The following is a 72089-nucleotide window of genomic DNA, read 5'->3' on the forward strand; positions in this document are numbered from 1 at the left end:
GTTTACATAGCCATTGAGCCAGGAAGTGGGCCTCATTGCTGAACAAAATTCTATTCGAAGCGAATTCGCTTGAGAAGGTAAAGCAGATTTAGTTCATCCTCAAGCTGTATTTTGTATGCTTTCAACTTAAAATATCAACGTAAAATGCGCCAAGTCCGAGTAGCTACAAACGGTGTGGAATCGACTCGTGTACACTCATAGCTATGGCTGCTATATTTTCTTTACTGCATGCTCAACATTGCCTATTCGGTCGAATACTATCCAATAATGAATCCTGGGTCTCAAGAAAAAAGAAAGTGCTATTTCACCAAGGCAATGCACCGTGTCACAAGTCAGTGAAAAGGATGGCAAAAATCTATAAATTGGGCTTCGAATTGATTCCGCATACACCGGAATTCTACAGATTGGACCCCACGGACTATTTTCTGTTTTCAGATCTCAAAAGAATTTTCGTCGAACAAAGAGGTGATCGCTGAAACTGATAATACCATATATAATATATATACCAGTTTTGTCTGATATCTTTCCTAGAGAAACCTTCAAAAAGCAATACCAGAAAATTGTACCCGGTAATAATTATTCGAGGTCAAAATGGACTTTTTGAAGTTTCATCGCAATTTGGAGCTCTTTACATGCTTTTTAGTTCAGAAGTATCCACTGTCATTCAATTAACCATTTGCCGAATTGTATTCAAGGTAAGGTAATTTCGTTTCTTTTTATTCGTATTCGAAAGATATGAGTTCTGCTGCAAGTCAGCACTGTGAATCTGGTGATATCAATCAAAAGCATGAGGAATTGTATAGGCACCTCTGGAGGAGCTCTCAGCACCAACATATCGGTTCTAAAGTGAAACCCACGACGTTTTTAGGTCACTCATAGTCCCTTGTGGTCTCTTCTAGTTTTCAGATTAGTTACAATGCGTTTGATTTTCAAGTCCCAGCGACTTCCTCAAGCAAATGTGTCTTCCTGAGTGCATAATTGACTGCGTAAATATCATACGCCGGATGATTGAGTTAATATTACCAAGCATTTCTGGTTATTTAATATCAAATCTCCAAGTGGCTTCCACAATGCCTGCTAATAAAACGCTTTCTGCTGCCGGCTTCATTGTTTGACGAGCTGCCAGATAGCTTAGAAAAATTATATTTGTTGGTAGTATTCATGTGTGTATGTATATTTGTATGGACATTCCATTGCATGTTTGCATAGATGTGTGTATGTGTGTGATTTGTCACCCCAAAGGCCATGTGCCATGTCAAGTGTGACTTAATAACACATCAAAATCAACTTAATCAGCGTGCACAAGCGACGCCAGAAGCGAGGAGCTTGCAGAGAAGCCACCAAATGCACTTGACACAAGTATAATTAGAATATTTACATACAAATGTCTGTATGTATGTAGGTGTAAATAGAAGTTGTGAGGGAAGTACCAAGTAGGCCGGCTTGCTCCTCCATAAATGATAAATGACATGAATACATACTTACATCTAGACAAAAGTATGTTTAAAATTATATATACATATATACGTATATGCATGTGAGAGTGTGTGTATAAATAACAGATATATATATATTTATCTTGTATAGCTGGCCGCGTACGCATAACATTTCATATGACACGCTTTGTAGCATGCAACATGCCACATTAAATGCACCATTTGCACATAGCAACAACTATTCCGAAAGCTAATCGCTGTCGCTGCCTTCAATTGCATTCAGTAGTAACACATAAGCACACACACCCACACACACATACATACATTTACTCTTGTGTCATTCAGCACGTTTCAGTAACTCCACGGACTGCGTAGCTCACTGTCAGAGTTTTGCCGGCAAATTGGGGCGACCTATAGCGCAATGGCACGAACGCAGTGGCTTTGAACAGTAGTCGCGTGCAGTTCACGAACTTGTGGTGGTGGTTTGTTGTTATTGTTGTTGTTGTTGTTATTGTTGTTGCAGCGGGAGTTTCATTGGAGTTTCGTTGGTGTTGCGGTTGAAGTTGCATGGAAATCGCAATTAAACGAGAAAAAACGCATTTGCATTTGAACGGAACGCATACGATATTACCCCGTTCAGGGTCCCTCATGCCGTCCTATGTGGGACTAATTATAGAAGAATGAAAAATAAGAAAAATCGTTAACTCATAAAAGAGTTTTCCATGCAAAGACTTAATTTTGGTCGATCAGTTTGTAATATATAAGCAATATGCTATAGTGATCCGATATCGCCGGTTCCGATCAATAAGACGCTTCATGGAAAAAATGGAAGTAACTAAAAAACTGAGAGACTAGTTCGCGTATAGACATACACACAGACCTTAGAGAGTTGCGAATCGAAAAATGACGCTTGCAAATCAGGATTATCAAACACAGAGACTAGTAAGGTATGTATTAACCATTATATATAACCATAAGGTCTCAATATACTACTCTCCTACAATGTGGTCAATTGGATAACTTTTTTATTTCCTCTTTTTGAAAATGTAAGAACAAGAAAGTTATTTCGAGTCAAAGTTTGTTAACTGTTTTTTGATATAAATCCTGACGACCGCTGTGTGACACATATTATGACAAAAAAGCACCTGGAAATTGTAATCTAAATACCCGGGTAAATGATACTTCAAAAAAAAAAATTATTTTTCTAAGTTGGTAAGACTATCCTTAGTTACTATGCCAAATATGAGTGTGATCTGTCAACCAGTTTGTTTACAGCAGCTGCTTAACAAAAAATGCGTGTGCGGAATCGTTGCGAATGATAGAAAAGGCTTACGCTTATTCAGTTTTATCAAAACCACAAGCCTACGAGTGGTAGAAAGCCTTCAAAGATTCGACCTCTTCAACTGATGAATGTAATAAAAAAAATTAAGTATACGATGCTTGAAAATCGTTTGCTTGACTCGTTGACTTGTCTCTATAAATCTAAATTTTTTTTTCAAAATGAGTACCGTAAACAGAACTCTTTGGACATGCTTTATCGTGCGAATTCCGATCCCACATTCACGGATCATTAAAACTGCCGATGAAACAATAGTTTATGAGTTGGTTGATGAGTTTGCGTGAGCGCATTCATTGAAAATAGTCGGAATTGTGGAAGAACAACTCATGGACTTTACGCGATGATAATGCACCATCGCATTGAGCCCCGATTGTGACCGAATTTAAAGTTAAAAACGCAAAGAATACCATCGATCAAGCACCGTATTCACCAGATTTGGCTCCGTGTGATTTTTTTTCGTTCCTTAAATTGAAATTGCTGCTCCGTGAAACCCGTTTTCAGTCGATCGCAGAAGGAACTGAAGTCCATCCCAAAAATTATATATGAAAAGTGTTTCGAGGACTGGAAAAATCGTTGTCATAATTGTATTACATCTGGTGGGGATTATTTTGATGGCGACAAAATATCTATTGATGAATAATTAAATATTTTGCATTTTTCGCAAATTCCAGATATTTTCTTGTCACAACGTATGTTAACTGTAATTAATCTTTTTTTGAAATCGTATGCATTGCAACATCCGTTCTTGTTCGTTTACTTGGTTCGAAAAAATAGTAGCACTTGTCTGGCTATTTCCAATTTCGAAAAACCCAAAATTACATCCGGTGAACCATATTTGGATTGACGTTTTGTCCTTCATCTTCTCCAATTTGAACACATTTGATAAACTTTACAACTCGCGTGGACAGTTGTGTCCTAAATGAGTAAAAGCTCAGTCCTTTAGATATCGGGTAATTTGCCATATCAGGTTGTAGTCAGCACTTTCATGTACCGCACCGATTTTGCATTATGCACTGGTTTCTTTCAGAAAAGCTAATGCGTTCCTTAAATACGGTGATTTTGCAAGAAATTAAGCTGGAAGACTGGAGAAAGGCACTCCAGCTTATATGGTTACAAGTTTTACTAAAGAAATGACAAACTCTAAGAGAAATTCATGAAAAGAAAATTTGACCTTGACTAATCTCGTTATCTTATGTACATATGTATGTATGTATGTATGTATACATATATAAAAATGAAGCGTAAAATGTGTTGGTAAGCGCATAACTCAACAACGCCTGGACCAATTTTGCCAATTCTTTTTTTAAAATGTTCGTTGAGGTTCAAGGATGGTTTTTACGGAAAAAAATCGAATAATTGCCCCTAAAAACAGCCCTTTTCTTTTTCCCATACAAACGAATGAATGTTTGTTTGTTGGTAACGCTAAGTGAATGGCTACACCAATCTTGATGAAATTTTCAGAGGTTGTTCGTTGTGGATCGGGGAAGGTTTAGAAATAAAAATACATTATACTTTTCATGAGGAAAAGTCGGAAAATTGGATAATTTCAAAAAATTAACTGTTTTCCATACAAGTTTTTTTCAATTTTTGCTTGATTGGTTTTTCAATATTTTAATTTGTAAATTATTTGAATCGTTCAATTTCGGTCGCTTGCTTTTTTATTCTGGCTATTCAAAAGAAAAGTTATTAAAAATTATTCAGTGAAGACTCTACGTGTGTTTCACATCGGTCGGCGTTCTTTTTGCCATTAACGTATGGCAGTCCAAGGCAAGGTAAGGCAAGGCAAGGCAAGAAGTACTCCCAGGATGTGGTGACATACGTGCGGAATTATGGATCGCGGTCAATCACCAAGCGATCGTCACGATGTCACAGCTCGACTTTTCAAACAGCAGTTACGATGTTAGATGGACTTTATCTTGAAGCAACGTATATGTGATGCTGTTAGATGCTGGATGTACTCTGTTGAGATTGGTACGCAGCTCTCAAGTAATTGCTCAAGAAAAAAAATACATTATTTCTCAAGTAATTTTGGCAGCTGGTTACGCATTGTGAATGATCTACATTAGAAGAGCAAGAGAGAATAAACAAAGAAAACAAACTTTGTGCGTAATATGTATGTGTGTATGTGTGTAAGTTTGTCGCAGGAAAGAATCTTGACCGTTTCTTAAGCGTTTTTTTATATGAAGTTTTTACGTTTCTTGAGAGCTGCGTACTAAGCTTTGAGTGGCAAAAGAGAGGTTTGCCGCACGCACACATTCTTCTTTGGATGGTGGTTAATAAAAAATACAAATAATCTTTAATTTACACCAGATCAAACTGATGAACTCATTTCTGCGGAAATTCCTGATGCAGAGAAAGATACAGTATTATACCAAGTGGTGAAAACCAATATGGTTCACGGGCCTTGCGGACACCACAATTCCACTTCGGTTTGTATGTCAGACAATAAATGCACCAAACACTATCCCCGTGCTTTTCTTTCGGAAACACAAACTAGAAATGATGGAAATCCATTCTATCGGCGTCGCTCACCAGACGACAATGGCAGAACATTCAGCATTCAATTTAGAATAGTGAATTTACATCGTATTCGCTAAAAATTGGAAATGGTTTGATATTCATTGATGGTTTGATATCAATTCCGTCTTCCCTTTATCAATTCACGAAAGATGAACTCATCACGAATGTTCGGACATTGGCTAAATTATCGTAACTACGATTCCTTAAGTGCACGCGCAATGTTAGCTGCCAAAAATACCGATGTTGTTCACTTAATCCAGAAGATTCAAAGTCAAATTCCGGGAGACTTGCGCTCATACAAATCGATCGATCATCTTGACAATGAAGACGACGCCGTGAATTATCCAGTGTAATTTCTAAATTCTTTGGACAGGCTTGGGATGCTACCGCATCATTTGCGTCTCAAAGTTGGATCTGTCGTTATTATGTTCCGCAATCTGCACTATAGAATACATGGGAGAAGAATGCTTGATTCTAAGAATTTCTTTGAGTTCTAACGATTTGCCATTTCAGTTCAAACGTATTCCGTTTCCATTGAAAATTGCATTAGAGATGACAATCGACAGGACACAAGGACAGTCGCACAGTGTGTGGCATAAATTTGGAAATGCCATGTTCTTCACACGGCCAGCTATACGTTGCGCGTTCACAAGTTGGAAAACCATCTTTTCTGTACACCGGAACAGAAACCAAAAAATGCTTTTTATCAAGCTGCGTTACAGTGAAAAAAAAATTAAATGATAAATTTAACTTTCTTTTCATTTGAAAAACATAATTTTACGCAGGACAACGACTGCGGGGTCAGCTAGTAGTATATAAGTTTATACATAGATTATATTTATTTCGATCAAGGCAAAACGTGAGCCATTGACGCCTCACCTAAATATAGCTCTATTGGAAAACACTTAACCTTAAAGCTTATTGGAGAACCCTATATTATAAGTGACTAATAGTTGAAGTGGTACTTTTATAGGTGCATGAATTTCATAACTAATAATATTAAATATATTTTTTATTGTATTTTCATCTGAGTACATGCAATAACCGGAGCCTTTGTTGAGCAACTTATCGCGATACAGCGGCGTGCCATTTTTTGCAATTCAATGACGGCATCTGCAGCTGAAGCGCTGGTCTGTTAGGTACTTTTTACTCCCGTAACTGCGTATAGAAATAGATATATGTACATATGTACATATAATAAATATATGTATATATGTAAGTATACACTTGTGTACATGTATATGTGGGTTAGTAAATGTTCCTTAGTATATGCAAATAATTTTTATATTAAGTAGCGACTATTAATCTGCAGGCGCCGTTAACAAGCTGCTGTCAGCAATTTCCATTTCAGTTACAACTGTAATTTATTTACGCTTGGTCATTACAACAACAAATAAAGGCTGCCTTAAAATTAAAAAGCAAAACTATTTCGAATGCACAAAGCACTTCCACATCTGTGAGTACATACATATAAGTACGTATGTACATATGTATGGTATATGGTTTTATTTAATAGTGAGAATATACTCAAATATTCAAAATGATTCGTTGGGGTAGGTATCTTGAGAGCTCAGCGACTGATAACAACCAAATTTCTCCATTCATGACAAGCAATTTGTTTCATTTAATTGCTTTGATAAGCAGCATGAGATATTTTTTGAACATATTATATTTATATTATCAGCATGGGAACATACATTTCATAATATTGGGAAATAAAAAAATGTATATATGTATGTATAATGTTTCAAAAGTACCCCACCTATCAGTAGCCTCCAATTATTTCATCTATATATTATATATTTATATATTATGTGATTATTCCCTTCTACTGAACTTACCACTGTGAGCAAAAAATAGTAAGACTTTGTTCATAATTTTCAAATTCTTAAGTTGTTCCTCAAAATCTATGTCATTCCCCTGAAAGTAATCCCCCTTAGTCACAATATCTTTGTGCTAACTTTGTTTACAATGCTCAAAACAGTTGTTCAAGTCAATTTCTGGAATAGCCTTCAATGCGCGTAGCGATTTTCGTTTAATGTCTTCAACTGACTTAGAACGGTATCCCCGGAGCGGCCATTTTACTTTGCTGAATAGCCAGAAGTCATGCGAAGTTAAACCAGGCTAATGCGGCACGATATTGGTTGAAAATTTGGCAAAAAACTTGCGAGGCACCAATGAAGTATGCGACGGTGCATAATCGTGTTGCGAAAACCAAGAGTGGTCGGTCCATAATTTCGGCCACTTTTTACGAATAGCTTCGCATAACACTCAATAATTATTCCTTGTTGACAGTTTGACCAGTTGGAAGGAATTCAGAATCCACACCTCGGTAATCAATCGAAGAAAACTGTCTACATAACATTGATATTTGTCTCGGCTTCGCTTTGAGTTTTCGAAATGTTTTTCAGTGATCCTTCCGCTATTCCAACAACGCCAGTAAGATTTATGGCGGTTAATCGTCGATTTCTTTATTTTATTGACATGTTGATCATCAGTTGATGTCGGCCATCCTAGACGTGGTTTGTCGTCAAGTCGTTTTTGACCCTCTTTGAATAATGTTACCAACCAAAAAAGTCCTGTTTGCGACAAGCAATTACCACCGAAGACCGAATAATTTCACTCATCGTAAAAATTTGCCGAATGCATTTTATGTAAGCCCCTCAATCGCCAGACCTCAACCCAATCGAACATGTTCGGGTAGAGGGCGAGTGCGTCATTTCTGATGGCCAAGATGAGTGTCAGAATATTAATGATTTATGATAGAAGGCTAAAAGCTCCTGACAAAATATTCTTTCAAATCTAGAAAGTGTTTAAAACAAATATGTTAATTTTAATTTATTACCTTTAACTTTTTTGTATATGAAATAAAATTCTATTGCGAATAGAAATAAAAAAGTTGCAAACAAAAATCTTTTTCTGGTACCTAGGTGGGATCAAATAGTTGACATATTGTATACACTATGACCAATACTATAACCAAAAATATTCAGATGTTAGTTCAGTGAACCAGTGAAGTGAAGTGAAGATCCAGAGCAAAGATTATAATAGACACAATTATATGGCTTATTTGCCAATAACTATAGTTTTCTCTCCAATTGAAGACTTGTGCATAGGCTTTTACTTTTACAAAACCAGTTGAAATTCTCTTTTATTGAAAGATCACTATACTTTTGCCAAGTAATGGCAAGTAATATGATGCAGAAAATAAAATTGCATTCAGTTTATTTTGCGGTTAATGATTCATTGTGTTCTTTGCGAATAAAAATTCTGGACTAATTAGCTGTTATTTAAAGCATTTGATTGTAGGCTTCTCCGTAGAATCTTTGCGTCAGAGTTGGATTGCAAAGTTTCCGTACTTCACTCAGCAACATATTTTGAAATGACCTTCTTGATAGCACTTGAACTTCAGACAAAACAGAATTGTCTCAAATATTTCTCTTCAGCTAGCGATGCGTCACGACATAAGAAGGGATAGAGACATTGACGAGCGAAAATGTAGCATAAGAAATACTTAAAAAAGAAACAGCGGTATCTATGTTGAGATGAGACATTATGTGGGGTACACTTTGGGTTTTAGTCAGAGAAGATAATGAACGCTTATTTTTATGCGTCAGACTTAGATGATTAGGAACCGAAATTCCAAAAAACACACTGATTTTCGTTCGAACAAAAACACCAAGCAGGTCGACGATATGAAACAATACTTCGAATAGACTTCGGACATGCCCTGACCGCAATTCACAGTGGAGCCATTAACACATTCACCGACTCCCTCTCAGTGAATAGTGTACTTGGAGTCAAACCATCAACCAATGCAGACGAAGAGCTCAAGTTGCCGCGAAAATCGTGAGTGACCCTTTCGCAGTTTCGTTTTAGATACTGTTGTATGTTAAACATGAATAATTCAACGTACCAAACATATGTCCAGAGTAGAATGAGATCACGCATGACGATAAGACCTCTTTGCATGCGCTGATATCTATACACATCTGACACCGCTTTCCCTATGGTCCGACTCCGACGAAACAGCACGTTTCCTAGGTCTACCCTTGGATGACCTCGATGTCAACTTATCTAATTCTTATCATCCTAGCTAACTGTTACAACAACAACGAAGAAGGTTTTATGAAGTTTATTGTCCATGCCTTCGCACCATACAGTAGGACGAAAAATGAGGGACCTATAGAGTTTGGTGTTTGTTCGTCGGTAGAGGATTTTACTTTTCATTTGCTTACTCGGTCCAAAGTAGGTCCTGTTGGCAAGAGTGATTCTGCGTTGGACTTCAAAGATGATATTGTTTTTAGTGATGATGCTGTTGCTCCAAGATACATAGACGAAATTATCTACAACTTCGAAGTTCTGACTGCTAACAGTGACCTGCGAGCCAAGTCGCGAATGCGATGACTGTTTATTGGATGACAGGAGATAAGTCGTCTAGTCTTCGTTCACAATCAGATCCTTATCCTCTGGTTCCTTATCCAGTCTGGAGAAAGCAGAACAACGGCGCGGTGTGCGTGGTTGTTACCTTAGGCTCAGTAGTCAATAAAAGCGGCTTCATTTTGACAAGAAAAAGCTAACATATGTTTTTATATCTATTTTCAATTTGGTTATTTTAGATGTTATAGAAAAGAAATTGACCACAACTTAAACCTGAGAGGTAGATAGTGAGTTTGAGGAACTCTAGGAGCTTTAAAAATATGTAATATTGATTTGCTCATGATGTACTCTTCTTACTGTTCATGGGTGGGTAGCCCGTACGACTTGGCGATACAGTACAAAAGAATTAAAAAATCATTCTCAACACTGGGAAGAGCTTTTGGTCTCGTTTTAAACCTAGAAAAGGGTTTCGTTGTATTAAAATTAAATTCAACCATATGGAACATTTTGTCATTTAAGGCTGGGTACAATACAATCCCGTATATAGAAAATATACGAACATATCGGATTATAAAAATTTGTTTTGTGTGGAAATTAGAAACTAAACTTTCTTGAAATGAAAATGTTAGAGTCTTGCTCAAGAGTGCAACTATCAAAAGCATGCATGCGCTCACCACCCTCACCCAGCTACGCACGTGTACACATATGGGACAGTCAACCACCCTTTATGCACTCCCTGCAGCTCTCTCATTTGAGCAGTTCAATTTGTGTTCTATTTTATTTAAATTTTTTTTCGCTTGCTTTCCCCCTCAATGCACGCGTATATTTCTATGTTGAATGTGTGATATTATTTTCGTCTGTGGTGCACGCATATCACATGGATACCATTTGCTCAGAGCAGCCACAATTACTTGCAGTGCAACTGAGAGACAACAAGCACCAAATGCAAAGACAACTAGAGGTGGCGCCGGTACCCAACAACAACAACAAAGGGCACAGCGAACAAAGTGGAATGGAACAGCTAGCCGGCCGGTGTGGAGAGCTCGGCGCACGACTGCACGCAGCAGACTATAGTCAAGCGTCGCTGAGCCAAGCTTAGGGCCAATGAAGCCTGGTCATTTTCAATTGGATTGTTGGCGAAGACGGTTGCAAAGCAAAGAGATACAAAACAGTTGTTGAAAAGTCGGTTTAGTTCGAAAACGCGAAAACTTGTGTGAAACCTAGACGAGTAGTGGTTGCCGTTGATGTGGAAGTGGAATTTGTGGTGAAGGGTAGTGCTAGCGCCAAAGTGGGCGGTAGAGGTGTGTAGCATTAAGTGATTCAAGTGGAGTTAGTGTGAAGGTGCTGGAGTGTGTTTATGGGTGATTTATTATAGAAAATATCTCTAATTGCAAGTCTGTGATATATTTTTTTTAAATTTAACAACAACAACAAATTCATAAAAGTGATTAAAATTGCAACAACAACTGATATGTAGATATACTTAAGTAATAAGTTGAAGTGATTTAAGTTTTTTAATGCAACAACAACAACAACAAAATATATTAAGTGATTGAAATTGTAACAACAACAACTACATGTGGATCTTAGTACTATTTTTATATAGTAGATAATAAATAATAAGGGCTCCATAATCAGTATTTATGACTAAGAACTGCTGGAGCCTGTAGACAGACTTCGTCGTTGTCTTGCAGTCGCTTTGAGAGACGTGCAACGGGCGACAGAAGCCACTTATCCGGTGGTGTAATCAAGCGTTGGACTCATATGCAACCAGTAAGAACTTACATTGTATATGTGTATGTGTGTATTAAGCCATGGGATATACATATGTACAGATATGTATGTATGTATGTATATGAATATAGTACTTATGTACTTGTAAGTATACATGTATATACTATGTATGTATGTATGGTCTTATGTTCAACGATTGCAATTACCACGGCAACAACACGAATAAATGGACATATTACTTACAAGTGCTATCACAACAAGCACAACAACAACCAAAACAACAAAAACAACGCTAAACACGACAGAACAGCAGCAGCGCAGATTAAAAGCGTGAAAATATAGAAGAAAAAAATAAAATACAAAAACCAAAAAAAAAATTTTTTTGTTGTGGAAAAATAGTGGAGAAAATCGTCACATCCGTCGCCGCAATTGTCGTTTATTTGTGGCACTTTTTGGTTTTGTTTGTTTTTATTGTTTTTTTTTTTTTCGTTTTGCGGCCTTTTTGCCCCATGATCAGCCAGCAGAGAAGCGTTGCGAGCGAGCAGTCGCGATCAGTTCATGAGCTAGAGATATTTTTGCAAGTGATAGGCGGCGTTGCCAGCCAGCGCGCTGATACGTAACGCAAATTAAGCGCACAACAACAAAATAAAAAACTAAAAGAAAACACACACACACATACGCACGCATACACATAGCTACGCACGCACGCATAATCGGCGTTTCAGCGTTCCGACTGTGGACCGGCTGCCGGTCCGTGCGTCAGTTTGATTTCGTTGCGCGTCCAGTTGTGATCTATTCGTGACGCTTCGGTGGAGTGGCGTTGCAACTGCTGCTGTCGCAACGCGATTTAATTGAATTAGTGAAATGAAGTGTTCCAAGTGTTGAGTGTATGCTCTTGGTGTTGTTGTTGTAGTGCTTATCAGTTGCTTCATTTAATATTTCTTGAATTGGAGTTCGAAAAAAAAACAAAAACAGCGGTGTTGCGTTGCATAGCGAGAAAATTACTACGTACAAACACACATACTTATAAGTGTATGTATGTTTGTGTGAATATATAAATGTGGTATATATGTACATACATATGTATGTATGTGTCCAAGAAAGTCACAGTCGCTTTTGGTGGTTGAGCTCACTTTACTGTTCGTCCGAATTGGCAAAGAGAAGCAGATAAACAAGTTCCGCGCACAAATTGTGATTAATGACGATTGCGAGGGAAATCATTATACATTTAAAGGAAGACAGCATAAATGCTAATTAAGAATTCATACAAAAAATTAATTAATATGTGAATACATAGAAACATACTTTTGAGTTTGCAAAAAATATTGTTTGAGAAATAAAAGAGTGCGGTTTCTTCAAAAGAAATCAAAAGTATTTTGCGAAGCGCTGGAAGGTTTAAGGAATATTTGTGTATATACATAATATATAATATAGATATAATATAATAATAAATATGTACCAAGAATGTTAATAGCTTTAAGAATGCATCTGGCTAAAAATATACAAATTTGGGAAATTAAAAAAAAAATTATAATAATTTTAAAACTTAATACAACAAAAATAAAAAGTATAAAAAAATAAAGAAAAAACTTTAACTTCGGTCCACTGAAGCTATAAACCCTCACAGCTGCTTTACGAACAATAAAAGAGAATACTTATTTTTCATTCTAAAAAATAGCAGGTAGATTTTATTTTCCTTAACGATTTTCCATAAGTTTTCGATTGGATTTTGATCTGCTAATTGTGCTGGCCAAGCCATAACTTCAACACCTTGATCTGAAAGGGTTTTCATTTTTAAATTTGTAATATCTTCGAATCTCATCAACAATGTATTTAAGATATTTAATTGGATAGGGATTAATGTTGTATTGGCGAAAATCTTGTTTTTCTGCAAGACCCGAAGTATGCTTCGGGGCGCTCTCTTATTGGAATTGCCAATTTGAAGGAGAATTACATTCAGCATATGGGAATATGACTTTATCTGAAATTTTAACGTTTATATGGTGGTCCATGTTTTCTTATATCCAAAAAATAGGTCCGACACCACACTAAGAGACACTACCCCAACCCATTATATTGCCGTCACAGGGTTTGAAGGACATAATCATGTAGCGGAGGCACATTTCAATATTTTTTGGACGTCGGACTGACATCGAACCATCACTTCCTACCACATTAATTTTGCATTCAGACTATAGAATGTCGAACCACTGTTTTTTTTTTTTTAATTTTGAGCTCCACCCTAATTAATGTATCGTTTTGTAAACGGAATACGATTGCATCTATGCCGCTTTCTCAGTATTGACACCTTTCGGGACAATGCGACAAAGAGATTTTTCGATTTTTTACCGTTCTTGGAAAAATTTGTGCATCTAATTCTTGTTGAATGGCTGCGGCGGTCTTAAATGGATCGCGCATCGACAATCTTGCAATATTTTAATGGAGTTCCACAGTAATTTTTGTGGTCGGCCTATTTTTTCAACAATTTTTCAAAATTTTTTCGGATATTTCAAGGCATAAAACTCAAAATTTTTGAGACATATTCAATATGTTTGCAATTTCTCTTTGCGTGTGACCCTTTTCTTGCAAATTTTGGAAACACAACCTTTTTTCCTCTGGGCAATGTTTTGCTCGAACCATTTTTCTACATAAATACCACTATGGGCAAAACATTGTAAGACTTTTTAATTTAAATTCGTGCGAAAACCCATTCGTCGAAATATTTTTTTCTCTAGGTTGCTATGACTGTCGAAAATAAAAATGAGAATAACCAAACGTGTTTAGTATACAATTCTCTTTCTAAAGTCCATAAAATGCATTCGGCGATTTTTTCGATGAGTAAAATTATTCAACAAAGAAGTTCCTCTAAAGTTTGTGTACGGAATCACATTTCTGGAGGCGAAACGTCCAGAATGGTGGAAACCACCTTCGGTGAAACTCTTTTTCGCGAGCAAGTTGGCACAAGTTATTCAAAGAAGGTCGACGCGTTGACGACGAACCACGTCCCGAACGGTCAACTGATGATCAACACGTCAAAAAATTAAAGCATTGGGGCTTAAGAATCGACGATTAACAGTCAAAGACCGACTACCAGGATGTCATGAAACGTATATATAGATCTTGGATCTATGCTTGCGAACCGCAAACAGACGATCAATCGATCGAATATCATGGTGAGTCGAAGCCGAAAAAACTATATCAAAACAGGTCCAAAATCATGGTTGTTAGAGAAAACTGTCAACTCTCGATTATCGAGGTCGAATTCTTTCCGACCGACCATGTTGTCAACAAAGGAATAACATAAGTTCGTTTTTCGTGAGTTTTTTGCCAAATTTTCAACCAATATCGTGGTGGAACTGCCGACGCCTGATTTAACTTCGTGTGACTTCTGGCTAATCAGCAAACTCAAATTGCCTTCCCGGGAAATCCTCTTTGAATCAATTAATGACATTAAGCCTGAAGCGCTATGCGCATTCAAGGGTATTCCGAAAATAGACTTTAACAACTGTTTCGAGGATTGGAAAAAATGTTGGCACAAATGTATTGGGCCAAGAGAATTACATAGAGCACGACATAGATTTTGAAAATAAATTAAGAACAAAGTTTTACTATTTATTGCTCATCGTAGTATTTACTGTCAGTGTTTTGAAAGGCATTTTCGGGGAAAAAATTATTCTTTTTAATATCTTTGTGGTGCCCTGTCAGCAGAATTTAATTATTGTCATTCTTGAATTAAGAAATTCGATTAATCCAGTAGATGTCTATGTTTTTGTAGATTTTTAAGAGAGAAACCAACAGAAGTATTAATGAAAAAAAATCTAACCAATCGTTGATTAAAAAAAAAAAAACACAAATTTCACATTCTCCAAATCAAGTAATATGCTCGAAGCAAATATTTCTAAAATAATGTCGACTCAAAAAAGTGTAAAAATTTTATATATGCCACAGATTAAAGTAATTATTACTATTTTTTTGTTTTATTAAAAAAAATATTATTTAATGTTTTATTAAAAAATAGCAATCTTAACACAATTTGTTCCACAACATACAGCCTTCGCCAACAAGACAATACTTTTATTTTAACAAATTTACCTCGACACACAATACAGCAAGCCAAACATAAACAGAAACACCAACGCCAAATTCAAGCGAGCAAATTTTGCAAATTGTGATAAATTAGTGGTCTAGGTACAACAACAAACACACACAAAAAGTGAATAGAAAAAGCAGTGAATAAAATTAAATTTATGCAAAATGCAAAATCAATCGGAACGTGTCGAAATGTCAACGCAACAGCAACACAACAAAAGCAACATGCACCGCAGAGTGCCCAGCCAGCAGCCGTTCACCTACATCGCTCTGCTCTGCAGCATACTCGCCTTGATTTGGCCCGCCGATGGCTTCAACTTCGCAAAACAACCGAATATTGCAGTTCCAGCGCCGCAACACTTGAAATTCTTCCAGCCACAAACACGCAGTTCCTACTTCGGTTACACGCTGGTGATGCGACCGACGAGGTGAGTTTCGTCGCAATATATGTATGTACTATACATAGCGCTTATAAGCATACATACTGACACACTATCATACAAACATACATTCGTAGACATTCGTAAGTATATATGTATATGAGTAAATGCCATCCCACAATCGTAATCATATGCTAACTGTACAGATACAGTTATGTATTTTCGTTTTTTGCGGTTGAAAAATTTGATTGCAAAAATTAATTGATTCCCATGATTTTCCACTTTGGACTCGTATAGCAAATTAATGAGTGGAATTTGTATGATATTAATGAATGCCCCAAAACAAAGTAAAAAATAAGATTTTCTTGAAAAGAAGAAAGTTCGTGGGATGTGAAGGCAAAAAATCAAAATATTAAGAAATATCTTTCACTTCAAGGAATAAATTTCGACCAAATTAACTTTTTTTTTGAAGTTGTGCCTCAAATATGTTAACTCATTTGGGTAGTTGGTAAAGAAATATTTTAAAACTTTCAAATACTCAATAACATGCAACTATGAAGTATAATGGCAAATCGAACAAAGAACTGGTATAAACTGGCATAATACAACAAAGATCGAACAAAGAACTGGTATAATACAATACAGATAGAGGAACTTTATTCAAGTGTTTAACTTTGTTGTAACGCTCTCAGTCAGTAGTACACAAATATATTGAGCAAAACGGTCACAGAACGAAGAAGATTCGAACGTAGTATATATGTAAACATAATAGTCTCAGAGTTATCACTAAAAAATGTGGTTTTCGATCTGTCAAGACTTCCAAGCTCATCCTAAGTTAGGTTACTATATTATAGCATACCCAAATTTGGTTTGTTTTTGGTCTCAATTAACTGAAAAACCCCAGATCTGTGCATTACTCCCTGATAGTAGCAGAGTAGTATATCACTGTTATGCTGTAAATAACTCTCCAAGATCTGTATACGATCCCAATTTCTGGCCAACATTAAATTGACTTTCATTTCAAATATCGGTATCTTGAAATATACTTACCCATGAAATGTAATGCCTTTTTCATGTCACTAGTAGATCGTTACATTTATTTAATAACACAGCACAGGTCAAGTGTAAGTGTATGAGATCCTTTGTCCAACACACTAAAACTTGGGCGGAAGCCCAAATTTATATCTTATTGTATTTGAAATAAAACAGTTTCCTACCAAACCTCATTGAAAAACCTTTCTCTCGAACACTCCAAACCGACTGACTCATCAGATGATGTCACTGTTCATGCCCCTTGACCTTATAGCAAGTCGGGAATGATGATGAACTTTTAGAGATTGCTCTTTGTTTTCCGAGAGAGAACGCTACTTTTCAACTAACTACGCAGTCCAATAAAGCTATCACATCTTCACTATAAAGACTAAAGAGATCGTTTATAATATTCAAGTATTAGTAGCATCCCTACAAAATCTCATTGAAAAAGCATCAAAATATGTAAAGACTGCTCTACACAGACTATTCTTGACTGTTATATCAAATATAAAGTGGTTATACCAGTCAGTATGGGATCTAACTTGGTCCATTGTGGACGTAAAACTCCTATATCATAGATCATAGGTCCCTTACAAATTGACAAAGCACTTTGAGTCTATCACAACTTTGCTGAGACGGCTACTGTTAGTTTCGGCTATGCCTCCTGGTTCGCCGAAATGTTTTATAGCTTGATGCTGTTTCTAACTTTTCCTTGACTAGCTTTGAGCGCACTGTTAGAGACCTCAACGTTAGTTACGCCAGTCTGTCGATTATACTAGTACTTTCGAAAATTTTACACCTCTTATAATAAATTATCTTACATTTTTTCGCAGAATCAAAAACATTTTGAAAATAAAGTCCATTAGTTAATCAAATTCATAATAATGCATCCCAACTTTTCGGAAAAGATTTAAATTCGTTTATACTGAAAGAGTGCGTAAGTCAAAAGAGCACAAGAACAGTTCACAGTAAAACTTGGTATCTTCTGGTAACGACCACATAAATTCTTTTGTGTTCAAATAAAGTCGAAAGAAAACCAAGTGGGTGAAAAGATATGAAACAAATTTTCCCTTAGGAACGTATAAATATTCTCAATAGTCTAAAGCATTATATTTTCAGAATACAGAGTGGAAGTCTTACTCTTAAAAATATTTTTGACTAAAGACAGTTAAAAGTTTAAGTTTCTATTAAAACAAGTAAGGAAGAGATAAGTTCGGGTGTCACCGAACATTTTATACTCTCGCATGATAAAGTGTTAATCAAGATTTCATTATCCGTCATTTACATATTTTTCAAATACCGTATTTGTGTAAAGTTTTATTCCGCTATCATCATTGGTTCCTAATCTATATGTATATTATACAGAGAAGGCATCAGATGGAATTCAAGTAAGGTAAGCGTTATATTGGAAGAAGGCGTGGTTGTGAACCGATTTCACCCATATTTCGTACATTACGTTAGGAAAATAATATATACCGAATTTCATTGAAATCGGTCAAGTAGTTCGTGAGATATTGTTTTTGGTCCATAAGTGGACGACGCAACGCCCATTTTAAATTTTTAAAAAAGCCTGGGTGCAGCTTCCTTCTGCCATTTCTTCTGAAAAATTTGGTGTTTCTGACGTTTTTTGTTAGTCGGTTAACGCACACATAACCTTTGTATGGGAGGTGGGCGTGGTTATTATCCGATTTCTTCCATTTTTGAACTGTATATGGAGATACCTGAAGGAAACGACTCTGTAGAGTTTGGCTGACATAGCTATAGTAGTTTCCGAGATATGTACAAAAAACTTAGTAGGGGCGGGGCCACGCCCACTTTTCCAAAAAAAATTGCGTCCAAATATGCCCCTCCCTAATGCGATCCTTTGTGCCAAATTTCACTTTAATATTTTTATTTATGGCTTAGTTATGACACTTTATAGCTTTTCGGTTTCCGCCATTTTGTGAGCGTGGCAGTCGGCCAATTTTTCCCATCTTCGAACTTAACCTTCTTATGAAGCCAAGAAATACGTGTACGAAGTTTCATCATGATATCTCAATTTTTACTCAAGTTAAAGCTTGCACGGACGGACGAACGGACAGACGGACGAACGGACAGACGGGCGGACGGACAGAGAGACATCCGGATTCCAACTCTACTCGTCACCTTGATCACTTTGGTATACATAACCCATATCTGACTCTTTTTGTTTTAGGACTTACAAACAACCGTTATGTGAACAAAACTATAATACTCTCCTTAGCAACTTTGTTGCGAGAGTATAAAAAATGGCTCTGGTTCCTGCGATATCATAACCTACAAGTAATTTTAATCTGTGATCGTTTCTTCAATTAATGTATAGCTGATCCAGCGATAACCCAAACTAATTTGCTTATATGGTCTTCATAAAGCTTTAATTCGATTTCCGTTTCGATTTCGTTGATTTGTTCTAAGCCAGCGCAAGAACCGCAATAATTGCCAGCTTAGCATATTAATTTGGTTAATTTATTAAGCTTCCAATTACTCCACCCTTATGGGCAACACCTCCAAAAAAATAAACAACAAACACAAAACAAATAGCCGTTTATTAGAACAAATTGCAATAACAAAAAGCAAATAATAATAATTAAGTAAGAGTACTGGGTATTAGCAGTGGATCACCACACATTTCCTCATAGCTATATACAGTGTTATATATGCATGTGTATATCCATACTTATGTACATTCAAAACATTCAGTTTACTTATATGCGATCATAACAACTTCAATAACTTGAAGAAATCACGAAAACTTACGTCAGACTTACGGCGAACTTATGAAGAAATTTATTCTCATTTAATTTCGTGCATGAATTCTTTCTTCAATTAGTGTCTTCGTGAGCGAGCGAGAGTTGCTCGCAAGTCTGCTGGACAGTTGGAAATAAATGGTGCAAAATTGTTATTGTTATTTATATACGAGAATATAAAAATAGAAAAAATAAAATAGCGACCAAATAAATAAACAGGAATTTAGCATGTCGCGGACCAGACGACTGTAAAGAATCAGAATTAGTAGAAGTTTAAGTCGAGAAGGGGTAAATAACAGACTTGTTAAATGGCACTCTCTATGATCTAATGAATCCACGAAACTGTTCGATTAGTCTAGTTGCGTTCTAAGAGAGTCATCTCATACAACAAGTCATCAGAAATAATCCGAAAAGTGTAAGCGTGAGTTTGAAGTGAGAAGATAATAAAATTAATGAGCTCATTTGTCGGAACCGACGACATCGGACCTCCAAGACATATGTACATATAGCTGATATACTGACCGATCAATATAAAGCTGAGTATTTTCATAAAAGATCTTTTTTTCTTATTAAGTAATCTTATTTTGACTTTAAAGTTATTTATATCAGAGAATGTTGTTAGAAACAACTAGCAATCATTGGGTGCAAACCGTTGGCCGATTATGCTGTCAGATTTAGTTATACATATTTATAGTTGCTATAAGATATGTATCGAGAAAGGGTATTATGGTTTCGGTGCAGCCGAAGTTAACGTTTTTTTGTTTTCTTATACAAACAATCCAGTTGCTTACGATCCGACTTTCGCAGTTCCACCACATAAGTTAAAACGTGAATAAGACGCAAACAATCTATAGTTCGTATCCATTTTTAAAGGTGCAACACCGTTTTGAGTCTTGATTGCCGTAACATCATTCACCAGAAGTTTCATTCATCTCTTCAAGACGTAAAAGGCATAAGCTTCCTTGACTGCTATACTTGTATTGCCAGTTAGAGTTATCTAAGGTCTCCCAATCATAGACTTATTTTGATTTTTGAAATGGTGACCATATCTCTCAGATGACATGATATGATATCTCACTAGTGGTTGCTAGACTTGGCTTAAGTATTTTCAAAGCTATAACTATTCCTCATTTCTAACGAAAGTTGCTGATACTCGTTATAGAAACAAATAGTGTCTTAAGCGCCAAATTAGCCCGAGTATAGAGTCCTGCTTAGGTTCCTTTGTTTTGAGGTATTACGTTATTTATTTATTAATATTCATGTTTTTTTTATTTAAAAAAGAGTGTTCAAAATGCTTTGTACCATAGATGGCCGTCATTATACGTGAGTGTAGTACCCACTAAAACACTCCAATTTTATCATGGACTTCAAGGCAAGGTTTCCAAGATAACTATCAAGCTATTTGGCTCACCTTCTATTGACCCGAATTCTCCAGAGCCAGAGAGTTGTCCCCTTTTTAGTTAATATATTAATGTTCTCCGTCTCTCCATAGGCGGAACTTAAAAAAGGTATAGTTTACATCGCCTAGTGGTTCATCTTCGTAAATACATGCAGAAATTTCTGTTTATATTTTTGGAATTACCCGTGACCGGATAGCATTTGTTTTGATTGTAGCTCACCTCTGCGTGCTGCCTATTGTGCCACATATCTACACCTTTGATTAGTTTGGCGGTTCATCGTCCTTTGCTCACCATGGTGCCGTGCCGATCTTGCCAGATTTCAAGTGTTTGCTTCCTCGCCATAGCCAGAGTTGTCTTCTTTCTTTGCGAGTAGATCTTATCTCGTTCTACTTGCAAGCGGACCTCCACTGTCTGCCATAAGTCTTGATAGCGAGATTCACCTCCAGCTTCACCTCCAGCGAGATGTGTTTCCAATTAAATATTTAATGTAAATAATATCAATTTCATTGTACGCGGTTTTCCATAAAATCTTCATTAAATGAGTTCTTCTTCTCTCAAGGCTTAGGTCGGAAGATGACGATGATGAGATCTTTAAAGGTTTCTTAGCATTAAATAATATTTAATAATTATAACTTGATTAATTTATACTTCGATAGGGAATTTACCACTGTTTAATTTTCACTTTTTATGGATATAAATACGTACATACATACATACATATATAGAATATGTGCAGAAATACGATCAGTAGTTCAAAGTACTTGAGAATTTCTGAGACATACTAGATGTATGTATGTATGTACATATATACTCGGTCTCGGCTCGTATCGCAATCGGTCTGCGCTGTATTTTTTTCTTTAATAAACATAGCAATTCGATAACTCTAACTCGTGATTATGAGAACTGCAATATTTTTTATTTTTTTAAGAACACATGAGAAAGTAAACCTACTCAGGGATTCAATAAAACAATTTTAATGCTTTTCACGCATTTGCTTACATCCATCAAGAGCCAAACAAATGCATACAAATATACTAATCGGTGTTGTGGACGAGCTTATCAGCGTTTTCTGCTCCCACGCTGATTTATTTGTGTCAGCAGGCTATAACAGCTTAACTCTGAAATGTTAAATTTAGAGGAAAGTGCTTTGATTTTAGTATACGAAAATGCGTGATAGCATCGAAGTAACTAATGAATGTGTTGAAATTTTAGCAAAATTAGGCAAAAGTAGTTTTCTGGACTTTTTTTTAGATTCTAGATATCAATAACGAAGTTAGCTTCTAAGCGGGCTTTAACGGTTGTGGCCTTTAGACATAAATTTTTACATATTTTTAAATGTATACATATGTATGTACTATGTAGATATACGGATCTAGATGCTCACAATACGTACCTATATTCCGCCTCTTCTTGCTCAATACCCACCTCAGTCCACTTTTTACGAAATAAACAAATTGTTTGTATGTTTTTGTTGTTTGCTGTATATTTGTTTGTGCTTGTTGTGTGGTGCTGTCGCTTCAAACGCTTGTCACAATTTGTTATTTTTAAGGTACTGACAGCTGAACACACTTATTTGCATACAAACATACAAACAGACAGAACTCAGAAAGCAACTAGAATGCTCGGGTGTAAGCATCATATAAACACACACGTGATACTTTGTATTCATCTACATATATGTATGTATATATATTTATATACATTTGTATATGTATAATTCTAGTTGTCTGGCCAAGTTGCTTAACATTCTGCAACTTGCGTAGCCTAATAGCTTATCGACATAGCTAACTGCTTTCTTTATGTTTATCGATACCATCGGTTTATATCACTTTCTGTGCTGCGCTAGCTGAGAGTGTGAGTGTGCATACTTATGCATATATGTATATATGTATGTATTTGTATAGGCTCGTAGTCACATGTGTTGGCATATGCTTATCTGTCAATTCATTTTAATTCCTATGATTATAAAGCGTGATTCTTTAGGGCAAAAGAAAAATATTAATATGAAATTCTATTTATTGATTATATTACACTTTCTCCTCTATTGTCCGTCTAACAATGGCTGAGGTTGAAACATTACAGCAGTTTTACCTTCGGCGAACCAGAAGACATGGCCGAAAGTGGCATTAGACGTCTAAACAAATTTGTGATAGACTCAAAGCGCTTTGTCGATTTGTAAAGGTCTTATGTCTATTACATAGGAGTTTTGGGTACCACAACTTACCGGCGTTCTAAGCTGTGCAAGTGAGATCCCTGTTAAGTTCGTCTTAACCTTAACATAACCTAATTATATTTAAATTATTCTCTATTTTAAGTAAGCTTTTCTACTTTCAAAACAAAAATGTAAAACAAGGTCTTTTCGATGAAAGTTTTGTAGTTATTTATCGTTCAACGTCAAAATATCGATTTTTTTCTTGACAAACCACATCTTCCTTTGAAAATCTCGGTTTTCCACATTTATTTTCTAAATCCCAAATTTTCAACTCTTGACTTAGCAGATTGAGAGGAGTCTAGAGAACCGTTTCATATTTTCACGCAGATAAGTTCATTTAATTCTTTACGAGACTCAAGGTTGCTATTGAAAAATGTACGAAAGCTGTACACTGTATTAAATATCATCGATCTTAGAACTAGTTTTACGAGTATTTTATGGTTCACTTCTTGAAGTAGTTCTTAGCTTTTTTACGAAACTCTCATCAAGCCTCAGTGGCTGGTTTTTACCAACTTCGCACAAAAGTCGATTTTTAAGCACACTAAACCAAACATATGTATAGTATATCAAACATCTTAATATCAGTTCACATTTAGATTTCAAAGCTCTTTGTTGTTTTTGTTTTATTTTTAAGGAAACTTTGTAGAATTCTAAATTTAATTTTTAAGTGAGACGAGATTTCATAAAAATGATCTGTCAGTTATTAGCAAATATTGCTAAAATCATCAATCAATTCACTTTTGTTGAGACACCCTGTATAATTTATGTATTTTAAAGGCCGTTGACATTGAAATCTCATTTGTGACGTTGCGCCAGAGGCGTTGAATGTATTTTTAGATTTGCGAAATAAAAACTGGCTTGTTTTATTTTTTAAATACACACATACATGCATACAATATTGTGTACATACCTCTATATGTTTGTGGCATATTATTAGATACTCTTCTGGTCTATAAGTATCGGAAAAGTGAGAACTAGCGGCATAACCAAATAGTCAATACTAAATATCTACATATGTATATACATACATACGTGCATATTATAGTTGGATAATCTCTTGTTGCCACCTGTGCTTCTCAATCAGAAACTTTCGGTTTTGCGACAGTAAATATCTACATATTTATATACATCTTTATATTTTTTAGCTTAAGGGAAATAATAGAAATCGACCATATAGTATGTATGTATATAAAAGCTCCTAGTTTTATTCTGAATAAAATTATCACAGAACAAGTATGGAACGGCTAAGTACGGGTGCAACCATCAGGATGAAAGTGTGGAGTTATTTTCACGACATCTTCTTATGTACAGCTTCTGCAGACGGCGCCTGGCACCCATACTAGTTCCATCACAAAGACCCTCGATGCTATTAATAGTGAGGTTAGGCGCTCGTTGATCAACTCTGAACGAACTGTTAATGAGTTCAAAGCTAGTATTACATCTCTGCTATCTGAGTAGATGGTCACTTCTCTGAAGGAGGCTGCACTTCGGAGCAGTAAATCTACTGCTATCTTAATGGCTGCAACCTCGGCCTGGAAGACACTGCAATAGTCAGGAACTGAAGTTGATGGAGAACTCTTGACAGTAAAGCCCTCCACCAACCTTCCCCCCAAGCATTAACCCATCCGTAAAAAACACTCTCCTCCAACGTTTTCTTCCCACCCACAACTCCCTCGCTGGTATACAGGCAGAGAGGGAGCCGCCAGAGTTCGGTTTTCACTTCATACGATATCTAGAAGCAACTGTGAGGAACTCGTTATATCTGAAACAAAATAGAAACGGAACGGTCTTGCTAGTAAAATAGTTGAGCTTTACGTAATAAAAAGAAAATGGTTCAGTTTTTTGCTAAAAAAATATCAATTTATTGTGTGTATTGTGTCTGTACAGAATTTAATTTTGACCTATCGGTTTGTATGGCAGATATATACTAAATATGCTATGATTGTCCGATCTGAACGATTTCTTTTGTTCATCTGTTTGTTCTGACCTCCTTGGATGAAAGAAAAAACTGAAAATTAGGTTTTTGGCAGACATTTTTACAAAAATATACAAATTGCAGAGAAAATTTTGGGACATTTTGTTTTTTTCAAATAGTTTTAATCGAAAAAAAAACCTTCGTCCAAGTCTTTAAGAATTGTATCTAAAAAACCTGTGTAAAATTTCAAGAAGATCGATTAAATAGTTCTCGAAAAATCTTGCCAACCGTCTTCAAAAAATCAGTTTCGAGAAAAAAACGTTTAAAGATGGCGCACTAGCCTCGAGCGCACAAGTTCTCAAAGCTGTATCTCCGAAACTATTACTCGGATCAACTTAAAAATGTTGGACAATATTATAGAGGTGTCGCATTTGTCATGAATTATAGCTTATTCGCTTCTTCTCGCGTTTGTTTTTTGTTATTGTAGTTTTTCGACCCTGAACAGGATATATTATGTGTTTCTCGAAGTTTGTAACATGCAGAAAGAAGCACTAATGAAGACATTTTCCCCATCTAATTCACAAGAACTTTAAAATCGGACGACTTCTTATACTCACTTAAATAATTTATCTCTGCATAGTATATAAGTATGTATATGTATGTATATCACGGCTTTTATAGTAATCTCTTCAGAAAATAATAGTTTTTAGACCTTCGAGAAGTTTTGCAAGTCTAATTACCGAAGCTTTGTAATAGTTATCGCTAATATTTATTAAAAAATGTCGAAAATATATAATCCCAAAACAATTCCTCTCATTACTCACAACTTTGCGCGGAATTTTGGTTCTTGGCTCTTTCACCACGCCTGCTTTATTGTTTCCTACCCTCTCATGGTTCGCCGGATAATTTTGTTGAGTTCGGTGTAGCGGTTTTCGAACACATAGGCTATGTTCACACATACATACACATACGCACTAGTGTTTATTACCAAGTGTTCGTGTGTCACTCTATAATGCAGTGTAGTCATTACAATGCAACTATAATTACAATTGCTGAGTGTAGAGCCGCACTAGTAAGACCCATTAGCAATGCAAACCGATTTCCTCAAACCCAGCATTGTCTTATTAGGTGGCACACTTGTATAAATGCACAATTAACGGGAACGGGAAATCCATAAACGCAGACGACGTGGAATGACAGTGCATGCAATGTCAACACTCCCCTCTCAGCCGAGCAACAACAACAGATGTGCCAACGAAAGTGAATGCAGATAAATAGTCGACGATGACTAATGCAAGCAGTCGCTACAGAAGCATGAGTATGTGTGTGTGTATATACATATGTATGTTGACATGTGTGCGTGATGCGATATTGTATTATCTAGGGGGCTTATTCATTTATCCATGACTGTAATGACGTCTTTCACCTTCATTTGCCAGTTATGCATATTTATTAAGTTCTTTTGAATGAATCTGACGGCGCTGAAAAAAAAAATAAAATAAAACAATAAAAGTTGTTTTCAAGTTTTTTTTATTGTTGTTTAAATACTTGAAGTTTTTGCTGTGCATATAAAGCAAGCGGGGAGACACAATACAATAACTTAACTCGTTGGAAAACGAAGGTGGGCGCGTCTGACGGGCGGACATACTAGTTGTGTCATGGCTGCTCGGGTTGGGTTTGAGCATTGAATGTTGTACAAAAATTTAATTAATTTAGAGTTTTTTTTACTAAAAACTCCCTCTTATTCAACAACGACAGATAATCGAGCGCCTAGAGAAGTTTCTCTAAAACACTTCTGTAGCATAAATTGCAGAAAAGCTCGGCCCAAAAGCTCACAAAGCAATTATTTATATACTTAAGTACTTGTAGACTTACTTAAGCGCATATTTGTATGTGTACGTATATATAATACATACTTACATATCTATAAATATGTGATTCTACTAAATGCAGTTCGGTCATAAAATTCTAGACGCAACGACCTTCATATCTTGATTGGAGTCGTGACTTCATAAAATACTCGTACTCGCGTTTTGCATGCTTTTATTGCAGGTCTTTCGAATACTTTAAGCATACATACATATATACATACATATGTATGTAAATAACTATTTACATTGTGACAAAAAAGTACCCGAAAACTGTTCATCAATATTTAATTTGTCGCCTTCAAAGTATTCCCTACCCGATGTAATACACTTCTGCCAACGATTTTTCGAGTCCTCGAAACACTTTTCATAAACACTTTTTGGCATGGACTTCAGTTCCTTCTGCAATTTTGTTTTATCTCTTCGACGAAAACGGGTTTCACACAGCGGCAATTTCAATTTAGGGAGGAGAAAAAAACACACAGAGCCAAATCTGATGAATACGGTGGTTAATCGATGGTATTCTGCGCGTTTTTATACTCTCGCAACAATGTTGCTAAGGAGAGTATTATAGTTTTGTTCACATAACGGTTGTTTCTAAGTCCTAAAACTAAAAGAGTCACATATAGAGGGTTATATATACCAAAGTGATCAGGGTGACGAGTAGAGTAGAAATCCGGATGTCTGTCTGTCCGTCCGTCCGTCTGTCCGTCCGTGCAAGCTGTAACTTGAGTAAAAATTGAGATATCACGATGAAACTTGATACACGTATTCCTTGGCTCCATAAGAAGGTTAAGTTCGAAGATGGACAAAATCGGCCTACTGCCACGCCCACAAAATGGCGGAAACCGAAAACCTATAAAGTGTCATAACTAAGCCATAAAAAAAGATATTAAAGTGAAATTTGGCACAAAGGATCGCATTAGGGAGGGGCATATTTGGACGTAATTTTTTTGGAAAAGTGGGCGTGGCCCCGCCCCCTACTAAGTTTTTTGTACATATCTCGGAAACTACTATAGCTATGTCAACCAAACTCTACAGAGTCGTTTTCTTAAGGCATTTCCATATACAGTTCAAAAATGGAAGTAATCGGATAATAACCACGCCCACCTCCCATACAAAGGTTATGTTGAAAATCACTAAAAGTGCGTTAACCGAATAACAAAAAACGTCAGAAATACTAAATTTTACGGAAGAAATTGCAGTAGGAAGCTGCACCCAGGCTGTTTTTTTAAATTGAAAATTGGCGTGGCCTCGCCCACTTATGGACCAAAAACCATATCTCAGGAACTACTTCACCGATTTCAATGAAATTCGGTATATAATATTTTCTTAACACCCTGATGACATGTACGAAATATAGGTGAAATCGGTTCACAACTACGCCTTCTTCCAATATAACGCTATTTTGAATTCCATCTGATGCCTTCTCTGTATAATACGAGTATAAACATTAGGAACCAATGATGATAGCGGAATAAAACTTTACAAAAATACGGTATTTGAAAAATATGTAAATGACGTATAATGAAATCTCGATTATCACTTTATCATGCGAGAGTATAAAACGTTCGGTGACACCTGAACTTAGCCCTTCCTTACTTGTTGGATTTAAATTCGGTCACAATCGTTGCTCAATGCGATGGTGTATTAACATCGCGTAAAGTCCATGAATTGTTTTTCCACAATTCCGGCCATTTTCGACGGATGTTCTCAAGCAAACGCCTCAATACGGCGAAATAGAGCTCCTCAACGACCGTCTGTCCCTCCGGAACAAATTCATGATGCTCTAAACCACGATTATTGAACAAACCAATGAGTATCACCTTGAATTTGAGCGGATTTGCCCTGGTTTTTTGGTTTCGGCTCGGTTTTTCTCTCCATTCCGATGATTGTTGATTTTTTTGCATGTCAAACTCATAAACCCATGTCTTATCGGCAGTTATAATGCTCTCCATAATGTGGGATCGGAATTCGCGTGACCAAAGAGATCTGTTTACGGTACTCTTTCTGGAAAAAATTCAGCTTTATTCGGACGAGTAAAGCAAACACGCCTTTCATATCAAAATATGCACCGAAATCATTGGAAAGGAGCTGTGAGTGATTTCATTGTAAATTATCGCATTGCACTACTGAGGTGTGCCGACTTAAGTAGCTGTTGTAAACAAACTGGTTGACAGATCGCGCTCATATTTGGCATAGTAATTAAAGACGGTCCTCCCAACTTGTCAAAATATTTCTGAAATGTGGTTTACCCAGGAACTATAATTTCCGGGTGCTTTTTTATCAAAATATAAGTACGTACTTTAAAAATGTGCTGCGGACAGCTGTTGGCAATCAAGTTTAGCTCTAAGCCCGGTATAAGCACATATGTACATGCATACTTGTATAGTAGTAATGTAATATATGGTTGTATTATGTATGAATTCAATTTAAAAATAAAAAAATTAACTACGTATATAATTGAGCTGTAGACACGTACATAAGTGCATATTTGCAAATTCTAACTAAAGCTTGCGAAAATAATTTAAATTCTTGTCTACGGAAAAACTAGCAATTATGGAGAGAAGTAGTTGAATTTAAAAAACGCGAAACAGTCGTCTCCAATCCAATTCCCTTTTCAAAAATAATTGGTATTTTTGATGCCTATTTTCAGCTTAAGCTCCTTTGTAAATTAACCAGTTTATAGAGATGATGTGAATTCTTGAATGACAAAACATCTGTTTTATCATCTGTCCAACGGCAGTGAGAACGGACTTGATCAGTGAAGAGATTAAATATAATCTAATCACTTAAAATTTTTGGTGGGAACATAGTATTAAACTAATGAACAACTGTCAAAGATAAATGCCCTCCGATGCAAAATTTAATTATTTAACCACCACTGATTCATCTGTGAAACCCTAATTATTGCCACTGGAAAACATTGTAAACCATTTTTGTAGAGCAAAGGATTTCCCTGAGAACTTTAGATTCTGGAGAAATCACCGCATATCTGCTCGTCACTTCTGCCACAACAATAGCTTCATATTTTAATCCTAGCACTACTGTCTTTGATGTAGTATACATTTGCTGGACCCATAGGCTTATGGATGAGAAAGTTGTACGAGTAACCCACGTATTTCGTCTTCATAATTCACTATATGCTCAATATCTGGAAAAATTAAAGTTGTTAAATGCTTGTTATATATCAGGCCACCGTCCACGTTCCCCCAAAATCGACTTATCGTGGCGGATTTTTGATGTGACGATAACATCCTTGTGTAATGATAATTACATATTTGCTTTCCGTTGAGAAGGAGATGTAGGGCAAATTCTGGCACTTGTCTGAAGTTAAAATGACTACACGAACTAACTCTAATGCTGACGCTCCCTATGAAGTTAGCTTCTCAAAGTCCTTTCGCATCATTTCCATTAATTATCTAAGAGCCTGAGCTGCAGAACTGAATAGAGCAGATACAATCTTCTGTAAGAGCGTACAGCTGCTGGCGTACGAAAATGACATCGATATTATTGGCCTCAACAACCGCCCCGTTAGTTCTGTTTTCTCCAGACTGGATAAGAAAACGAAACAAGTGGGTCTGGTAGTGAACGAGGGCAAGAGGAAATATCTCTTTCATTAAACAAACAGTCGTCGCACTCGCGGCTAGGACCCATGTCACTGTTGACAGTCATAACTTCGAAATCGTAGATAATTTTATCTGTCTTGAAACCAGCATTAAAACCAACAATAACGTCAGCATCGAAATCTAACGCAGAATAACTCTTGCCAATAGGTGCTACTTCGAACTGAGCAGGTAATTGAGAAGTAAATACCGCTTTCTCGACGAAGAAAGACCAAACTCTACAAGCCACTCATCATCCCCGTCCCTAGACATGGTGTAGAGACATGGACGACGACAACCTCTGAGGAGTCGGCGTTACGACTTTAAAGAGAAAGGTTCTTTCCTTTACGCATAGGCAACGGCGAGTACCGCAGACGATTGATCGACAGCTGGTGGCGAGGTCAAGTCGTCCGAATGAATGAAAACACTCCAGCTCCCAGAGCGTTCGACGAAGTACCCTGCGGGGAGCAGAGGAAGAAGAATGCGTTCTCTCCGTTGGAACGATCAGGTGGAGAAAGTTCTGGATACACTTGGAATCTCCAATTAGCGCCAAACAGCGAAAAGGAAGAACGACCTTCACGCTGTTGGTAAACTCGGCTATGACCGCATAAGCGGTGTCTACGCTAAAAAAGAAGAAGAAGAAGAAATTGAAATTAAATGTGAGGTAAACAATAGGGCAATTCACAATCTGGTGCAAATGGTCTTGCATATTTGCAATTGAAAAATTGTGAATTGCCCTAATATTCCTTGTTAGAATGATCTGATCAATTTTATCAATACAGCATAAGAGGTTTTAGCTCTTTTTATAGTTCAGCGATTTCATTTCTGAACAATGGACTCTTCGGAGATTTTGACATTATATCACAATCGGTGATAGCTTAAACCTTTTTTTTTCTCAAAATTTAAAACCGTTTATTGGAAGTCAAAGTTTCTCATAACTTTAAGTCTTCACTTTTTGGGAACATTTTGAAGGGAAAAACGCAAAAGTGAGAGAAATAGTGTTTCAAATATCAACGAGTAGCTTCGTCAAAATCACGCCAATCGTTTTGGAGTTTAGATAAAACATTCTTAAGGTATTATGCATTAATTGAAGACAGAAAAATACTCCCTCTTAAAAATATAGCCCAGATGTAGAAAAATCTAAAAGTGAAAGTACTGCGTTACTGCTTGTCGCTTCGAGGTTATGGCTAACTAAGGTTTGAAAGAACTGATGACATACACATGTACATGTATCTCATTAAATTTGTAGTCCTGAACTGTAAGTTATTCGAGAATCCCACTGATTCCAACAATCCGTCTTTCCACCTTGTTTTCAAATCTAATATTCTCATTGACAAACTTCTTTTGATCTACTTATATACGATAAGTACATATTTATCAATATAGTCGTGGCGAATATATGATACTCTAAATTTAAAACAGCAAATATTACAGTGTGGTCAAAAATTCTATAAAAAAAATTGATAGATGGCTTTGGAATTCACAGTTTGGTCTGAAATTTGTCTATCTTAGAGCACTGAACGGCTGACTCGTGCGCTTTGCTGACAAAAATGCAATAAAAATTTTGAGTATAGCACAGGTATTGCGGTCAAACAAGTTTACAAGCTCGCGTGGTAAGGGCATTTCTGAAGTTCAATGTTGTAGAAGTGCTGACCGCAAGAAAACCGCAAAATTAAGTCACGAAGTCAACAAAAACATAGTAAAAACAGTTATGGAAAAATGTAAGCGAAACAAAAAAAAAAAAAAACGAAAACGTATTTGTCAAACCGCTGACACATAAAGAAGAAATAGTGAAAAAAACATAAAGCTTCCCAATGATCAGTCATTGCCGGCGAGAAGCTGCATACTTGGAGCCGATGACTCATGGAAGACGCCACAGCTACCGTGTCGGCGAGACGCTTCCGTATAAGCGATTAACTTAGCTGACGGACTCATGCAAGTTTACACTCATGTTTTTACTATATAAGTATGTATGTATGTATATAGCATATAGAAATGCAGTTACTTGTCTTTTCGGCTGCAAAACTAATTTGACCACATGAAATCTCTTGTAATAGCGGTGGAAGAATTTTTACAACAACACAAGCAAATTAAAATATTTTATACCCTGAACAGGGTAAGCCACAATGTTTGAAACAACGAAAACAGAATCGTAGGAGACCCTATAAAGTATGACCATACATTCATTTATAGCTGAGTCGATTTAGTCATGTCCCTCTGTATGTGCGCAAACTAGTCCCTCTGTTTTTGAGATATCGAGCTGATATTTTGCACACGTCTTTGTCTCATCAACAAGCTGCTAATCTGTTGAAACCATCGATATCGTACAACTATAGCATATAGCTACCATACAAATTGACCGATCCAACTCAAGCTCTTGTATGGAAAACTTTTTTATTTGAAAAGTTATCTTCACAAAATTTGGCACAGCTTTTTATCCATGTCATTGCTACAATCTTCAAAGAAATTTTTCAGATCGGACCACTAAAGCATATAGCTGCCATACAAACTGAATAATCAATCTCAAGATTAAGATTTGTTTATACTCTTATAAGCTATAAGATATGCAGCTGTGAATGGTATTACAGCTTCGGTTAAAGTTATGGCAAGCAACAACAACAAAATATGCCAAAAAGCCAAACCGAAAGCAAAAAAAGAGCGAAGACGTCACAATGAATTATGCGTCAGTTTGCCGGGTTAAGGAACTGCCGCGGCGCATCGGTGGCATGTCCAATGCCGTTGCTTCGGTTGCATATGGAAATGGGAGTGTCGGTATGCGTGTGCGCGCTCTTCATATGCACACAGCTATTCTCATACTCATGTAGATATATCTGTGGCGACATGCATGTTTGTATGTATAAATGCGGTTTCGTCGACTGTAATGCTGTTTGTAGTTATTGTGGTTACAGTTAAATGCGTTATTTTTAGCTGTTAACATTTTTCAATTTTTATTGTCATTGCTTTCTGCGTTTTTCTCTTGCTTTTGATCTTCTTTGCCCGAAGCGATTCTTTTTATCACCTCTTATTTTACAACTCCCGGCTCTTTGTGGCGTCCCATTTAAGCTTAATCAAGCAACTATTCAACAACAATATGAAATGCAAACAATATTTAATTGCAGCACTCGCTACTTACATATGTACATACACTCACACACACACGCATGCATGCACTGTAGACCGCGAAGCTCGGTGATAAGCGTGACTTTGTGGGCAACGCGCGACGCGTCTTGCATAAAATATCGCAAAGCGTCTACACACACATACATACAATGTAATGCTTACAGAAATGCATGTAATGTGCGCATGTACATATGTGGCTATTTAAGTATGCTTTTATTAGTAAACAAATCATTGGCAACGCGATTTCTGCGCGCATTTTATCGTTTGTCTTTATTAGTCGTAACTCTTTCCAGGTTTTCAGCTTTGCTTCACACTGACAATCTCTTATATTTTATGGTTAATTAATTGCTGTGATTTTCAGTAGATTAAGTAAATAATGCACTCTTGTAGAGACCTGGCGGTAACGTCTAAGCACGTCTAGATATTGAACGAAATCGAAAGTTAGGTTCGGTTGGAAGTAGTTGCGCTTAGAGCCAAGCTCCATCTTGCAATTGACCAGAACTATACAAAAAGTTCGCAGATATGCTAAGGTAATTAAAATCACATTGGTTAGTTATTAATATTACTCGTATATTAACAGCCATTTCATGATATAAACTCAACCGATGTTAATTTTTAAGAGGTCTTACTAAATCCACCAAATAACACTATACCTAAAAGACGACATTTTTTTAAGGAACCTCACTCAGGAATATTCATATGTACATATAAAATGACTGCTCATGAAATGTTGCAATTTTCCATGCTTCATAACACCGTCACTTATATCTAATTTCGGACTTAGTCACCTAATAAAAAGTAATCCATTTCGAAGTTCTCTATTTTTTTGCAGAAAAAACACAGAAACTTCAAATTTAATGGGAAATGTTTATTATCAATCGAAACAACATTCTTTGGCATTTATGTTTTGAAGAATACCTCTTCCAAATGCCTTCGGCGGCTACGTCTCAGATGGTTCATCCATTGAAAAGTCTAACGGTGTGATATCACTTGATCTTGGTAGCCAATCGACCGACTGAAAACGTGAAATTATCTGCTCACTGAGGTGCTCTCGATAAGTTCATTGTTCATTTTTGCGATGTGTGGGAAGTGGCATCGTCTTATTGAAACCAAATGTCGCCGAGATCACAAGCTCTGATTTCAGGCATCAAATAGTCGGTTATCATGGAGCGATAACGATCAACATTGGCGGTTACGTTCTCACCGGCTTCATTTTTGAAGAAATATGAACCGATGATTCCACCGACCCACAAATCACACCAAATCGTTGACACGGCAGCTATTAAATCTCTTCAGATTACTCTTTGGTTAAATGCGGCAATTTTGCTTATTTACTTACGCATTCAGCTAGAAATGGGCCTCATCGCAAATCTTCGCTTCACTTGGGAAGGTCGAGCGGCTTCAGTTCTTGCACAAGCAGTCTTAAAAATTACTTCCACCTTAATCGTCCATTATATCATACATAACTAATACTTCTTGTTGTGGCAAAGCAGCGTTGCCAACAAAAGACTTTCTTTAATTGCTGTGATCTCCACGTGGAAGTGGTCTAGTAAACGGAAAGCGAGTTTAGACCCATCCGTATAGATACTTACTCCAGCGTACCTGTACACCTCGCATCTTTCCCACTCTTTTCTTGAAGGGAAGGCAATATCGGGACTGATTTTATTTTATATTCTATAGGATTTCGAAAATCTGTGGTAATGGATAGATACGTGAACTTATTAGGTATCATAGCCAATTGCTTACAGAACGAGTCTGTTGGCCGTAATTGTAAAATGACGTTTAGTTCCCGACTTATCTATAACCGAAACCGCCACATCATCAGCGTAGGCCACAACATGTACCACCGTGTCTTCTAGATTTAAGAACAATTTTTTCATGTGATGATGATTTCAATATTATTAACCAGCTCATACTGCATTAGCTATTTGTGATCAAATCGCCACATTTTCAACTTATATCGTGCCGCAACCACCGCATTCACCTGATTTACTCTGATTTTGACTCAATTGAGGATATAAAAGCTGAAAAGAAGAAGGCTCTGATGGCCATCACGACGGAGGATTTTTCCAAGTGCTATGATGACTGGAAAAATAGTTGGCATAAGTGTATTGCAGCGGGAGGGGATTGCTTTGAAAGAGATGAAATGAACAAAATTCACCTTTCAATTTGATCACAGTAGTATATATGTAAACTAAGATTTCAACATTTTATGACCTACTAACTCTTTAAAGTGTTGGAGATTTGATTGAAAAACATATTATACATTTCAAATGTTCTTGTTTTTTCCACTCAGAGCACACCTACATACATACATAGAATAATCCGCAAAATACTTTCGCAATGAAATATGTCCACAATCTCGCTTACAACCGGTATTTGGATGATATTTAATTATGTTTTTTTTAATGTTCGGTTCTGCTCCGCAATGAGGTCACGATTTATCTCAACCAAATCTAAATGGCAATAATTAAAAGCAAAAGAGAAAAACTGCAAAAAAAAAGTTCCAAAAATTTTTAGTCACTCTGTGGCTGGCAATTACCGGCGATTGAAATATATGAAATTACATATGTATGTATATATGAAAGTTACATATGTATAAATGTAGGTTTGCATGCAATAACTTTGCTGACAAAAAATTTAAAGCGGACAGCGATTTTATTTGCTGTTGTGAGTTCTAGCGTACAAATAAGTGGCGTTGCAAAAGAACAGCCTGTTAAAAAATTAGTAATTTAATCGGTATGAGCCAGAAAGCAGAAAGCAACAGCGTGATAAATCACTTTTTTACTTGCTCTTATTGTACTTGACAAGGTAGAGAAGTACTCACACATAATTGCATAATAATTCAAGCAATTTGCTCTCGAAATTCTGAATGAACTTCCCTCCAATCAGTCTTTGCCATTGACATCAGACAAATTGTTTGAGGAAATTATGTAGAAAATCACGTCAACCGGCAATTTATTCGGGACTACTTAGAAGAGTGCACAGAATTATAGTTAGCTGCTTATATGTATGTAGCCTATTTGGTATATTTTATAAGTAATATTTATGTATAATATGTGTATAGACATGAGTATGCATTTATCTTCAAAGATGTTTAATTATCCGTAGTAAATTCAGACTTGAGACAGTGAAACTGATTTAACAACGAGAAGCTCATACTTTTTTTATGAAAATAGTTCATTGCTTAACTACTAAGGAAACAGGTGTAGACTGGTTTATATATTGAGTTAAAAACCATAAAGAGTATTAATAAACGGGTGTTCCAAGTAGAGGTACTTTTTTCAATAGCCTATTTTTGACAGATCACGTGTGAGTCGTGTCAAGCTTTCACGTTATTTTTGTTCAGTATTGTTTGGCATTTCGTTATGGAGGAGCTAACGTTTGAAAAACGTTTCCAAATCGTTCAACTTTATTACGAAAATTCACGTTTTGAAAAGAATGTGCTTCGCTCGCTTCAGTCGACTTATGGTCAACATAATCGGCCTACTAAGCGTATTATTCGTAACACTATCATTCATCTTGAGACTTATTCGACAGAATAGGCTACGTTCAGCACATAATGAAGAAAATAAAGCAGCAGTAGCTGAGAGTATACACGAAGATCGTGGATAGTCGAGCAACTTGGATTAAATTATAGAACGTCTTGGTGCATTTTACGTCTACATCTTGAGTTGAAAGCGTACATAGTACATTTTGTGCAAGAACTGAAACCGCCCGACCTTCCCAAGTGATACCGTTTCGCTCTATGGGCTCTTGAAAAGTTCCAAGAAGATCCGACGTTTTCGAGAAAAATTTTATTCAGCGAAGGGGCCCATTTCTGGTTCAATGGGTATATGAACAAGCAAAATTGTACCATTTTGGACAAAGAGCAACCTGAAGACCCTCAAAAAATGCCATTTCATTCAGAAAAATTAATGATTTGGTGTGGTTTGTGGGTTGTTAGAATCATCGGTCCACATTTCTTCAAAAATGATGCCAATGAAAACGTAACCGTCAATGGCGATCATTAGCGTACCATGATAGCAGACTATTTGATGGCTGAAATTGGAGCTCATGATCTCGGTGACATTTGGTTTCAACAAGACAGCGCCACTTCCCACACATCGTATCAATGAATGGATTTATTGAGAGAACACTTGGGGGAGCAGATAATTTCACTTTTTGGGCCGGTTAATTGGTCACCAAGATCCTGTAATATCACATCGTTAGATTTTTGATATGTGGATATGTAAAGTCTAAAGTCTCTGCGGACAATCCCGCTTCGATTCCAGTCGATACTTAATGACCAAGTTATTGAGTTTATTTGTATTTTTAAAAATGCGTCCACTTACTGAACGAAATGAAGACTAACGTACTTTGTTGTATTTGACTAAAAGCGACTATATTAAATTTTTTGTGGAACTCTTTTAAGTTCGAGATGCGTTCCGAAGCCTTAAGCTCTAAGGACCTCCGAACTTTCAGCGATTTGCTAATCTAGATAACAGCATTTTATTCAATTTTTTTAGTCATTTAATATGCTTTATACAAAGTACTATATATCTAATTAAAATACTCTCAATAACACCTTTCTTGCTAATTTAATATTCATTTGCTACTTAGCATTAATACCAGACTCCATTTCTATATACTTAGATTCACTAAGTAATGGAATACTTTTACACATAAAATAGCGCGCTTGTACTCATAACTGGTTTCCTCGCATTATTCACCTTAGTCTGGCGTAAATAATTCAATAAAAAAGGTGAAAAAACTAAAATAATTTCCAACGTGATTCGTTGACCAGTTATGCATGAGTATTTAGTTCGTCTGCCCGTTAAGCTTTGAGCCGGCACAACTACAGCAACTTTACACAACAAACACATGCGATTCAGATAATGACTCACCTACCTGTTTCGATAAATTCTGTCGTATAATTTGAGAGCTGTCGCGATTTCGTAATCAACTCTTGGCACTTTGGCAAATCGCTGCGTTTGCTCTTTTGCCATTTGGCCATTTCACGCCAGCATCCATGAGCTTACACCATTAAGGCCAAGCAATAATTAGCAGCGCCCACTGTTCGTTGAACGTTGTACGTGTCCGGCGATCGCGCGGAGATTGGCGTTTATCGACGCTTTTTGTCAACGCCACAGGGGAAATCGGCGGAGCTTACACTTTTCGCTTACAACGACTATATACTGTATGTATATACATATGTATGTATGTATATGTTTATGGATTACAGTATAGATATACATATATCGTTATTTCTTTAACACCGTATTTTTTTTTCAAATTCAAAATTTTTAATGAGTTTCTTTGTTTATTTTGCTTTGGCAAATTCGCTTGATGTTTTTGTTAATGATTTTCGGCATCGATTACCGCATTTCTCGCTTTCACTGAACCAGCCACAGCTGACGCCGGTACAAATTTTTTAATCTCACAAATTATTCATGCCTAAATACTATATATTACATATGTGGGCAGCCTTTTGATAGCGTCCACGGCTTCATTGATTACTATGACTTTATTGTGCTTTTTGAATTTTGCGCAAATTTTGAAATGCTCAGTTTTTACTACAGTCTGATTCACGCATTAAGATGATATTCAATGGATTCTTGCGTATTTTCTTCAAAGAACTTTTAGTCATCATATAATAACTCAATCCAAAGTTCAGGCAACTGTTTCGAATTCTTTGAACGAAATTATTTTCCTTAGAATTCTGGCAGTTGAAGTATTAGATATTATTTGTTATTATTTGAAGTTTGTAATATCCAGCAGGAAGCGCTGAAGACCTCTTAATATACACATATAGTGGGTCGTTCATTAAGTAATTTCGTTTGATGATAACATCGTTTTGCATTTCTTCGCAGCCAACTTCACACTTAACCGCTTTCTATTTCTTTATTGGCGTAGACACTGCTTACGCGGTTTTACAACAGGGCGCCAGTCGTTCTCCCTTTCTGGCACCAGCTATAGACTCCAAGTGTAGTCAGGTCCTTCTCCACCTGGTCTTTCCAACGGAGTGGAGGTTTTCCTCTTCCTCTGCTTCCTCCGACGGGTATTACGTCGAATACCTTCAGAGCTGGAGTCTTTTCGTCCATACGCACGACATGACCAAGCCAGCGCAGCCGCTGTCTCTTAATTCGCTGAACTATGTCAATGTCGTTCCATCGAATGCGATATTCGCCGTGTCTAACGCGCAAAGGACCATAAATATTTCACAGAACCTTTCTTTTGAAAACTCGTGACGTCGTCTCATCAGATTTTTTCATCGTCCATACCTCTGCACAATGTATTAGGACGGGAATAATGAGTGATTTATAGAGTTTGGTTTTTGTTCGTCGAGAGCGGACTTTTCTTAAAAATGGCCTACTCAGTCCGAAGTAACATCTATTGGCTAGAGCTATTCGGTGTTGGATTTCGAAGCCGACATTGTTGTTGCTTTTAATGCTGTTTCCAAGATAGACGAAATTATCTACGAAGTTATGACTTTGAACAGTGAAGTGCGAGTCTAGCTGCAGCTGCTTTTCGTGCTGTCAAAAGCTTTGAAATCGACGAAGAGGTAGTGAGTGTCGATTCTTTTTTCACGGGTCTTTTCCAAGATTTGGCGCATGGTGAATATCTGGTCGATTGAAGATTTTCCAGGCCTGAAGCCACACTGATAAGGTCCAATATGTTTGTTTACGGTGGGCTTTAATCTTTTACACAGTACGCTCGATAGAACCTAATATGCGATGTTTAGGAGACTTATCCCGCGGCAGTTGGCGCAGATTATACAGTCTCTCTTTTTTTGGATTGGGCAGAGCAGATAGGAATGTAATCTTTAAGCATGCTTTCGCCCGACCATATTTAATAAAGAAGCTTATGCATACTCCTTATCAGCTCTTCGCCGCCGGATTCGAATAGCTTACCACTTAACTGCTTATCCTTTATATATTTAAACAACTAATATAGGGTTCTTTGGTTGTTTGTAAAAAAATGTCTTAATTTTTTTTGGAATACTAGCTTTCGTTTGGAACCCTATCGAAAATGGATGATCGAAAACAGCATTTTCGGCATATTTTACAGTTTTCTTATCAAAAGGGTAAAATTTTAAGCACCACAAAAATTATTTAATGTGTACGGAGACAATGTGTTGACCGAACGACAATGCCACAATTGGGTTTAAAAATTTCCTTCCAGCAATTTCGATCTTGAGGATGCGTCACCTCTTGGAATGCATGTTTTCATGAGCCGATATGGATACAATAAAGTCGATTAAGAGTTGCTATTTTGCTTCTTCAATGTTTTTCTCCCATAATAAGCTTAGTGACTGTATTGAATAATGGTAAAAAAGTTTACACACAAGTTCCTGTTCTAAATAGTTTCGAAAATATTACCGCCCAAAGATTTGGCCTTATAAATAATAATCCAATTTTTGTTATTTTGAAGGTTTGTGTAGTTCAAGTGAGTTCGCAAAACTAAGAGCACTTAGTAAACTAACCTTACCCAACTCCACAAATTACTTCATTGGTTAGAAGATCAGCACTTATTAAAGCCGTTTACTTACCGAAACAACAAAATTATATATCCCTACAATTATTGAAAGGTCTGCTGTCTAGCTTCAAATTTTCACCAGCTTGACATGAAGCCAATATTTTTAAATTTTTTGTTCTCAACACGCCTTAGTTGAGTTAAGAAGATAACAAACCCCGTCCTTATATGAGTATGGTATGATTTGTAAAATTATGTACACTGACGAGAACAATTTTAGCATTATAAATTAATTTTGATACGATCTGCTGTTGTAAGTCACATCTAAAAGGAAATTCATTACCATAAAGAAAAATAAATCATTGAAGAGGAAGGATATCATGTCGCTAAGGAAGCTGATCGGCTAATGAAAAACGTTTGAACCAAAAAAAGGTCCAAAGTAGTAGGCATTTAATTAAATTATTTATTTTAATATTTTAACCTGTGAGAATCTGAAAGGCTGATCATTTTTTTAGCAGTTATATCGAGTGATCCAAGTAGAGTCATGTTATTTCTGTTCAGTGAGCTTTGGCATTTCATTATAAAAAGACATACGCCTGAATAACGTTTACAAATCGTTCAATTTTAATACGAAAATTCATGTTCTGTACAGAATGTTTTTCGCGCGCTTCGCTGAACTTGTGGTCAACATAATCGGCCTACTGAGCGTATTATTCGCAACAACATCACCCATCTTGAGCAGCCGCAGCTGAGAGTGTACACGGAGACCGTGGAGAGTCGATTCGCAACACTCGGACTGACGTATGGAACGACTTGGCGCATTTTAGGTCAAGATCTTAAATTGAAAGCGTACAAAATACAGATTGTGAAAGAACTAAAGCCGCTCGATCTTCCCAAGCGACAACGTTAGGCTCTATGGGGTCTTGAAAAAATCCAAAACGATCCGATGTTTTCGAACCAAATTTTGTTCAGCGATGAAGCTCATTTCTAGATCTAGATAGATATGTAAGCAATTTGGGACAAAGAGCAACCTGAAGACCCTCAAAAAATACCATTTCATCAAGAAAAATCAAGAATTTGTTGTGGCTTTTGGGTCGGTAGAATGATCGGTTTATGTTTCTTCCAAAATGACGTCGGTGAGAACGTAACCGTCAATGGCGACCGTTATCGCGTCATGATAACCGACTATTTGATGCCTGAAATTGAAGCCCGTGAGCTCGGCGACATTTGGTTTCTATAACACGGCGCCACTTCCCACACATCGCATCAATCAATGGATTAATTGAGAGAACACTTCGGCTCGCAGACAATTTCACGTTTTGGGCCGGTCAATTGGCCACAAAGATCGTGTGATGTCACACCGTTAGACTTTTGCCTGCGAGGATGTGTAAAGTCTAAAGTTTATGCAGACAATCTCTTTTGAGACGTAGCCGCAGCCGTTATTTGAAATCTTCATTTGAATCTTCAAACAATATATGCCAAGAATATTCTTTCAAAATATAGTAAACATCTCCCATTAAATTTAAGTTTTTCTTTAAAAAAATGAAGAGAGTCTCTAATTGGAGAAACTTCAAGAAACGCACAAATGTTTATTTTGATTTCTTTTTAACTTTCTTTTAAATCAATGGTATTAATGTAGAGTATAATAATCGAACTGAACTGATCCATAAACCTCAATAGAAACCTCAAAATTCTTATAAAACCAACTTGTTTCGATATTAGCTCATTGCTACTCAAGCTAAAATTTAGCTCATGATTGTATATAGCATATTACACAAGTATAAATGTTACATTTCGAGCGCCGATGTATTAATTGCAAATATGTAATATTACAACAAAAATAAATAAATAAATTGGTTCAAATAACACGTTCTTATTTACATATGTAAGTCGGTATGTCAGTGTATCTGCCTGGGCGGCCGACTTTAAGTGATTCACGCCAGTTAACCGGAAACTCACAAAACAGCGCTATGAAGAAGAACGAACAACGAATGCACTAAGTTAAGTGAGAAGAGAGCTTTGAGCGCATTAATTGGTCGCTAATATTGAATCATCGGAACGCTCAATAAAATTTCGATAAACCGAAATAGAGAAATATTTTCACTCAAAGCGCTTAAGGTGGCCGCTCGTGGGCAAACCACTCAATTTGTGGCTGTGGGTGTTGAGAGGTGAATGGTGCAACTGTGTGGGTGATATTCACTTAGTCTAAAATGTGCACAGTGTTTGGGTTTTGACCTCTTAGTGGCACATTAATTATTGATATATGGATCTTTCAATATGAATAACTTTCAGTAGTAGACCAGGGTAGATAGTTCTTGAATTTTGTGTACAAAAATTTGGTGAGTACTTTCGTGAAAGAAAAAAAATTTTTAAGATTAAGTTAAATAACCGAAAAACTTGACTATTTGATTTAATTCACATAAATTTTAGGTTAAAACTTTACAATACAAGTTTTTTCTATAGGACTGGTAGCTACGCCGGAAATCGAGATAGCCCGTTTTTAACCCCGAAAAATTCAACCACGACTCTTATCTTCCTCTCCAATTGTCACAAGCTTCTCTAGAAACGAATTTTTCACCACCAAGCCAATTGGCCATAAATAGGAATAGACCGAATAGCAGTAATCTATGGCCAAAGCTGACCGCCTATGAGTGATTGCTTACTTGACGACGGTCCAATGGTTGACAGTATAGGTGCAAGTTAAGAGTTTGAACGTGGGAGAGCACGATAACATCGAGTAAGTGAAAAAAGTGTGCTTTGAGACACCGGATTTAGCCTTAAGAAATTGCCGAGGATATCTTATTGCTCAGCGAGTCATAAGTAGATAAATAAATCGTCTCTAATATGTTCGCTTTTGACACTTATGCTGATCATTCTTTCTCATTTCTATGGCATCTTCAAAAGCTCCAAGAAGATCCGACGTTTTCGAGGCAAATTTTATTCAGCGTTGAGGCTCATTTCAATGAAACGTATCTGTGGCCACCATTTGATAGAGATAATCTTCAAAAATACTTGCTAAAGAATGTTCTTACGAATGATTATAAACATATCCCATTAAATTTGAAGTTTCTGTGTTTTTTCTTTAAAAAAGTAGGGAATCCCGAAATGGATCACCCTTTATTTGTTACATAGAGTTTTTATATCTTGAACAAAGTATTTCAAGTTTGCCACAAAAGCCCTTAAGGAAACGTCAAAGGTCCTATATAATATATATACACTTTCAAACGACTATAAACGATCAGCATGAAGAGCTTGATTCATTTAGCCATTACCACCTGTCTGTCCTTCTATCTCTCCGTCCGTCTGTCCGTATATACGCGAACTAGTTCCTCAGTTTGTGAGATATCCCCAAAAATGTGCTCATTTGTCGGAACCATCGATATCGGACTCTATCGCATATAGCTATCATACGAACTGAACGATCGGAATCAACTTTTTGTATATTTTGGAATTCGAATAACGTTTTTTGTGGAGACATTGCAAATTTATAATAAATTTTTATGGTTTCCTCAGTAAATTCAAACAATTCAAATAATATTACCACGATAATAAAAATGTTAATATGTTTTTTTTTTTTAATAAATTTCTTAGCTTATTTTGAAAATATTGATGAATTTCAATTTGAAAGAACCTATAGATGTTTATTTTCTGGTTTGGTCTGACGGTACCTTATACAAAACTTTTGGCTAACACTGTTATAAGTACATTTATAAGTACGTATCTAAGTATGTGTTCTTTCGCTTCTTATTACTCATAGCCACTCGAGCTCAAAACAAAACTTTCTCTGCTTCAGCAAAATTGAGTAAGAAACACTCATCGCACATACACAGAGGCTACACTCGCCTTTGTTTCGGACGCTGACTGCAGAGCGAATGCGAGTACAGGTATGCGGTTTTCGGTGGATATCGCTTAAGCGACTTCTAATTGAGTGACCAGTTAACTGAGTTGCGCGCACTCCGTCGACAGTTAGTTTTGCCTGTTGGAAAACTTTGTTGGGTTAGTCGAATACGAACGCGCAGCTAAGCGGGTTGCTTGCTTGAATTAGTTAATTTTGCCGTTATTTAGTTAGTGAATTAGAAGTACGCGAATGCATACATACATATATACATAGGAATATAGTACAACGATAAGAGCCGTTGCTATCGGCGGTAACGCGAGCCCGCGATTGATTGATTTAACGAAAACAAAAATTTTAAACCATTTAAAATTAAAAAAAAAATATTTATTAAAATAAAAATGGCGCATAAGAGCCACTCACACATGTTAGTGCTTTCGCTGGTGTTTTTAACGCTGTTCCACCGATTGGTGGCATATAATTTGTCACCCAAACCGAATATAATTGTTAAAGATCCACAGTTTGCCACCGGCTTGCCAAAAGTCGAGTCTTCTTACTTTGGTTTTACCATCAACTTGCGTCCGTTGGGGTAAGTGAGTGTTGGTGTTGTTTGTGGGTGTGTGCGCGCGATTGTAGTGGCCGCTTGTGTGTGTGTGTGTGTGTGTGTAAGTGATACCTGTTAGTGGTTCATTACGGTTACGCATGGATTTTTCGAATTTTATGAATTGTGTAAATAATATGTATCTTGTTGTTGTTGCATGATTCATGCATATTAGCAAGAAGTCTATTATGAGTTGATTGAGAACTGTCAGCCAAAAGCAAAAATAAAAACTAAAAATAAAAACACTTGTGCCTTTGAAGGTGTGCCTGTGTTTGTGCTTATAATTGGAAATTCAAGGTGCTAATGGTGTAGCAAAAGCTTTCGAGTAAAATATATAAAAAAAAATGTAAGCATAAAAAATTAACAATTTTTAAAATAAAAAAAAGGGTTGAAAATAAAATTATATTTTTAACAGAACGCTTTCGGAAACCAAATAAAAAATATAAAAATAAATACAAAATAAATAAATAATTAAAATTTAAAAATATTTTTTAATTACCAAAAAAATTAAATACAAAAGAAATAAATAATTAAAATTAAAAATGTTTTTTTATTACTAAGTAATTAAATAAAAAATAAATAAATATCTTAAATTTAAAAATATTTTTTTAAATTATTTAATATTTTCTTTAATATTGTTTTTTTTTTAATAATGTGTTTTATTTCACATCTGTTTTGTTAAAAACAAATAAGAACAGAACAGAATAAAATTAAAAGTAACAGTTAAATAAAAAACATTTTTGATTATCAAAAAAAACAAGTAAAAATTTAAATTTTTCTTAATTATAACTTAACTGATGAATTTTATTTCGTAATTTTGCATTAAAAATATTAGAAACACAATTCAACTTTTTTTAGGCCTTTTTTAAGGTTAAAGTTTGTTTTAATGCAAACTAAAACGTTTAAAAATAACAACAAATAATATTTATTGAAAAATTAAAGGCAAAAAATATTAGTAAACAAAATAAAATAACACATTATTATATTAATTAAATAAGTGCATTAGAAACACAATATTAATTGAACAATACTTATAAAAATTAATAATATTAGTATATTATATATTAAATAAGTAAATTATATATTAAAGAATTAAAATAATAAAAATAGTAGTATAATACCATTAAGAAATAAATATGTATATGTGTGTAAAAAAACAATAAATAACATATGCAAGTAACTCTATCAATAAATAAGATAAAATAAAAAATAATTGAATTATTTGAATCAATAATGATTACAGAGCTGTAATTTGTATTCATATGAATCAAATATATTATTTTTATACCCTGAACAAAGCTTTCCAAGAAAACGTCAGGGACACTAATAAATATATACAGTTGAACCATGTCCGTCCATATGTACGCGAAATAGTCCCTCATTTCTGAAATATTCATCCGAAGTTTTGCACACATCTTTTCTCCTCAAGAAGCTGCTCATTTGTCGGAATCGTCGATTTCTGACAAGAAAAACGTTTACTTCTGTTGCACCGAGGCTAAATACCCTTCACAGGTGCATTTCTGTTAATAACTATGTGTTCAGTTTGTATGGAAGCTATATGTTATAGTGGTCCGATATCGGTGCTTCCAACAAATGAGAAGCTTCTTGTAGAGAAAATGCCGTTTTCAAAATTTCAAAACGAAATCTTAAAAACTGAGGGACTAGTTCGTATATATACAGACAGACGGACATGGCCAAATAGACTCAGCTCGACATACTGATCATTTATATATACACTTTATAGGGTCTCCGACCCTTCCTTCTGGGTGTTACAAACTTCTTGACAAACTTAATATACCCTATTCAGGATATAAAAATAATAAGACTTTCTTCATAACTTCAAAATTCTTAATTTGTCCTTCAAAAACTTTTTCATCCCGCTTGACTCCAATACACTTGTGCCAAAGTTTTTCCAATCCTCGAAACAGTTGTTAAAGTCAATTTCCGGAATCGACTTCAATGCGCGTAGCGATTCACGTTTAATGTTTTCAATTGACTTAAAATGGATTCCCCGGAGCGACTGTCTGAGTTTGTTTTTACGTTTTTTCTTCGGCATCGGCTCACTTTTGACACGACATTTGGGCGATTCATCGTCCGTTTCCGGATCGTAAGCATAGATCCAAGACTCATCGCCAGTAATAATACGTTTCATGACATCGTGGCAGTCGGAAATCGTTGTTAAACAGTCATTAACGTGTCGCTGTGATGACCAAATCACCTTTCAAAATGGTTTTTGCTGATTCATCCGATATTTCAACGATGCCAGTAAGATCTCTGACTGTTCAGCGTCGATTCTCAAGCACCAATTCCTTTATTTTATTGACGTGTTGATCAATAATTGGTGCCGATGATCGTCCTGGATGTGGTTCGTCGGCAACGCGTTCTCGACCGTCTTTGAATATTTTGTACCAATCAAAAACACTTACTCGCAATAAAAAACTATCACCAAAGAAATTTCCCTACATTATAAACATTTCTTCACCCGAAATTTGAATCTGCATAAAAAATTTAGTTTTACTTCTTTTTTGAATAACTTCACTCATCGTAAAAATCGCCGAATGACTATGTACTTCGGAAAGCCAAGCATGCTAGACACTAAGAATTATTATTATTTTCATGTGACATTTGGCACAAGTATTACTGACAGTCCTAGAACCTCGAAAGAAAAATATTTCGACAAATGGGTTTTCGTACGAAGCAAAAATAGAGAAGACTTACTGTTTTTTGCCCGAAGTAGTATAGCTCCCATACAAAAACTTTGCTTCACGAAATATGGCATTGGTGTACTCTCCGAAAAAATTGTATGAGAATGGAATTGTGCCAGTTTTTTTTGCATAAAAAACAACTTCTTACTTCAAAACCACAAATTCCCCAACCGCAAATATCACGGAGAATATTGACCTGTATACACTGTATATGGATTAGGAGCATTGAATATAACACTTTTCTGAAAATTGAGAATGCCATAATTTTCCCACATTCCCAGCAGAGGGTAGCCAACAAGATCTCACTCATGGTAGTAGAATGTACTCCGCATCCGATATCTAACCTCAGAGATGGTCTTAAGATACCGCTGAAGAAGAAATTTTCGCGCTTCATGCGGGACGGGCGACCACAAAACTTTTTGATGAAGCATCGTTTTGATAGGTCTTCAATGAGCTTGTTGCTCTGAAAGCTTAGTAACTCAGCTAGTCATAGTAAGATTTAAAACTAACCACATGCCGGTTACATATTAACATTTTTGGTTTTATGATTCCGAATAGGCTTCGGTCTTCATAGGTTATCATAGGATAGCTGTGAAATAAAGACTTGACGAGTAATCTATAGTTTTGAATAACTTTCAAAAAGGTTTTGCAATTTTTATTTGTTCGTTTTCCAAATCAAAAACCGCCTACCGAGGAACGTTTGAAATAAAATTTACATATGTATATACGACGATTGTTTCAGAAGTTACTCTAAATCTATGTTTTACTCACAAAAAAATCCATAAATATGAGAAAAATAGTCTGAAGACTAAAATCTTGGAAAATATTAACTAAAAGTGAATAAAATTGAGTTCCTAAATATTTGCCAAAACGCGTATGTATGCCTGTTTATATGTACATATGTACATAGATAAACTCGCACACCAAATAAGAGATGAAGTCATAGTTAAATAAACACACTCGGTAGATTGATAAAAGCGAAATAACAATAAATGGGTTGTGACTGTTGTCTCCACAGCATTGAAGCACACACTTGAAGTTCGCTATGTACATACTTATATACATATACTTATGTACACCTGGAGTAGCTCAGTGTGCCGCTTTTTTAGATTTTCAACTATTTTAGAATTAAAAAAAAATATATCAACACACCGGCATATGATTAAGTATAGTATACTCACATTACGGATCACAATGGAATGTATTCATCGTTCACAAATACGAAGCGAAAAAATATTGAAATTAATAAAAATCTATCGTTATCGGCCACCTTCAGTAACGGTGCCAAAGTGAGATATAAATAAGGTGATAAGATTAGACTACGTTTTGCCTTTACCAAGAACATTACCGCTATGCATTTGTGGAAATATATAGAAATATTGGTAAATAACGGTGAATTTTGCAATGTTAGCCATATCTGTGGCTTTAAGGATAAGTAAATAGGCAACGCCCTAACGCAGTATAGCCTCTATGTGATATAAATAAATATGTGCAATGTTTTATAGAATATTTTGCAATTATATAATATATAAAATGTTGTACATATCGGCATTGATTAGTAAACCACATCGATTTGCAAAAATTATTGCAATTTCAGGTGTGTTCGGGCTCATCAATATCGTATTTAATGAGTATGACAGCTGTCATGAATAGCATACATAATATATCATACAATTTAGGCATAACGGGTAAATAACATAGAGCAGAGGTCTGAACTTTTAATAGCTCATAAAATTTTATTTCCATTTTAACAATTAAATTTTTCCATGTTGATATGAATAATACGCTCGGAGATTGCTACAATGCTTTGGGCTATAAACCATTCCAAATTTGAGGAAAATATATTGCTCAATAAAAAAGTTTTCTATAATATATGAATTCAAAAGTTGTTTTTGCCAAAATCAGTTTTTTTTTTATTCAACGTAATTCCCTTCAAGGCGACCCTTTTCGAAAGCATTTTTGTACTGCGATTTGTCTTTTGCTTCAAAATGGGACTCAGTTTCGGCGATCACCTCTTCATTCGACGAAAATTTCTTCCCAGTACTTTCTTTTTCTACGGTCCATTACCACTGTTGATTGTATCGGGTGATTTTTTAAGAGCTTGATAACTTTTTTTAAAAAAAAAACGCATAAAATTTGCAAAATCTCATCGGTTCTTTATTTGAAACGTTAGATTGGTTCATGACATTTACTTTTTGAAGATAATTTCATTTAAATGTTGACCGCGGCTGCGTCTTAGGTGGTCCATTCGGAAAGTCCAATTTTGGGCAACTTTTTCGAGCATTTCGGCCGGAATAGCCCGAATTTCTTCGGAAATGTTGTCTTCCAAAGCTGGAATAGTTGCTGGCTTATTTCTGTAGACTTTACTTGACGTAGCCCCACAGAATCGCGAGCTGTGTGGCATGTAGCGCCATCTTGTTGAAACCACATGTCAACCAAGTTCAGTTCTTCCATTTTTGGCAACAAAAAGTTTGTTAGCATGCGTGAAAATCTTCCATGTGGTCGAATAACACAAACCCAATTGCTGCGAACGGCGACGAATCGACATTTCACGGTCTTCAGCCACACTCTCAGAAACAGACGCAATATTCTCTTCTGTACGCACTGTACGCATTCGTGTGGTTGGTTTTATGTCCAATAAAGTAAACTGAGTGCGAAACTTGGTCACAATCGCATTAATTGTTTGCTCACTTGGTCGATTATGTACACCATAAATCGGACGTAAAGCGCGAAACACATTCAATTCATTAATAAAATTCAATGATTTGCAAGCGTTGCTCGTTAGTAAGTCTATTCATGATGAAATGTCAAAGCATACTGAGCATCTTTCTCTTTGACACCATGTCTGAAATCCCACGTGATCTGTCAAATACTAATGCATGAAAATCCTAACCTCAAAAAAATCACCCGATATTTCATTTATGAAGGTAGTCATGCGCGTCACAAATACAGACGTCATAACCATAACAGCCGACTGTTGCATTTTTCCACGCTTTGGAACGGGTTCATCTATTATCACATGTCGATGGAAAAATTCGGGTTTATTATGCTTGAACATATCCAAACCCTGCTCCGAATCATCAACTCGTCGTTTGTTTGGGCAAAAGTGAGCTCGCGCAGCACCCACTTTGTACATATGTAGCTTTCTCATCCCAAAAGATTCCTGAATGATATGATGTACACATTCAACTCATATATTTAGAGTGACTGCTACTTTGAAGAACTTCACTTTAAGATCAACCAAAATTATAATATTTATGAACTATTTTGATGTTTTTGACGGGCGACCACTGCGTTCACCGGTTTCGGTGCTTATTTCACCAGTTGTAAACTTAGCATACCAATCCTTGATGGTTGATTTTCCTGGGGTAGAGTCCGGAAACTCGTCATCAAGCCAAAGTTTTGCTTCAACTGTATTTTTCCCCTTCAAAAAGCAATATTTTAATATCCGCGAATATCCGTTTTCTTCATTCCACAATAAGTTGCATCACTCAAAATGATATAATTCACAAACTAAGAATTCGACAGCTGTCGAATTTATACACGCGCTTTTTGAAGATTAGAGCTAACTAAAAATCATATGGATTTAATTCTTGTGGCGCCATCTGTGTGTCAGCCGGGGGGTAATAGACTTGTCACCTCTGCTGGATTTTGATCGCATTATTTATATGTATGGACTTTACAGAGTCTCCGACATTATTATCTAGGTCTTACAAACTTCGTGGCAAACTTAATATAACCTGCTTAGGGTATAAAAAGTTTGAATCTCATAAGATAACTAATCGATAATTATGGAGGGGCATTTGGAGAGCTCTATTCAACAATCTTTGTTTGTATTTATGTCTTTTGATAAGATTCTGAGCTTTTCGAACAACTGGTCTTGATTAATAAAGGCTTTTAATTTATCGCAAAAAACTAGCGTTTAACTTTAAGGACAGATTTGATTGAGTAGGGGTTATGTTAACCGCTATATATCTTTTAGACGTTTCGACCGCAATCATTTTCAAACTGTCAGATTTCAAATAACATCTATACCTATGAAATCTTTGAGGTCGGCTTTAGAATGTCATAGGTTTACTGCAAGCAAGGCAACGTAAGCTTTTTTCTAATAGTTTTGCTATTTACCACCCTCTAATCGTGTTCCCAGCATTACTCTTTTAGAGAAGTCGGAAAGGCTATCGAATAAGTTAAGAAATCGCTTAAACTCAGTCGACGATTTAGCAAGAGCTTCCTACTCTAAAGTTAGCCGTATCTAGTTTGGAAGTAGACATACAAATTGCGTAGCTGTTATAAATCTGAAAGTTCTATAGGTATGAAAGCAAATATTTGCCGCTTCTTTAATGAATCGTACCTTCAGATATTTCCCATTTGAAACTTTTTTTAGGGAACTGTGCATTATTTGTATTTAAATATGTATATTGCTGTGGATGCTTTTCGGAGCTTTTTGCAAACTTATGATTTCCCAGACTCGATCAGCTAGCTTCAAAATAATTGTCTATATCCTCGATTCATTTATATTGCTTAGTAAGCTTTTTGATCTCAACATATGTTTTTTGTTCTTATCACTCGTTGTTTTTGATTTATGACATTCGCAGAAAATTCACGGAAACCTACACACTTATATTTTTAAAGGCGACAAAAATTACGTCTCAGTACTCTTCGTGCATCTTGATTTAGATATTATAATATTTTCGTATAAATGTATCTATGTACATATATGAATTATGTGCGGTTTTGATCTTTTCGGTGCAGTTCATGAGGTCATGCCAACAATTTTCGTTCAAAAAATTATACTAATTTTTCCTCCGAACAAAAAAACTAACTTCTCTCTCGTCTTCGTTTACTCGGTATGTTTGTTATTCAGCCACAAGAATTTTACTCGATGTGATTAATTAATTTCATAGCAATGACCAATCGCTGTAATACAAACTAACGCCAATCATTTGAAGTGTTTCTAACTGTTAAATATTTAACTCACATAAAAGAGTGCGTGCGAAGACATGATTCCATACATAAACTGGAAACTGAAGAAGAGACTGATAAAAATAGATCGTTGAGGAAATTTGGCTGATAAATATTGGATACTCCATTCGCTATTCCCAAACGATTTGTCATAACATGCGACTTGAGAGGTCTCAAGCTCAGTCCAAGATCGTTATTATTGCATCACGTTATATAGACAGTGGCGAATCGATCAAACAAGTGGTATAAATCAAATGTAGTGGCTTAACCATACTTTTTTGTCCAGACTTCAACTGCACGGGGATACGATTTTTGATAAATCACACTTTTAGTAATACTCGTGCCTTAAAGAGAAATAACTTTCGGTTTATTACACAAAAAGAATTTTAGAGAGATGGAATCTACCTTTTCAGTAGCCTTTTCTGACAGATCATGCGAGAGTCGTGTCAATCTCTTTTTGCTTTCATATACTATATACCCGCTGTTTCTAACCTAAATTTATCTAATTTGAATCTTTCTAGCATAATTGTTGGTGCGCCACGCGCTCAGTCCACACTACCGGCGCAGCGAAATGTCAATGAAACTGGTGCCATATATCGGTGTTCGCTGTCACCGACTTCCACATGCAATCCATATGTCATAGATGACAAAGGCAACTTCACAGTCGAGCGACCTGACTCGTACACCTACGATAGCGAGGCGCGCAACAATCAGTGGCTAGGCGGCGCCATGGACGGCGGCACAAAGGATACCGATAAACTGCTTATATGCGCACCACGTTTTCTATCGCCAACCATTAGTGATTATATAATGAATGGCGTGTGCTACTGGGTTGCCGATACGCTGGACGATAATCCTAAAAATGTGCAAAGAATTTCACCTTTAAGACTCAAGTCGGATCAAATGAGACAAATTAATGGTCATCGAATTTACTATTATATGCTTGCCGAGGAGGGTTTGAGTGCGCACGTCACAGATAATAATGAGGAGTTCGTCATTGGTGCGCCTGGCATAAATACGTGGCGTGGTTCGACGATACATTGTCGCAAGCGGTTCGAAGAGGATCCCACACTAAGTCGACGTGATACAAGCAGTCTGTCCAGAAAGCGTGTAATACGAGATCTTGAATTTTCCGGCCAATATACGTTGGATACTGGGGAATTACAAAATGATTCGTATTTCGGTTATGCTGTGGGTTCGGGTTACTTTGATAGCAACGACGAAACTGAGCTGTTTTATGTAGCTTCAGCGCCGCAAGCCAACCTGCAGTCAGGCGAGGTGAGTAGCAGTTAATGTTAAGATGTTTGCGTGGCAATCTTTAATAGTCAATAACCCTTTCGACAACAGGCCTATTTGTATAAATACTCTGAAGACAGTCTGCTCAAATTGAAGCGTATCTATGTGTTTCGTGGTGAGAAGTTTGGTGAATATTTCGGTTACTCACTGATTACTGAGGATCTTAATGGTGATGGACTTACCGATGTGGTAATCTCAGCGCCACAATACTCGTCAACGAACTACTTCGATAACGGTGCCATCTATGTGTTTCTGAACAAGGGAAATGTAAGTGTACACGACAACTTAGAAATATATAGCCTAGAAAAATAATAATATATTCACTCACTTACAGTTCAATTTCGAAAGAAAACTTATCATATCGCCGGTGCAAGGCAAGGCACGTTTCGGTACGACCCTCAGCCGCTTGGGTGATATCAATCATGATGGCTTCAATGGTTTGTGTCTTAAATATATTCCTCTGTATTAACAGTGGCATATAATTTAGTCGCTTCTCCTACACAGATATCGCAGTTGGTGCACCATTCACCGGTAATGGCGCAGTCTTTGTCTATCTCGGCAGCAGTAGCGGTTTACGCGAAGAGCACAGCCAACGTCTGGATGCGCCAGAGTCGGTGAGCAGCAAATATGGTGAGCACATGTTCGGCCACGGTCTCTCCAAGGGCGTCGATATCGATCGCAACGGCTTCAATGATTTTGCCATCGGTGCACCGAATGCCGAAGCGGTTTTCGTCTATCGTGCCTATCCAGTTGTTAAGATACACGCTACTGTCAAGTCGGCAACTCGTGAAATTAAAACCGATCAAAATTCATTCAAAATCACGGCCTGCTATAAAATCAGCACCACATCCACACAGTTGACCGGCCAGGACTTGGCCATACGCATTGTCGTAGATTCGCAAGTCAAGCGCGCCAAGTTCATACAGACGCGCACGAATGAGATCAGTTTTAATGTTTCGGCGGGCTTGCAGGAACAATGTCGTACGTTCGACTGTGAAGTATACACGAATGTGGCGGATATATTCAAGCCGATCGAGTTGGATATGCATTACGAACTAATTAATGGTGTGCCGAAAACGGAAGGTGAGTAAAGAGATCCAGGTGATCATTGGTTTGGCAACTGTAGTGGTACTTGTAAGACAAAAGGGAATGAGAATTTTTTTTTCTCTCAGTTTAAACGGACAAAGCGATATCTTAAGCTATATCCTCCCATAAGAATATATCGAACATTCAGGGAAATCTTAGAGTTTGTAAATTTTTTATTTGTTCGCCCAAAACTCACAAATTATTCTCAGCTTAACCCCTACTCACTTTATTCACAGCTTTCTGCGATAAATGTGCCGCCGTTGATCCCGCCGAACCGTCTATATATCGAGAAAAAATTATCTTTAGCACTGGCTGCAGCTCTGACATTTGTGTAGCCGACCTGGAAGTTAAGAGTCGGGACTTGAAGTGAGTGTCCTTTTAAATACTAAATGCAAATGTAATATTAACAGTAATTTAACGCCATTTACAGTCACACTTACATACTCGGCAGTAGTCGTACGCTTTCCGTTACCTATGACATAACGAATCACGGTGAGACCGCTTATCTACCTCAAATCAGTTTCACTTCATCGAATCACATGCCATTCGCGAAGATACCAGGAACCTGCCGTCCCAAAGAAAATGACTACTTAGAATGTGATTTGAAGAGTAATGATGTGTCGATGGCAAAAGGCGCCACAACTTCATTTACCGTTACTTTCGATGTGTCGAGTATATCGGGCAAAGCAATGGTATTGACGGCGAAAGTCTTCAGTACCGGGAAAGAGGCGAATGATGCCAATAATGTTGCGACCGATGTTGTAACACTGGGTGAATTCACGGAAATCGATGTTGTTGGGTAAGTAGTGTTCAAGTTTTAACAGTTATAAGTGTGGAAAGTCCGAAGTTTTTGAAATAATGACTAAGTACTCTGATTTTTGATTTCGGAATATCGACCAAAAACTATGGAAGAGAATAAAATATTGTTTTTGAAGTTCGATAATAATTTAAAAAATAAATAACAAATTGCCATGCGGATCCAATCAAAGAACGCTAGCAGAGCTTTTTGGAGAATTATTTTTTTGACAAAGTTGCCACTTTTTCACAAAGTTATATATGAAATTATTACAATATGAGTATCAAACAATAGGGGCTTACGAAAGCTTAGTATGGCAAATATGTCTGAGAAAAGTAGCCACCTATATGGAAATATTTATTCCAACAATATGACAATATTGGTCTAAATATATGGAAAGTCTTCCGTGTCCATGGAAATATTTTCGAATCCGAAAGCTCGGGAGTTCGGATGGTCGAACAACTTCAGTTATTGTCGAACTCTTTACTAGAATAAAATTTTTACGCTCGTCTTACTTAATTCGGAGATAACAAGATCTTTCCGAACATACAAATTACTTTCAAATCGTTTAAAAATATCCCTTTCCACTTTTTAGTACACCCAAAACAAAACACATCAATCTGGAAGAAGTGAGCAATACCTCGCAAATAATCAATAATTATGAGGTAAGTTTCCAAGAACCTCGAGATGAAATATCATTTATTTCGGAGTTCTCTAATATTAAATTCTTATTTTGCCAGATAAAAAGCATGGGACCCAGCACAGTCGGTACTATAGATGTTGTTTTCTATATACCAGTAGCATATAAGGTGCCCGGTACTACGAACACCATACAAATAGTGGAGAAGGATAGAATAAATATGCAGGGCGTGAGTGACGCACAAACCGTTGTCATCGATTATTTTGAAAACAATACACAGCTTGTGATGAATGCGATTGAAAGCACGTCCAGCACACACAGCACGACGAGTATCAACTCAAACATACAAATATACAAAGAGAAACAGATCAGTACAACGTACGACTCAATGGGGCTCTATGATATGCCAGTCGAAAGCGAGAATTGTAAGTTGGAAAGCCATAAAACGTTTTCACAACAGATTATTTGACCAAACTCTACTTCCAGATTATATCGATGACAGCAGCAAGTTCTCGCAAATGTCTATACGACGTAAACGTGAAGTTGCCGCCAACACGGCCACCAAAGCGCAGTATGAGCGCATCGTCAAGTCGCACGAACTGTTGAGTGAGGATCTCAAAGGTAAGCTGCCCGTGAATCGTACGATAGTCTTCAACTGCCATGATCCGGAGATGACAGTTTGTGTGCGCGCCGTCATACGTTTACATACTTTCAAGCCGGAAAACCCGCTTACCGTTAGCATGAAATATCAGGTCGATCTGCGAGAGATCAATCAAATTCTGATTGAACCATGGGAATATTTCGTTATACTCATCGACGTAGATGTAAAAAAACTCGGCGACTTGCATCAAAATACGCTGGCGATACGTAAGAGCATAGATTATAATATTGTGTCGAAACATCAGCTCTATGGCACACCAATCTGGGTCTATATATTAGCTGTATTGGGTGGACTGTTGTTATTGGCAGCAATGACATACGCCATGTATAAGGTGAGTGTTTATGTATGTATGTGGAAAAGCAATATTTTTAGTAACACTACTCAACCAGTCTGAAGCAGAGATTTACGACTGATATGCTAAGAGATCTTTGGGGTATTTGAGTTCTGATTACGAATTTGAGTTCCAAATTTTTAATCTTTCCTTTACTGGGGGTTAGACACCACTTACGCGGTTATAGCGGAGTTAATAATAGTCGTTTCTTCTTTTCGCTATTTCGCGGCAATTCGATATACCGAGTGCAGCCAGGCCCTTCTACACCTGATCTCTCCAATGGAGTGGAGGTCGTCCTCTTCTTTCAAAGCTGGAGTTTTCTCTTGCATCCTGACAACATGACATAGCCAGCGTAGTCGCTATCTCTTGATTAGCTAAAATATGTCAATGTTGCCGTATATCTCGTACAGCTCATCGTCTCATCGATTGCGGTATTCGCCGTTGCCGATGCGCAAAGGACCATAAACCTCCCGTAAAACTTTTCCCTCGAGCGCTCTCTTGTTGGTGTTGATGTTGTTTCAAAGATAAACGACATTATCTACAGTGACGTGCGAGCCAATATGTTTATGAAAATGGTTTCGGACAAGTGACCGCCGCAGCTATCTCGAGTAAATTCCAGCCGAGAAGTCCAATTTTTGGCTACACCAATCAGTTACTTTGTGGGGAGGTAACGACGTCTCATCATAATCCATGGCTTGTGGATTATCATAACTCTAAATGCGAAACTTTTGTTTATTCAACTTTTGTTCACTCAATCAAAAGTGTAAACCTCGATAAACAAAATTGTGAGGTAAAAGTCGGAAACAACGGCAATTCTACAGTTCCAATTGTAGAAGGCGATGCCGAAAGGACTCATTGCTCATTGAAAACCATATGTCTGAAACATATCCATTGCTTCTGGGCAACCTTTCGCCAGCAAATGCATTCTGTGATTATTTGGTCTGGTTCCATGCGTTTTAAAAGGCTATGCTCTGAAGCTCTTCTGTATATCTATTATTGTTCTTATTGACAACTATATGACAACTCGTGATTTTATTTATGTATCCTATGTTTACAATTTTCCACAAAAACAATAAAAACCATTTTGTTTTTTCTCCAAACTTTACAGCTCGGTTTCTTCAAGCGCGCCAAGAAAGAACAAATGGATGCCTTGGTGCATCAAGGTTCAACGCAACCGGCACAAGATGTGGAGCCAGAGGCGGAAAATCTTAACACCGAAAGGAACTAAAATGGGAAGAGTAATAAAAAAATATTATATATATATATATTTTATATACATTATATGTATATATACATATATATGTATGTACATATATTTTTAAAGCAATAACATCGAAACGAACGGCTTTATCATCACATAGAAAATGTGCGCTGGGATTAACTGAAAGGAATAAGTTCATGCGCAAAAACAAAAAGAGTAGGTAGGTGCCAGTGTTGCATTTGTAAATTATTTAATATAATTTCTTTTCTAAAAAGCTAGAAATGTTAAATTATCTGAAACTCTTGCTGTTTTTTAACTTTTTAATCCTTATTTTTTAATGTTTTTAATGCAAATTTTTTTAATTTTTAAATTAAGTTACAAAAAACAAAAAGGTAATTAAAGAAATGTACATTAAAACAAATGTAAAAAAAGTAATGTACGTTTTTTTAATTTTCAATAATTTTTTTTTTATTTTTATTAATAATTAAATTAAATAAAAAATAAAATTTAATAATAATTAAAAAAATGTACATTAAACAAATTTAATTTAATTTTTTTTTTAATTTTTGTTTAATTTTTTTTTTTATTTACATTTTTGTAATTTGAAATTATTTACTTATTCTTTATTTTGTTCTTAAACATTATTTTTTTAATACACATTTGTTTTTAATTTATTTGTTTTTATTTTTTTATTGGTAATTTTGAAATTTTTAATTTGAATATTTTTTTAATTAATTTGTTTGTAATAATTTTTATTTTGCAATCTCTTCTAATTAGTAATTATTTTAATGTACATTTGTTTTTAATATATTAATCTACTATGTTTTTTTATTTTTTTATCTTCAAACATTTTTATACAATTTTTTTTTAAATTTTTAATTTTACTGCTGGAAAATAAAATCACACGATTTAAAAGTGAAACACATATGTACGAAACCAAATGTACCAATCGATTTAAGTGTTGCATTCTATTTATATATTTATATTATGATTGTATTGTTAATTGTATAGACTCTAGTTAGGCGCTTTTCATAAGAAATATAGCATGTAAATAAAATTATAAATGACAGAGCAAAACAATAATAGGTTTAAGCTTAGTAGCTGCCATGAGTATATGTATGTAGTTAGTTAAGTTGCTACTTAAAGGGTGTTGCCGGTACATTTAAAAAGTTCAGAAATTTAGAAAAAAAGTATTAATAATTTTGTTTTACATTTTTAAACACTGTGCCAAGCAGTAAATACAAAAAGAAAATTATGTTATTTTGAAAGTTGCATATAAATATTTCAAACTTCTCTGTATATGTTTATTGGTGGCACCCTGTGTACATATGTACATATGTATTGAATAAAATAATTTAAATTACATATCTACGCCTCATATATGTAACTATGTATTTAATTATGTTCTCTATGAAATTGCAATTTCCAACACATCTACATACATATGTATATGTAAGTATGTATGCATGTGCATATCCTTTTGTAAAAAAGACTTTTTGTTAATAGAGTGCATTTAAGATAAGTTAAAATAAAATATTTGTGTAAAAACCATAATAATTGCCAATAGCAGTCGCCTCCTATAAGCATTAGATAAGTATGTGTAGGTATGTATGTACTATATACTTACGTTTGAGTGATCTTCAGGAAAACTTCGCAGTCACTAAATAACAATAACTATTTATATAAGACAAGTATTATAATAGTGAAATAGTGTTTTTATGAAAGTGATGACCGTTAGATTTAAGTGTCTTAAAAATTTTATTGTTTTTTTTTTACAAATAAAATACAACTTTAAACGAATTCTTAAAGATGTGCTTAACTATTTAAAATATAAGTTTTGAAATGTTCGAGGAGAGATGATCGGTTGGTAGTGCTGAATGTTAACTAAGATTTGTACGATTTAACCTTTGCCTCAAAATAGGCCTCTGTATATGAGATCACCTGTTCTTTCGACCAAAATTTCTTCCCAGCGAACATTCTTTTGAGATCTGAGAATAAAAAATAGTCACTGGGGGACAGATCTGGAAAATACAGTGAATGAAGAAGCAATTCGAAGCCGAATTCATCATCCGAATTATCATTTCCACTGACTTGTGACACGGAGCATTGTCTTAGTGAAACAGCACTTTATTTTTCTTCAAATACGGTTCAGTAGCGCTTGGTAATAGTCGCTGTTGATGGTCCTTCTTTTTTCAAGGCAAACAATAAATATTATTCCATGTGCACTCCAAAAGACAAAAGCCGTAACCTTTTCCAGCTGACTGTTGCGTTTTTCCACGTTTTGGAACGGTTTCATCGCGTGGCGTCCACTTGGATGATTGGACTTCGGAGAGAAATGATGGACTTACGTTTCATCCATTGTCACATAAGGAAACAAAAGATCGCACTTTGCACAGAGCCTTCTCATACCCAAATATTCCTGAATGACATGGTTAACACGTCCGGTTGATACCATTAGAGTACTTGTTCGCTCGAACAAATTTACCTTACGGTCATCTATAATTATTCTGTGAACGTTTTTGATGTTTCCGTCGGTAACAACATTTTGGGGGCGCCCACTGCGTTCCTCGTCTTCGATACTCATTTTACCATGTCCAAACTTAGAATACCAATCGTTAACGGTTGAGTTTCTAGTGGCAGTCCCCGACGATTGGAATTTAAGTTTGCTCTGTCCAATCCACAAAAAAAGAGACATCATAGTCTGCGCCAACTACCATGGGATAAGTCTCCTCAACATCGCGTAAAAGGTTCTGTCGAGTGTACTGTGTGAAAGACTGAAGCCCACCGTCAATAAACTGATTGGACCTTATCAGTGCGACTTTAGACCTGGAAAATCTTCAATCGACCAGATTCACCATGCGGCAAATCTTGAAAAAGACCCGTGAAAAAAGAATCGACACTCACTACCTCTTCGTCGATTTCAAAGCTGCTGTTGACACGAAAAGGAGCTGCCTTTATGCCGCGAGGTCTGAATTTGGTATCCCCGCAAAACTAATACGGCTGTGCTAACTGACGTTGAGCAAAACCAAAAGCTCCGTCAGGATCGGGAGGACCTCTCCGAGCCGTTCGATACCAAACGAGGTTTCAGACAAGGCGACTCCCTATCGTTGTTTCACTTTATGGGAAGTATTTGGCCATCATTCCAAGGAAAAATACTTCTAAAGAAATTACTATGTGGTGAACGGATTTCCGCAAATTTGGATTTATTCTCCAGGATAAGCTCTATAAAATTTGTTGCAGCGGCTCTTACGCCGACCCCAGTTCAAATAGACTTCTTTTGCATCAAAACACACAGAGAGGTTATGTTATTCTGAGACCAATGGTTCGTTTAGTTTGAAATATCCGGACCTTTTCGACTCACTTAGACCGGGAGAAGCATTATAATCGAATTAGTGACTACCTGTTGAAAATACAGAAGCTGTGTTCTATCCGCTCTACCTTAGAGAGTTGTGAATCGAACAGAAAACTAATATAATTGGTTAACATAATGAAGTAAAGACAGAGAGTGAACAGTTATGTTAACTAAATGTTTATATTGCCTTGAAGGAGCCGACAAGTTTTTGTGTTTGAGAGAATGCTTAAACTGAACTTAATTAAACATTAGTTTGAAATAACATTTTTACATTCTTTAACCACAACTCTAACAATTTGTTAAGAAAATGTAATATTCTTCATAGAATTGAGTTAAGTACGTTTGCTTTGTGGTTAGAATACATACTTTTTATACTCTCAAGAGGAAAGATTAACATTACTACGAAGTATAGAAAAAATATAAGTGATCAGTAATATCCATATCCGACTGTCTGTCTGTATATACTAGTCCCCCAAATTTTCAGATACAGTAGAGGCGCGCTAATCCGGACATGGCCTAATCCGGATTCCACTGTAATCCGGACAGGGTTAAAACACTCAAAATTTCTATTATGTCCCTTGTAATCCGGACCGACATTCTCTATCCGTGTTCTCTAATCCGGATCACATGTTTATTATTCGCTACATTCGCTTTTATGCTTTATGGGTTTAAGTTTTTATTTTGTTTTTTTTTTTTGTTATAATAAACAAACAGAAATTTATAAATATTTTTTCATAATACATAGTTCTGATATGTCTTCGGTAATCCGGATTTCCTTATATTCCGGATAGGGACCGGTTTTAATTGCTCCGGATAAGCGGGCCTCTGCTGTATCTATCTGAAATTTCGCTCACGTTCTTTTCAGTCCAAGAAGCAACTCAGAAACGCCAATATCAAACTATAAAAATCACTAAAGCATATAGCTTCATTTGACGAGATATCTTAAGTAAATTCGGCATGGTTTATTTTCCGAGCTAATATTACAGTTTACGCAGAAATTTTTCAGTCAAGATCACTATAGCATATAGCTGCCGTAGAAACTGATCGATCAACATCATGCCATTGAGTGGACGAAGTTTTTATTTGTGAAGGGTATTATACTTTCAGTGCCAACGAAGGTGAAGTTTTTCTTAATTTTGCTTGCAGTGGTCGCGAGTGTTAATCGTAAAATTGAACTCCATAACGAAATAACAAATTAATATTGTAGTATAACGGTTGTTTATAATACCCTTAAAGCTCGCATGACCACTTGCTACTTTTTATGGGGATAAATATAGAATATGAGGCTTTCACTTCATACGTTTGCAGTCAAATGTTTTAATGCAAATATTTTTCGTACAAGTCAGCACGTGTTCCGTTATGTTGAGAGCGTATCTCGCATGCAAAAAGACTCTCTTAAACAAGTAAGGAAGGGCTAAGTTCGGGTGTCACCGAACATTTTATACTCTCGCATGATAAAGTGATAATCGAGATTTCATTATACGTCATTTATATATTTTTCAAAATTCAGATGGAATTCGAAATAGCGTTATATTGGAAGAAGGCGTGGTTGTGAACCGATTTCACCCATATTTCGTACGTGTCATCACGGTGTTAAGAAAATATTATATACCGAATTTCATTGAAATCGGTGTAGTAGTTCCTGAGATATGGTTTTTGGTCCATAAGTGGGCGACGCCACGCCCATTTTCAATTTTTAAAAAAAAGCCTGGGTGCAGCTTTCTTCTGCAATTTCTTCCGTAAAATTTAGTGTTTCTGACGTTTTTTGTTAGTCGGTTAACGCACTTTTAGTGATTTTCAGCATAACCTTTGTATGGGAGGTGGGCGTGGTTATTATCCGATTTCTTCCATTTTTGAACTGTATATGGAAATACCTGAAGAAAACGACTCTGTAGAGTTTGGTTGACATAGCTATAATAGTTTCCGAGATATGCACAAAAAACTTAGTAGGGGGCGGGGCCACGCCCACTTTTCCAAAAAATTACGTCCAAATATGCCCCTCCCTAATGCGATCCTATGTGCCAAATTTCACTTTAATATCTCTATTTATGGCTTAGTTATGACACTTTATAGGTTTTCGGTTTCCGCCATTTTGTGGGCGTGGCAGTGGGCCGATTTTGCCCATCTTCGAACTTAATCTTCTTATGGAACCAAGAAATACGTGTACCAAGTTTCATCATGATATCTGAATTTTTACTCAAGTTACAGCTTGCACGGACGGACGGACAGACGGACGGACGGACAGACAGACATCCGGATTTCGACTCTACTCGTCACCCTGATCACTTTGGTATATATAACCCTATATCTGACTCTTTTAGTTTTAGGACTTACAAACAACCGTTATGTGAACAAAACTATAATACTCTCCTTAGCAACATTGTTGCGAGAGTATAAAAACGATGGCGCTGCGGGCGCTGTGGAGAAGGCACTTTTCGCATTCGTTGGCAAGTTTAAGATTGTGCAAAATATGTTATCGTGTTCCAGAAACTCGTGAGTTATGACGAATAAATTTAAGTGAAATTAATATATTAATTTGTTACATATTTTGTTACTTATTTACGTCACAATTATTGTTATAATGTATACATTGTGATAAAAAAGTACGTATAATGCAAAATATTTAATTATTGATCAATATTTATTTTTTCGCCTTCTAAATAATCCTCACCAGATGACTTATCCCAACGATTTTTCTAGTCCTCGAAACACTTTTCATTTACTTTTCGATCGACTGAAAACGAGTTCCACAAAGCGGCAATTGCAGTTTGGGACACAAGAAAAAAATCACACTGAGCCAAATCTGGCGGATACGATGGTTGATGGATGGTTTCATTACATTTTTGGCTTTAAATTCGGTCACAATGGTCCTCTTTTGACACAAATTCAGCTTTATCGGGACGAGTCGAGCAAGAACGGGTTTCATACCCAAAAACTCCATTAAAATCATTCGAACGGACTCGCGAGAGATGTCGAGCTCTCTTGCCATCCACACTTGCCTGAGGATTTTCAAGCCTTTCTTTCAACTTTTTTAATATTTTCATCAGTTGAAGAGTTCGAATTTCATCCAGAACGAGGCATGTCTTCAACGATCGACCGTCTTTGAAGACTTGTACCTTAGGCTTGAGTTTTTAATAAAACTGAATCACCGTAAGTCTTTTCCAATATTCGCAACGACTCCGCACACGAAATTTAGAAATACAAAATTTGAGACAACGCACTACTGAACTTCAAAAATCGCTGACCTGAAACCGGTTATAGAACTATAGTCTTTTAAGCAAAGTTGTTCAGAATGATCCATAGCACACATCTCGTATACGCAATTTTTGGTGTTTTACCACAAAAGCTTAACCACAAACATAAATTTTGGACAATTATTTCTTCCAAACATTGGGTTGAAATTCTTTTTTTATTTTTCTTGAAATTGTTAAATGCAAATAGCAGAAGAAAATGGCTACTTTAGGTCGTCAATAAAGCTCAAGCTGTGTTAACAACAAAACAATTTTTAGAGCGTCGTTCTTTAACAGCTGTACTTGCCGAAGTCGCAAAGTTAGCTGGCCACTGACCTAAAAGCACCGTGAATTCAAATAATTGAAATTGAAGCACAATGTCAATTCAGCGGCTTTTTAAATTCTTCATAACCACTTCCAGATTATTTCAAAACGAATCCCACGAACTGACAGTAACAGGTCAATTGAAAAGTCCTCGGCCTACCATGGTTAAAGGCACTTTTTTATTCAAGGGTGATACAATGACTATAGCGACACTCTAACTAGTCGATACCACTTTATTAGCACGATTTGTCCTTTGCTTCAAAATAGGCCTCTTTGTCGGTGCTTACCTCTGCATTCGACGAAAATTTCTTCCCAGCGAGCATTTATTGAGACCTGAGAACCGAAAATGGGGGCCAGATCTGAAGAATACAGTGGATGGAAAAGCAGTTATTTTTTTCAAATGAGGCTGTTTCTTGTCCGTCAAACGGTCCAATAACGCTATATAATAGTCGCTGTTGCTGGTTCTTAATTTTTCAATAAAAGTTATTCCGAGCCCAGCCGACTGTTGCGTTTTTCTACGCTTGAATTCATCGAATGCAGTCCACTCATATGACTGCGGATTGGAGTTCGGAGTTAAATGCTTGAACCATGTTTCATCCATTGTTACACATCGACTAAAAATCGGGTTTATTAGGCTTGAACATCTCCAAACATTATCAATTCGTTGTTGTCTTTAGTCAAAAGTGAGCTCGTGAGGCGCCCACGTTGCTAGAGCTTTCTCATCCCCAAATATTCGTGAATGATATTATAATTTAGAGTGCCTGCTATCCTGAATATCTTCACTTTACGATCACCCGAAATTATTTCGTGGATTTTTTCGTTGGCGTCCAATACGTTCACCGTCTTTGGTGCTCATTTCACCACGTCTAAACTTAGCATACCAAGCCGTGCTGGTTGATTTTCCTGGGGCAGTGTCCAGGCACTCGTCTCCAAGCTAAGGTATCGCTGCAACCGTATTTTCTCCCTTCAAAATGCAATATTTTATCATCCCGCGAAACTCCTTTTTCCAGGTCTTTCACAATATCAAAAGTTGATTTACTAAAAATTATATAATTCACAAACTAATGGTCCCACAACTGTCAAATATTTACATGCGCCTTTTGATGGTTAGGGGTAACTGCATGTGCATTTAATTCTATGGTTTAGACCGGGAACTTTTCAATTGACCTGTTACTAATATTGAGACTAGAATGATAATGAAGTACCAAACTGCTGATGTGCTGATCAATTCTGAACTAATGGGTTGACTAAACAAATATTTCCTAAACCAAAGGCTTTCAGATTCCAAATATTAATAAATCAAGCCATTTCGTACAAATTATTGTTATAGCTGGCGACAGATGAAGGTGATAAGTGGAAAGTTTACGTAAAAGAGAAGAAATCTCGTTAACTTTGGTTGTGCCGAAGCTATAATACCCTTCACACATAATAAAACACACATTACACTATCTTGATTTTTATCGGTCAGCTTGTATGGCAGCTATATGCTATAGCGACCCGATCTGCACAATTTCTTCAGATATTGCACCATTGCCGTAGACAATAACCCATCCCAAATATCTGGAAAACACCTCGCTAAATGAAAAATTTGGCATACAAGCACTTGATTCCGATTGTTCAAACTGGCATCGAGTAAAACAAAACTAAACTTTTTGAACAGACTTCACGCTCTTTCACTCACCCATGCATTTATCCATATATGTACATATGTATATTTAAAACGCTGGATATGCTATCACAAAGTATATATGTATAGAAGCATAAGTACATATAAACATATATTTACGAATTTTAAGACCGCATTAGTCGGCATTTGATATCAGTACATTAGTCATATTTAAGATCCCAACATAAGTCAAGCTCAAGTGCGAGAAGTGCGCTCACTTTCAGTCTGCGCCGTTGGATAATCCGAGTCGGTTTGCTATTAAATTAAGACTTCTTTTATCGAAATGTTCTGCTTTGTATTATTATGTTTAAATATATATTCCATAGAGTCATTTAATTTGGCACCAAAACCAAATCTTATAATCAAGGAACCGTTAAACCAAGCGCCAGGAAACGGTAACCAAAAACCGGTTAGTTCCTACTTCGGCTACACGATTTTGCTACGTGACAAGAGGTAAATTGCGCCCCAAATATCTAGATATGCCTTTGTGATACCAAAAAATTCCTTTAAAGCATAATAATCGGCGCACCACAAGCAAATAATGGATCGATTCAAACCGGTGCGATTTACAAATACGATTTTGCGACCAAACAAGTGAAACCGCTTAAATTGGAAAATGTTGCGGAGTTTACGAATTTCAATAATCTGCGACCAAATACGGAGCATCAGTGGTTAGGTGCGTCTATGGATGGCGGCAGCAAAGATGAGGAGCCGCTGATTGTATGCGCTCCGCTAAAAACTGCCACTTTGGGCAATAAGTAAGTAAGATTAGATATACTATATAACTCACAGAGAAGTTGGTTTATATATAGTGATCACAAGCGTAGCCGGCAAAATACAGATAAAAGGTCGGAAAATATATGCCAAACACAGGACCTTTCTGTCTAAATTTAAATTTAGATACAGACATTTTGAGTTCTGTGTTCTGTTGAGAGAATATAAGTGATAGCACTCGGCGAAATCAACGACAAGAGTGAAGGAACTCGATGAAAAAATATTTATGTGGAGACCTATTCGAACGTGTCCTTTGGCGTAGGTGAATAAATGAGAGTGATAGCACTCGGCGAAATCAACGTCAAGAAGTGTGGCCGCAAGCCGATTTTCACCTTGCGCTGTGGCGCGCCGCATTCTCGCTCGTATCTCGGGAACGGTTTGTCCTACGGCCATGATCACGTACACCATTTCGGTAGCAAATGACGTGACAAATAACTTTTGTTCTATACATTTTGCCATGAGATGCGTATTTCAGGCGCTAGGTAGACAATTTCACGGTTTTAGGCGAATTTCCGAAATTTCAAGGCCGGAGTTGGGGTTGAAGATGCAATCCGATCTCAAAACAAAAAGTTGCATTAGAATCAGGAAGTACTAAGGCAACTTTTTCGCACTATTAGAAATCCCGAATCGAAAAAAGTCCGGAATCGACCCACCCTAATGTGCAGTCCACTAGAGTGACTGTATGTCGAACTCCAGTGAGAAATGATGGAGCTATGTTTCTATTGTCACACATTGATGCAAAAATTCGGTTTTATTTTAAACACTTCTCAGAACCAGTTATTCGTTGTTCTGTTGGATTATGAACTTGCGAGGCTACCACTTTGTACAGAGCTTTCTCCTCTTTAGAGCATCATTGTCCTCGGTTCCCCAAAAAGCAATGCTTTATTATTACACGAAATGCTTTATGATCCATTTTTTTTTGTAAACTAACACAAGTTGCTTCACAGAAATGCTATATCTTATTAACGAATAGTTACAATGCAACTAATAGAAATGTATAGATGGTAGTAGTAGTATTATCTACGTATCAGCCACAGCGAAGCGTGGACGGGTCCGCTATTAGAACTGTAATATGTAAATTTTGAGGTGGTATAAAATGAAAAAATTACTACTAGCTTCTTGAAACAAGAACTTAACAACTTAGCTTTATCTTTACGGTCCCAGCTTGAGCTTTCAAAGCAGTTCGCTATCCCATGAATGAACTACATTATTATTGGGGATATTTTGAACACTTATACCGATATCTCTTTGAAACTATTCCTTTAATACATTCAACAAAATTAAAAACTAACCTGTGCTTTATAGAAAATATTGGGTAGTCGAAAAAATCTTTTCGTATTTTGTCAATAGATGTCGTGGCAGTCGTATATCTCCAGTGCTATCAATCATATAGTATCATATAAATTTTTGTATAACAAAGGGAAGAATGCCGCGAAAGCCCAACAACGGTTCGTCGCTTCCGTTCGGGAAATTTCGCTGTGAAAGATGCACCTCGATCTAGTCGACCTATGGTATCGTTGAAAAAGTCGATGAAGGTATAGAAAAGATAGATGGAGCAGCCATGACTTCGCTAAGGAACTTAACATTCATCATCAAAAGGTTCTACCGATTTAGAAAAGCTACAAAAAGATGCTTGACGTTTGGGTACCAGATGAATTGTCTGTGACAAATTTAATGGACCGAATTAACATCTGCGATTGTTTGCTGAAACGAAATGTATACGAATGGCAACAGGAGACAAAAGTGGATCAAAATCCAGGACTGACGCCTCGAAAGGTTATGCTGAGTGTTTGGTGGGATTGGAAAGTAACCATCCACTATGAGCTGCTCCAGCCTGACTATACATTTTACTATCCACAACTGATGAAATTGAAGCAAGCCATCGAAACAAACGGCCAGAACTGATCAACAAAAATGGCTTCATCTTTCATCAGGACAAGGCTAGACCACACACATGTTTGATAACACGACAAAAACTGGGAGAGATTGGCTGGGAAGTTTTGATGCATCCACCATACAGCCCTAACCTTGCACCATAGGACTATTATTTCTTTCGGTCATTGCCGAACTCCCTTAATGTATAAAGTTGGCTTCAACAGAAGCCTGTGAAAATAACTTGTCGCAGTTTTTCGCCGAGAAACCAGAAAAGTTTTACACTCATGGAATAATGTCTCTAGCGAAAAAATGACAAAAAGTGGTCGACCAAAATGGTACATATTTAGTTCTTTAAAGTTCAATGAAAATATAAAAACAAAATAAGTTAGAGTTTGTTTAGAAATACGAAAAGACTTTTTCGACTACCCAATAAAACCTGCGCCTAGGGTTTTGTGTAGAGTGGAAATATTTCTTATAACCATCAGGTCCATCGAAATTGAAAACTTTTTCGTCACTTAACACCACGCTTCGCCACTATTCATCCCAAAATTGGTATTTATCTACAGATGCTAAACGAGCGCTTATACATATTATAGTATGTCTAGGCAAAACGTTTGGTTGTGGTACCATAGAAAGGTGTTTTATGCTTGGATTTTGATGTAGAATTTGATAAATTATCATTTTTGTTACATTTAAACATAAATATATGCAACGAGGGTAAATTTTACTTTTTCTACCACTGCGCTGATTAGTACCATTCTTTGAAGAGTAAATTATTAAAAAAAAAATAATAAAAATATTACTAAATTTGTTTAAGGAACTAAATTCTGAAAGCGTCTGTAACAAAGAACAATCGACTAATGCTCTGGTCTGGTCTGTCGGTTGTATATTTTAAGTGGTTTCTCTTTAATAATTTTTCCATCGATAACAGTTTTTTTCCTGTAAATCTTTAAATTCTTAACACAAATTTTTTTTCAGTTTTCTCCAAAGTAGAATTTCGTCTATAAGAAAATCAAAAAATCATTGACAAAATTTAAATTTTTCAGCAAAGTGTACATGCACGGCATTTGCTATTGGACTAACAACACAATGAACGATGATTCACAAGATCGAGTCTGGCAAATATTAAGTCCATTTTCCGCTAAAGGTTTGTGCACTCTTCAAGTTCCTAACTAAATATATGACTGAACCAAATGATTTCTTCATATACATTCAGGTAAACAGGATGAACAGGATGTCAAAGATGAAAAGGGTAAGCCGCTATACGCCAATCTGAGATTTGGTGAATTCGGTTTCAGCGTCCAATTAACGCTGAAGAATGATGAAGTTATATCCGGATCACCAGGCGTCCAGAATTGGGCAGGTAGGTAGAAGAGGAATATACACCCTTGCACTACAGATGCGATATGAGTAAATTGTGTCCAATATTTCGAATTCATCTCTCTCCTTGAAGCCATAAGCCACAATCGTGATATATTTCCGAACTTTCCTTTAATATTATTTT

At 36.4% G+C, this 72089-nt stretch overlaps 2 protein-coding genes across 3 annotated transcripts in view; both read left to right on the forward strand.

The window, feature by feature from the left end:
- The first annotated feature begins 15663 nt into the window (after window positions 1-15663).
- On the forward strand, window positions 15664-59733 carry LOC120771778 (integrin alpha-PS3-like). 2 transcript variants are annotated; one of them, XM_040099968.1, is made up of 11 exons: window positions 15664-15926; window positions 53875-54631; window positions 54701-54916; window positions 54984-55086; window positions 55154-55732; window positions 55972-56101; window positions 56166-56534; window positions 57127-57196; window positions 57272-57596; window positions 57658-58163; window positions 59272-59733. In XM_040099968.1, the coding sequence occupies exons 1-11, from the start codon at window positions 15664-15666 to the stop codon at window positions 59389-59391; spliced, it is 3438 nt and encodes a 1145-aa protein (XP_039955902.1). In that variant the 3' UTR covers window positions 59392-59733. The 2 variants fall into 2 exon arrangements, with proteins under 2 accessions (XP_039955902.1, XP_039955903.1); XM_040099969.1 differs by lacking the exon at window positions 15664-15926 and adding an exon at window positions 45239-45674.
- Window positions 59734-67231: 7498 nt separating this feature from the next.
- Window positions 67232-72089, forward strand: part of LOC120772087 (integrin alpha-PS4-like) — a 15372-nt gene continuing 10514 nt past the window's right edge. The window contains exons 1-4 of the mRNA XM_040100486.1: window positions 67232-68389; window positions 68449-68694; window positions 71632-71732; window positions 71802-71948. Coding sequence (XP_039956420.1) covers window positions 68220-68389; window positions 68449-68694; window positions 71632-71732; window positions 71802-71948 — 664 coding nt within the window. The 5' untranslated portion in view covers window positions 67232-68219. The remainder of the gene's footprint in view (window positions 68390-68448; window positions 68695-71631; window positions 71733-71801; window positions 71949-72089) is intronic.

Source organism: Bactrocera tryoni, chromosome 3 (assembly GCF_016617805.1).
Source record: "Bactrocera tryoni isolate S06 chromosome 3, CSIRO_BtryS06_freeze2, whole genome shotgun sequence".
NCBI classification, from domain to species: Eukaryota; Metazoa; Arthropoda; class Insecta; order Diptera; family Tephritidae; genus Bactrocera; species Bactrocera tryoni.

Bases quoted from the DNA above. Each gene is read 5' to 3' on its own strand.
- LOC120771778 (XM_040099968.1), top strand. From the start codon at position 15,664: ATGCAAAATCAATCGGAACGTGTCGAAATGTCAACGCAACAGCAACAC. The intron at 57,197-57,271 runs GTAAGTTTCCAA...TTATTTTGCCAG, and splicing joins AAATAATCAATAATTATGAG to ATAAAAAGCATGGGACCCAG. The intron at 58,164-59,271 runs GTGAGTGTTTAT...CAAACTTTACAG, and splicing joins TGACATACGCCATGTATAAG to CTCGGTTTCTTCAAGCGCGC.